Source organism: Hemibagrus wyckioides, linkage group LG17 (assembly GCF_019097595.1).
Source record: "Hemibagrus wyckioides isolate EC202008001 linkage group LG17, SWU_Hwy_1.0, whole genome shotgun sequence".
Taxonomy (NCBI): domain Eukaryota; kingdom Metazoa; phylum Chordata; class Actinopteri; order Siluriformes; family Bagridae; genus Hemibagrus; species Hemibagrus wyckioides.
The window spans coordinates 14,768,844-14,840,103 of record NC_080726.1 but is presented as its reverse complement, the minus strand read 5'-3'; the positions used below and the strand labels follow the sequence as shown (position 1 = coordinate 14,840,103).

At 39.6% G+C, this 71,260-nt stretch overlaps 6 protein-coding genes across 9 annotated transcripts in view; 3 read left to right on the top strand and 3 right to left on the bottom strand.

Annotated features, from left to right (window-relative positions):
- The window catches only part of npat (nuclear protein, ataxia-telangiectasia locus), a 9,968-nt gene extending 8,207 nt beyond the window's left edge, over nt 1-1,761 (top strand). For both annotated transcript variants that reach the window (XM_058413748.1, XM_058413749.1), the window contains one exon: nt 1-1,761. This exon is cut by the window's left edge and continues 598 nt beyond it. The gene's annotated coding sequence lies outside the window, so the exon portion shown is untranslated.
- An 8-nt stretch (nt 1,762-1,769) lies between these two features.
- On the bottom strand, nt 1,770-8,232 carry mmp20b (matrix metallopeptidase 20b (enamelysin)). The gene is made up of 10 exons (XM_058413757.1): nt 7,002-8,232; nt 6,573-6,811; nt 5,139-5,287; nt 4,819-4,944; nt 4,109-4,267; nt 3,850-3,997; nt 3,187-3,317; nt 2,949-3,102; nt 2,773-2,876; nt 1,770-2,612 (listed from the first exon to the last, which is right to left on the bottom strand). Exons 1-10 carry the CDS (start codon nt 7,140-7,142, stop codon nt 2,512-2,514), a joined length of 1,452 nt encoding a protein of 483 aa, XP_058269740.1. The 5' UTR covers nt 7,143-8,232; the 3' UTR covers nt 1,770-2,511.
- Nucleotides 8,233-9,098: 866 nt separating this feature from the next.
- On the bottom strand, nt 9,099-18,471 carry tp53i13 (tumor protein p53 inducible protein 13). 2 transcript variants are annotated; one of them, XM_058413752.1, is made up of 9 exons: nt 17,998-18,471; nt 17,806-17,880; nt 15,618-15,650; nt 15,044-15,102; nt 14,540-14,618; nt 12,876-13,004; nt 12,126-12,311; nt 11,331-12,009; nt 9,099-10,548 (listed from the first exon to the last, which is right to left on the bottom strand). In XM_058413752.1, exons 1-9 carry the CDS (start codon nt 18,091-18,093, stop codon nt 10,439-10,441), a joined length of 1,446 nt encoding a protein of 481 aa, XP_058269735.1. In that variant the 5' UTR covers nt 18,094-18,471; the 3' UTR covers nt 9,099-10,438. The 2 variants fall into 2 exon arrangements, with proteins under 2 accessions (XP_058269735.1, XP_058269734.1); XM_058413751.1 differs by having other exon boundaries at nt 9,106-10,548; nt 15,618-15,653; nt 17,998-18,470.
- Nucleotides 18,472-20,996: 2,525 nt separating this feature from the next.
- On the bottom strand, nt 20,997-43,390 carry taok1a (TAO kinase 1a). The gene is made up of 20 exons (XM_058413264.1): nt 42,882-43,390; nt 33,336-33,580; nt 33,148-33,219; nt 32,300-32,401; nt 32,066-32,111; nt 31,840-31,936; nt 31,325-31,438; nt 30,889-30,980; nt 30,653-30,746; nt 30,422-30,503; nt 29,503-29,670; nt 29,077-29,271; nt 28,477-28,614; nt 28,086-28,322; nt 27,869-27,997; nt 26,729-26,932; nt 26,314-26,553; nt 25,574-25,786; nt 25,293-25,475; nt 20,997-24,650 (listed from the first exon to the last, which is right to left on the bottom strand). The coding sequence occupies exons 2-20, from the start codon at nt 33,465-33,467 to the stop codon at nt 24,144-24,146; spliced, it is 3,045 nt and encodes a 1,014-aa protein (XP_058269247.1). The 5' UTR covers nt 33,468-33,580; nt 42,882-43,390; the 3' UTR covers nt 20,997-24,143.
- A 2,919-nt stretch (nt 43,391-46,309) lies between these two features.
- Nucleotides 46,310-56,665, top strand: tsr1 (TSR1 ribosome maturation factor). The gene is made up of 15 exons (XM_058414437.1): nt 46,310-46,466; nt 46,908-47,011; nt 47,104-47,332; nt 50,085-50,219; nt 50,354-50,808; nt 51,113-51,272; nt 52,103-52,296; nt 53,665-53,888; nt 54,558-54,717; nt 54,807-54,917; nt 55,195-55,327; nt 55,695-55,811; nt 55,895-56,035; nt 56,160-56,234; nt 56,388-56,665. The coding sequence occupies exons 1-15, from the start codon at nt 46,349-46,351 to the stop codon at nt 56,564-56,566; spliced, it is 2,535 nt and encodes an 844-aa protein (XP_058270420.1). The 5' UTR covers nt 46,310-46,348; the 3' UTR covers nt 56,567-56,665.
- Nucleotides 56,666-65,030: 8,365 nt separating this feature from the next.
- hic1 (hypermethylated in cancer 1) overlaps nt 65,031-71,260 on the top strand; it is a 14,060-nt gene continuing 7,830 nt past the window's right edge. The window contains exon 1 of one of the 2 annotated variants that reach the window (XM_058413424.1): nt 65,031-65,305. Coding sequence is in view for 1 of the 2 variants with exons in the window: in XM_058413423.1 (XP_058269406.1) it covers nt 67,219-67,270 (52 nt within the window). In the remaining variant the exon portion in view is untranslated. Of the gene's footprint in view, nt 65,306-67,060; nt 67,271-71,260 lie in introns of those variants that run through there. The other variant, XM_058413423.1, reaches the window with a different exon arrangement.

Genomic DNA, 71,260 nt, shown 5'->3' with positions numbered 1-71,260 from the left:
TGACTTGGCAACGACGTTGTTGGCAGATAGACTGGTTTGAGTTTTTTCCACAAACTGTTGATCTACCATGGATTCTGACACAGCAGTCTCTAGAGCTTACACAGAAAAATATGAGAAACATTCAGTGTGTGTACATTCTGTGGGCTGAAGCATCTTGAAGACATGAAAACTCAACGGAGAACAGCCAGGCTGGTTCAAGATAGATGAGTCTAGAATGACTCTTTACATCAGTGGTGAGCAGAAAAATATATCATGCACATCACATCTTAATGTGGATAGGTTACACTCCAATCAGCCATTGGAAATCAGAGGCTGGTGGCTGGATTGGGCACATGCTCACAGAAATGGCAGATAAAGTTGGGGAAAAATGTAACCTGGTGTGGTGAATCTTGTGACATGTAGATGGTATGATAAAATTTGGCTGCTGCTGGTGTAAAATTGGGGAATGTTTTCTTGACATTATAGCCAAACATTACTCACCTTATTAGCAAGTATATAACAAGTATTCTGAAACTGGTCCTTGAACATAATGAGTTCAGAGTACTCCATTGGCCTCCATACAGCATCTTTGTGATGTGGTAAAATGGGAGATTTGCAGCAGTTATGCGATGAAGTCATGTCAACACGGCTCTGAAAGGAATGTTGCAACACCTTGTGGAATCCACGCCATGGAGAATTGAGACCGTCATGAGAGCCTAGTCCTAATGGCTGGTGAATATCCTACTGTATTAGAAGTGTTTTACTTATAATAAATGTTTTAGTATTAAAAGAATACAAAAAGAGGAATCAGCAGGGTACTTCCAGTGCTGTAGTGAAATCATTGACGCAGTTTATTTTGAGCAGCTTCAGGCAAGTGAAGTTTCAGCACAGCTAAAAAAAAAAATAGCACATGCAAATAGCGTTTGACCTTCTTCCTCTTGAAATCTGTGGTGCACTTCACAGTTCTGCAGCTTAGCACAGGAACAAAAGAACAGACCATAATTTAAAAAATAATTAACAAGGAACTGAAATAAAAAATATCTCCCTAATTTGATGTTTTATGTCAACATTATATAAGGCTTTCTGCAATATTTTATGCATTGAGCTGCTACCACATGATTGGTTGATTGGATAGTTTCAAGAATGTTCAGGCTGTGCTTAATAAAGAGGGCTGTACAGCCTGTGAAGCAAAGTCATGTGCCAACCAAACCCTGATACTAGCATTAACTTAAGGATTTGTGGTTACCTTTACCACACAACTAACACAGCGTCTTGGATGTTATATGGTTTGTTTCAAGTATTTCAAGTTTTAGAGACTGACGAAAGCACTTTGGTCTTCTTCACTGATTTTGGAATTTACATGTGGTTATACATCGTGAGAACTTTTAGTATAAAATTGGTGTACACTGTATTGCCTTCAGCATAAAGGCGACGCAGGATAGATGACAGGCTTTGATCTATCATAACTTGTGTGCAATAGTCATTGGCAGGCAGTCTTATAGAACCAATATTTTAGGTCAAAATCCAATTTTATTTCATAAAATTATGAAATATGAATATATTACATTCATGAATATTAAGAGAAAAGCTCAAAACAGACATACTCAGGGCTGCCAGAGCAGATGTGGAAATAAACAGATTTATATTTATCATGACTCTTGGTAAATGACATGGGTAATTACTCAGTATTTAGTAAGCAGCATGATGAAACAACAGCCAACCATGTATGGAAGTCTGTAGACTACTTTTTAACAATACGAAATCTCTCCTCTGACCACCAAATCAACATTTTTAAGCCTAACAAGTTTGACCAATGTCCTGTATGAAATGAAATAAAATTATAAAAATAACTGAGGAGTGCTTTTCAAGGCAGTTCACACCAATAATAATATTTTTTTAAAACCGATATAATGTACATCTTTTTGTGAAGTTTCCAGTAGCTTGTTAAGTTGGTTGGTCAAACATAAATGGAAAATCCAAATTAATTAAAATAAATATATAAATAAATAATTGCACAACACAATACATTGTTTCCAGTTATATATCAAATCAAACTTGATTTAATCGGACTGAATACCATTATTCCATTTGATCGACAAAATAATACATTACATTGTGAAGAGTTATTAATCAGTTACATCATTAAACATCATTACACTTAAACCTGGATATTTTAATGTGGTTTATATGGTTATTACATTTGATTGATATTCTCTGTATCCAAATTCTACACTATCAAGCTCTAAAACTAATATTCATGCTGTTATTAGACAAATGACTAATAAGGGAATGTGCTTATAGCAAATAGTCCTTTATTCCTATAAACACAGTTATAGGAATCATAGGAACACTAAAAAGGAGACTAAGAAATCGATTTTCAAACTGGTAGCTGCACAATAACACACTATATAGCAAATAGATTCAAGAGTTTATATCATTTGATTTTCTGCATTTTGTACAATTCTAAGCAAAGAATACAGCCTACTTTCTTCCAGTTACAGTCTTACAGGCTAGAATTCTTTTTAATCTTCGTTAACATCCAAGCCAAGAATTAGCTTTTTTAATCCCAACAACCTTCCTCTTTCTTACATCATATTTGTACACCTCTGCTCCAGCAAAGAAATGAATGAAACCTGGAAAGGTAGACATGAATATATTAGAGAAAATGAATAGCATCAATATTTACGGATATACAGTAAGACGCTGAACTATTTAAAATAGGAAATAGTTGAATTTTCTATCACCTAGAAATAGAAACAGAAAACAGGAAACAGACTTGTGCTGTTTACCCACCATGCTTATACAAAGCTGCACTGATGGGTGGCTTAATGCCTGGGAAATCCTCTGCGATGATGTGTGGGTTAGATTTGTCCATGGCTTTTCGTTTCACATCATATCTAAGGAAATAAAAACTGAATAAATATAATGTACATACGAGAATGTATGGCTCTTGTATGACTATAACATACCTCCAGTAACGGTCCTGAGTAAAGAATAAGACGTGGCCTGTGTTGGGAATGTAGACTGCAGCATCTATGTGGTCCACTGAGGCTGGGAAATGAAAGTTGCTGATTTTGTGACGCAAGCCTTTCCGAGAGTCCTTCACAGTCCAATAGCTGGAACCTGTATGTAGAGGGATGGATTAGAGTATATTAGCATGGTGTCTGGAACATATTTCTATTAAACAGCTTCAGTGAGGGTCAGTACCACTGAAAAGGAAGGTAGTGGAGTTCTTTCCAAGCCAGTATGCAGCATCAATGGTTGAATTCATTTTTGGGATGAAAGTGTTAATGGGACCCTCCTTTATGCCATTATTATTATTTTTGATCCATAAATACCTTTATAGAAAAAGAAAGATAGTTAAAAAATTAACTGGTGCAATAATGAGCACAGATTAACTGATCTGAGGTTCACATGTACAGGCAGATGACAAATTCAAAGAAAACTACATACAGCTTCATGTGCAAAGATTCCTGGAAATGTTTTCTAGAGATGGTACTAGAGAACACTGTCTAACTGTCAGTCCAAATCTCCCTTAGGTGTTTTAATTGGGTTGGGACCTGATAAAGTTAAAGGCCCTGGCATATTATTTCAATCAGTTTACTTATTACAATCAGTGGATGTGGACATCCTGGGTGAGGTCACCCAAAAAGACAGAATGTTTTTTTGTAAAGTATGATCACTTGGAATAAACCTGTATCTCTTTTTAGTATTTTTGTAGTGAGTTCTAACAAAACAAGGGGACTCAAACATGTCAGAAAATGTCCCTCTCAACATAAAAGGGCCAGTGGTTGTCCTTTAATTTGTCATGTGTCTGTACATAGCAATTTTTATTACGCTACAAATATTAAAATTCGTGAATTGACTCACCGGCCTTTAAAAAAGAAAATGGATGTTCCTACATTAGTAACAGAGTCAAAAGAGAGGTCAGGATCGCATTTGTCCTTTACTGCCCTTGGATATACCAAGCGAGTGTACCAAGATGGAAAGTTCCAATTCAGCCTTGGGTAATAAGATGCTGTAATAAACAAATGAAATGCTGTGAAACATTAGAACATTACTTATGGTTTTATGTTTAATTCACTTTAAATGTAGGGAAAATGCATGCTGATAGTATGTGAATTTATACCATATAGTGTGTTGATGTTGATAATATCTTCACTGGAAAGCATGTTTTGTGATTGACGGTTTCTGTATGTGGGATACATGAGGGACTGTGGGTTTTGAGAATGTTTTAAACCCAAGGAGTGTCCAAACTCATGTGCTGCAACCAAATGCAGGTTAAATCCTGGAGTAGAAGACAGAAATCCTACATGAAACCACCCGGCCATTGTCAAATACACCAGAAAACAAAACAAATACTTTTTTCTCATCTTACTATGAGGTATGAATCTCTTACAATGTCAATACACACACCTGCGTAAATGTATTCTTTTTATTATAGGTAACTTAGCATGAAACTGAACTGTTGGGCATTTGAGGCTGCCTTTTGTGTCCAAGTCCAATCACAACATTAGCAGCAACAAGTGTAGGGTGCTTAGGACCAAATCTCTGTACGACTGGTCTGCTTTTGTCTTAAACCTTAATCTGATGGGAAACATGAGGGATTATTTGGAACAATAGGTGAAATGTCCAAAACAAGAACTTGCGCTGATTTGCACACTAGCATAGCTAAAAATGAACAGGAACTATCTTGTCACTTGGTGTTAATATTCCTGGTGCTTTCATTAGGAGAGGGGAGTGTAGTAGTTTAGAAATGACACATATATATTTTTTAATTGTGCCACTAGTTTAGTCTTTGGTGTAGTGTGCATATTATCTGGCAAGCTGAAGACATACCTTGAGAATCTACTGTCCATTGTTCATCGTCATCAAAGTGAACATCTCCTCCGATGCCTTCTCCAGGGTCAAAAGCATGAGCCAGTGTGCCTTTAGGTCCATCAAATGGATAGTAGTCTCCATGGTCTTGGACACACACACACACACACACAAAAGAATATTCGTGACTGGACATATGTAACAGGAACTCATAATTTACAATGGTCAGTCTCATTATCATCTAAGGGCTGATGAGCATTCATGCCCATCCTAATTAAAATCATTCTATGTATACTTCTTGTTCTTTATTGGAAGGCTGAAATCAGCCCATGGGTCCTTACATTTGGAGCCAAACTCCACCATAATGTCAGCTTGCCGAGAGGAAGATCTGATGAATCGTAAAGGGCTGACATTTGCCCACACATCCAGAGCTGCTCCAATCAAAGAATCTACTGTACTCACAGGTAGATCATTGGTGTATCTCCCAATGCTGAAATATGAAGAAAAATGTCAGTTTAATCTAAGACAAAGAGAGAACCATATACAGTGAGGTAACATTTACAAACACCTAGGCTAAAGATATTCAATCTCAATTTTCTTTTTTTAAAAAAATCAGACATCTACTTTGTTTTGTCAGAGGTAACTTCAAATGTATTAGTTAGAGAATTATATTGGGTCAGACATTTATACAGTCTTTAAACAGTCTGAAAGATTCCAGAAAATTATCCAATGACTTTTCGATCTGATTAGCCAACTGTCATAATTAGGATTTCTCTGGGAGTGTATCTGTGGCTATATTTAATTTTTTTTGCCTTTAATACTATGAGAAATACTAAATAACTCAGCCAGGATATTCACAAGTCCAGCTCCTCCTTAGGAGCAATTTCTAACTGCAGGTACCGCCATGCTGTTCTGAATAAACAACTGTATTCAAATATAAACTGTGATCACAGAGACAGTAGTCATTCAGGACTGAGGCACACATAAACTCACAGGGATGAATAAACTGGTTCAAAAATTTCAGCCAAACCCTAATACAACAACAAAGGAAATGGTGAAGAAGAGATATCAGGTACCAAATTGTGTAGATCCACCATTATGAGAGTCCTACATTACCAAGCATGAAATGTAAGTTATCACGCAAGGAAGAAGCCCCTAGTCCATGAATGACATTAGAAAATGGCAAACAAAAGTTTGCGGATTGAAGACCTAGACCTAGAAGATCTAGTCTACAGTTTGTTTAATAATCAGTGCTATATATGAAGGAAAAAGAGAGAGGTTTTAATGTGAAGAATACAATCAGTGGAGCATGGAGGTGGCAGCATCATGTTGTGTGGGTGTTTTGCTGGGAAAAGGACTGGGGCACTTCAGAAAACAGATGACATCATAAGGAAGGAGGATTACTGAAATACTAAAGCACCACATCAAGGCATCAGAAAGGTCTTCCAACAGGATAATAATCCTAAATGTTTGTAGCAAAATGGGTTAAAGGCAACAAAATGAAGGTATTTCCAAGACCCTGACTGAATAATAGTAGTTCTGTCAGGAGGAATGGGCAAAAAAAATTCAGTGTTGTAGAAAGAAGTCCACCCCATCTATTATTGTGGAAATAAAGTAGATAACCTAATTGACCTAACACAGGAGATGTTCAGTAACATGAAAAATTGAGTTTGAATGCTTTTAGCTTAAGGATATGTACAATTTTGCCATAAAATGTATACCGAATCACCAGTTCTGAACACTTTGAATGCTCTGAATAATTAGAACTTTATTACCTGTAAGATATCACATTTTTCTTCCATCTGTTGCCTCGGTTGTAAACATATTCCTCAATATCAGGAACACCACACCTAGGCATCTTCATTAGAGCCAGTGTCTCAGTGTCCAGGCTGCCCGTCTGATTAAGTCCGAAAAAGCTCTGCATGTCTATCAGTTTAGAAGAAAAAGAAGGATGACTTCTCTTCTTATGACCAGGTGGACCTTTCTGAAAACTGTAAAAGCGCTCGATGTATTTCTGAGAGAGAGGAAGAAGAAATCAGTAACTTCTCCATTAAGCATTAATAAAAGAAGCATAGGAAGTTAAGGAAGAGACAAGAAAACAATTTCAACGACAAAGAGTAAAATTCACAACAATTCATTGACGATCAGAAGTGATTTTATATTATTCTGGAAATCATTTAATTATGAATGATCAAAAAACTTACTGTTGCTAGTACCACATCATCCTGGAGTTTGTCACCCAGATGTAATGTGACATCTCCTTGCGTAACCTGCAGCAGAGGAGCACCAAGACACGGAGGAGCAAAAAGCGCAAAGACACAAGCTAAACCAAGAAAGAGCCCCATCGCCCAGCTCTGAACCACAGAGGTGTTGGAAGCGGCCAGCTGGAGAAGAGCTGGACTGGAAGATCAAGGTAGCTGGAAAGACTTTTTAACATGTACCTATGACTCAATCAGTGCCGAGGCTGAAAAACCTCACACACTGGGAGGAGTTCAGTAAGGACACAAGACACGGAAAATAAGACATCTGTAGAAATGTATAGATAAAACAAACAAACAAACAAATCAGGGCTGAGTTATTCATTCATTAATTAATCTGTTATTAAACCAAGGCTGCAATTATTTCATCCCTTTTCAAATTCTATATTTATTTCTGAATGATAAATAAATGTAGCTTTTAATAAACATTTAACATTTTACATTTGCTGTAGAACCTTAGTCTATAGACTGTCCACATCGTATAAATCAAACAGAGAAAGCCGAAAAACTTCTGCTAGAAAGAAAATATCCAGAGAGCAAATCATTTTCCACATAGATGTAAATCTAACAGGATGCTGCTGTACTAATATTTTATTTCACATTCAGGTTCTGCCAGCCTCAGGCTCGCTCTCAGATCTGGGGGGAAAAAGCCTCAAACCATTTCAGCTCTTATTATTCCTTGGTATGGCTACATCTATAGAAAGTGGATATCGTGTATGAAAGAATTTAACATAAAAACCCTACTGGAATTATGGGCTGTTATTCAGACTGTAAAATGGTGTGAAAGTGGCACATTGGGAATGTAAATGTAGGGGTGGCAGACATTACAGGCTTACATAGATGCGCCATGAACATACCATTTAGCTGATTCAAACTTTGTTAAATATTTTAACATGGATGGAGAGTTGCTCTGAGCAAAACAATACCTAGCCGTATATCATCTGTCCTGCAGCTGAGAACGCAAGTCATTAAGTAGCGTGACTAGATAATATAATGTAACAGCTGTTGATGGAGTGCAATCCTCATAGTTTGTCATATTGTTTCCGTCCCTCTCTTATTTGCTACAACAGTTTCACAATGTGAAGCCTAAGGCAAATGAGCCACATATTGCACTGTATTTATTATTTTGCTTCTGTTGCACAATGCTGTGAGAATCACAAACAGCATCCAGAACACATACACTCACACTTGCCCAAGAACATACAGATTACCGCTGAGATTCAGAGGATTGTTTGTTTTGAAAGGCTGGAAGGTGGATCTTTATCACTTCTAATAGTAATAATAATAATAATAACAACAACGGTGTTGTACATCATGCTCAGATTGCAAAAGGCCATTATTACATATTTCTAAATCCCTTTCAGATATTAAATAGCTGTATTTTTCATAGAAGTTGCATGTTGTACAATCTTTTGTAAGATGTATTGGTCCATCCGCCATTCCTCAAGGATAAAATGTCTATTGCTCAGCTTTCACCACCCAGAAACTAGTGTGAGATTACCATAATACACATAATCACCAGCAGAATCAGCCACATTTCTGCAGAGTGTCGGACATCTGGATCTCTTTAATGTACACCGTAAACCTGAAAGAGCATCGGCATCCATACAATTAAGAGGTGAAGCTTCTTGTGGAAAAGAACAACGCGAAGCACCTCCTGTAATGAATAACAAAGCTGTAGAAGGATCTCGCATCCTCCTCCACGGACACGTAAGGCTCAGTTCCTGTATATATTCTCATTAGGTTGATGTACGTGACTTCCCTTTTCAAGCCAGAACACAGTCTTTCAGAAGGGCTCCAGAGAATGAGACGAACATTGCCCAACACAAATTTCTGGGCTGAAATTGTTTTTTAATGTCTGTTTTGAGTAATATCCCTTAAGGATCCATTTACAGCCAAGTCTAAACCTCCTGGCGAAAGTTATGGGCTAAAAGATTCTGTCGCTCATCCATTCTCTTTAGTTACATTTTCAAGAAAGATTTCAAAGAAAAACTTCTTTTATTATTGTACAGATTGCGATTAATGATATTGGTCATTGCATATTTATTTCGATATCCATGACTTTACATTTATACTCCATAGGAAACAGGAAACAATCGAAAACATCACAGTTTGTGGAAAATCAGAGCAATTTAGAACAGAATTTCTCCAAAATATTTTACTAGAATTATTTTTTTCTTGATGCCTTCAAGATAACTTGTATTTGTAAACACTGATAAGCCTGGCCTGTCCCTGGACTACAGCTCTGAATCTACTCTACACATGCCTCAAATAGACTTTTAAGGAAGGGAACTGAGCTGAGCTGATCAGTTCTCTTCCTGTTGAAGAAAGAACCAATTTCTTCGACAATGTAAACAGAAGACTCGTATTAAAAAAAGGTAATTCTTTGATTATTACAGAAACTAGAAACCCTTTAAATGCAACATAAACATAAAAAAAACACTTTAAAAGCATACTGCACTGGTTCATTTTTCATACTATATATGGGATCTGCATGGAAGCAGTAATACATTTGCTTTCTCCTTCATTCTTTTACATTATACTGTGCAAATATTTTTCATGTCTCTCAATATACATATCCATCACCCCCTGCTATATTGCAACATTGAATTTTCGTATATTAGATACATAAATTTCATGGGACTCTCTAAGTATTTAGATATGCTCAAAATTATTTAAACAAACAAATAAATACAAAGCCTAAAAACAGCATGCACAACAAATATATCTGACTTTGGCAGGTCTCACAGCTATAATGGCTGATCAGATTTGTCCTGCTTCATGACATCTGGACTCAGGGTTAATATAAATTCCAACAGGACATGGTTTATGTTTTGGAGTTGAATTCAATTCAACAGAAAATCTGTTGCGTGCCCTGTTAACTGCTATCCACCAACATTCTCCATCTAATATGAGAGACTTGGAGAAAATCTGCATTGAGGAATGGAGGAAACTGGCTAAATAAATGTGTACAATATTCTTAGAGAAATCTGTGAAATCTGTCATTGCTAGAAATTCACAACGAGGGGGGTGAATACTTATTACTAATGCAAATTAAGCAGTTTACTTTTACTTCAAATGAATTATGCTGTGTCTTTAGAGAGTCACGTCAGCAGGAGAACAAAAGAAAATTCTGATGTTGCAATACAGCACCAAGAAAAATAATCTTTAGGGGTGAATGCATTGTTGAGACATGGTACCTTTAAAAACACAACTAAATAAAGTAACAGAATACATGTTTATAGACTTGGAAAGAAAACCCCTGCTTGAGGTCATGTGATTAACTTGGTGCTCCACAAGGAACTGCAGTGCTATAAAATACAGACTCCGTTTTAGTCAATGAAGAGAGACCATACTCCTCACTAACACGCCCATGCAGCGAGTCAGTCATCATCAGAGCTGGAGTCGGAGAGTAAAGGACACTCCTGCCGCCTGCTCTGGCTCGCTCTCCTCTTCCTCCTGCCCACCATCCTCAGCCTCCTGCGAATGATGTCTGCAACACAAAAACCACCGGTTACAGCTTTACCTTATTGGAGAGCATTTTATTTAAAGCTGCCAAAGCTTACATTTCATTTATGATCTTAATCTTCAAACGAAAAGCAAGACTAGCTAAATGCATTAGGACTGAGAGAAATGAGAAAGCATTTCATTCTGTGTACACCGTTGAAGGTGGCAAAGTAACCATCTCATTTTATCTTGCAAGTTTATTTTTTATTAATAGAGCATGCATAGAGGCTTTGAGTATATACACACTTCTATAAAATATTCAGCACATTTTTTTTATTTGGCTCACACATGAGCAGAGATGCTAACAATCTGAGCAGGAGATATAAAGCTGAATTTTACCAGATTTTCAAGTAACATTTAAAAAAATAAAAAGATCCTCCATTTTCAATGGAAGTAAGAGACCACAATCCCACAATCCTCTTGGTTTCTCACAGGATGAAGGTTTATGAATTCAAAAGTACTAAAAGCAAATACATGCATTTCCCCATCAAGCATCTTTTTAATAATAGGTGAACTTTAATAATAATAATAATAATAATAATAATAATAATAATAATAATAAAAAGAAGAAGAAGAAGAAGAAGAAGAAGACAAAGAGGAAGAAGAGGTTCTCTAATCTTTAATGAAGATCTAGTAAAAAAAAAATTAATACTTATCATTATGCTATGAAGGCTATAAGAAGGTATAAAATATAATGTTTCCAAATCCCTAAAAGGCTAAATATATCAGTCCTAAATGTACAGGTGAATTTGATTTCTAAAGCCATACCTGCCACACTCTCATAGTCCTGCTGGCTCTCGCGCCAGTACAGACTGGATGGTGCACGGCAGTTCCGGTACAGTCGTGTATGGAGCACTGAAAGCGTGAGCAGCACCAGGAGGAAGCCCAGCGCTGCCGCCGCCCACACCGCCTCATTGGTGCGCTGGACGATCATCTTGCGTCCTCTCAGCGGTCCTCCAATCACTGCAGTGGCCACATCGGGAGGTCCGCAGTGCCTCGGATCTGCACAGCCTCGTCCTCCACTCAGCTCAACTACATCAGTCTTAATGCGCTGCTTCCCCGCAGCCACGGTGATGCTCTTCTTCGGAGACTTCACATCAAGCTGAGAATCATGCAGCTTAACCGTTACATCACCCGTCTGTGTGGATGACGTCTTTGCGTTCGTTTCCACAACACCACCAGCACGTTCCTCAGTGTGGAGATCGGCTCTGACATGGCCATGAGGGCCTGTAGATATTGAATCTTTACTCTCACTATTGTTCAATGGCTGTGTGTGTGTTAGATTTAGTGTGTCAGGCTTCGAGCTGATAGCTGAAGGATTTTCAGAGTGTTTCACTTTTTCTATCTCCATTTTTCCTTTTGCGGGCTGCAGTACAGATCGGCTCTTTCTCGCTCTCGAAGTAGCCTCGTACGCAGACAGAGCCTCCACACAGCACGCTTTCAGAGACTGGCAAAATAATAGACAAATATTAACAATACATTGTAATACTTGCATATATTGTACATCTATATATAATCTGTGCCTTTCCTTAACCGTGTTTGGAGCAGCTTGTGATCACTGACCTTCACAGAAGTATCCAGCACACGGTCCACAGGGGCAGCTTTTGTTAAATACAGGTTGTAATTTTGGCTTTGGCTTGCTGTTGTTTGGTTAAAGTTGGAGGAAAATGTGAGTAACCACTCACACACTCCTGCTGTGGTGACGTGGGACATCTCTAGCGTGTGACCCCAGGAGACCAATGCAAACGGCTTAGAGGAAATAAGAAATCAACTGTAAACAGCCTTGTAATTATAGTCCTCACATGCGTAACGGTGGATAATATGAGAGTAAACAGGAATTATACACACACTGTTATACAAAAACTCCTCTCCATTCGATTTGGCTTCTCCTTCATTTTAACTGAATTTAAATCCTAAAGACGTTTGCTTTTGTATTTTAAGTATTCTGCTTCATGCATTACATGTCAGTAAGTTATATGTTATATGTTATGTTATGCTTCAGTCAGTACCTTTATTCCTCACCGTAAAATATACCTTTGTTTCAAAGTTAATAATGTTTAAAAAAGTTATTTTATAGTCTTTGTAGACTCTTAATACTGATTAATGACATACAATGTGCACTGTCAACAATGACATACAATGTGCACTGTTTTCAAGTCACTTAACATGTCGTTTTTGCCCTACTGCTGTGCTGATTAGCACTAATCACAGTCAAACCTCACTGCATATATGCACATTTATTTGTGTCCTCATTCCTGAAGCGGTCTTTAAGCTGTATTAAATGGGTGGTGGTGGTGTGAAGCATTGACTCACTCTGTGCTGGTTGAGTTGAGGATGAGCTGTGAGGATAAAGTGAGGCAGACAGGAGTGAGCCACCGCAGCCAGACTCCTGCGAGCATCCTCCGAAGCACAGGGGTGAAACAGGAGTGCTGTGGCGCCATCCTGTGGAAAAGAGGAGGTAATTACAATTTCACACCAGTTCTTGCCACATATATGCATTTGTCACATTTTTATTTCTATTATGCACAAACATCATTTCTGTTGCTTACAATATAATGTATTAGAAATAATATTGAAAACAAATCAGGAAACTAAAATCAGTCCAAATCTAACACTGAAGTCCTAAAAACAGTCAGAATCATTCCATAGTATTTTTTGTCACATACACTGATACAGGAGACTTTACAAAGTCGACTAAACATAAACTTCTCTTTCATCAGATATAAAGACTGAGATGGTGGGAGCAAAACCCCTGATAAAATACATGAGCACACATAACCTGAAAATCATCATAATTTTTTTTTTCTTTTGCATAAAACAAGTTTTTTCTTTTAAAGTTACAGCAATTTTGTGGATGTTTTGAAACGCAAAATTCAAGCAAATTGCAATCCCCCCCGCCTGTTTAATTCTTCATTCAAATCCACAGGCCTTAAAATACATTCCAGGCCAAAATGTCTGTGTGTTAATGAGAACACTGACACAGTACCCAGGAGAGATTATCCAAAGAGGCAAGGCTCAAACGGTCCTTGGGAAGTGCAGTTCTTTACAGTATCCATGTGGGACCATCGAGAGCAGGATGAGTACAAGTGCAAAAAAAAAAAAAAAAAACCTCCAAGCAGAAGTGGAGCATCAGGACAAATCAGGCAGGTTCAGAGGGTGAGAGAAGCCAATATAATGGATAAGCATGTTGAAATGCCTTCTTATCCTGATTGGCTGTTTGTTGGTGATCATGTGTTTTTTTCCCTCCTGTTTACTGATCCATGGTTTGTTTAATATAGGCTGGGGTTTGGGTATACTCTTCCTTCCTCCACTATGTCAAAGTTCACACAATATGTAACACAATGTAACATGAGGAACACCATGTCTATGTTAAAGGACACTCACAGCTTCACTGCCCTTCCTCCCCTGTGAAATTCCAGAAACCTCCATCTTACTCCCTCCCTCCCTCCCTCCAGACACCCACCCACCCAACCGGCCCGCCCGCCCGTCCATCCATCCATCTATCCATCTACACCTGACAAGAATAAGATACTCCTTGATTGGAAAACAGGGCCTTTGTAACCAGAACGGTAACTGGGAGAGAAAGGGGTGACATTTCTGGTAGGAATGGGGAAGACATTATCATACCAGGCCGGGGAGAAGTCAAGAAAAGGCCAAACAAGTTTAACTTGTTATTCATCAGACCTGACACCTCTCCCTTAGTCTTCAACTGTTGACACCAACCCAGTGATCAGAAACCCCCATCTACCCACCAGCAACACCCTTGCCTCAACTGCAGCCAACAAGGTGACAAACACCCTCATTAACATCCCCCTCTATTCCTCAGAGCCTCTGGATAATCTTCCTTTAAAATGACAGCCCTACTTCGGAGAAAGTCTTGTTACTGTCCTTAAAAGGGCTTGTTCCACACTCAAGAGCTAGTGTGGAATAACCAGTTGTGTGCTGGATCAGGTGAGATTCTTTTAACTGGAGTTTACCTTCAGGTTGTTTATCCAGCGCTGAGGAGGGCAGTACAGATACTCTCCACTCTGTGCTCCTACAGGCCTGTGAGCTCCACTGGAGACAAACCAACACACACAACATGAAATACTCCACACACACGACCTCGCTACAGAGAGAATTTTTTTGTTTATTTTGTCAAATTTATTTAATTCTACAACTCTAAAAATTAGAACCTGTTTTTAAAGCCATCACAGTGTCTCCTCAGCAGTGTGTATGTAATTAATGCCATCTCTTATGGCGTTTTTGTACGGAGAAATCAGGTTAAAATATTATTTAAAAAAAAACCCATACAAAATTTACACAAAAGTTTGTCTTCAATAAGAATAACCAAGTAAACTTCAACTTTTACAAGCTACTTCAACAGATGTGCATTTTGTCCTGGTCTCCCTGTTAGAAAGAGGGTTATGCAAAATACTTTTAATAAATGATGAACCCCAAAACCCTGAGAACGCAGCAGCCCAGTGTGTGGACAGACCTACCTGTTGGGGATTGTGTGATTATAAGTTATGGGTAAATCCATGCAGACATGTTCAGCGGGCTGAAAAGATAAAACAGGATTCAGGACCAGTTATCTATTTGTTTTAGCATGCACTGATGCTTCTGGCAAAGCTGAATACATAATTAAAAGCAATCTAACTTCTTTTTTCAACTTTTTTGCTATATCTTATACACTATAACTTGTAGGTCTGGGTTGTTTTGACAGTTTAAGCTTTCACTCATTGAGCATTTGCTCATTTCTAGCACCTTTATGGCTCACATGCATACAATGGTAAGTGTTTTTGTCCATATCTAGAAAAAAGTAGCCACAGGTGAGTGTGTTGGCCATTTCAAGCTGGGATCCATGACATGTTTAACAGGCCTCTGTCTGACGTGGATGTTTTTGCTTTTTTCCCCAAAAAAATTATTAGATCAAACATATCGCCTAGGATCAAGAAAGTGAGTGAGCTTGATTGTAAAGTCAACATTTGATGTACTACTATATCTCAGGGTGTGAGTGGAAAAACACTCATATGGAAAGGAAGTTAATTAAACACTGAGTGGTGAATGTTTTACCTGTGGAGAATATTTGGTGGAAACATCAAGGAGCTGCTGCAACACAAGAGGGAAGATAACAAATTAGGTCAAATTCCTAATAGAGGACAAGGTTCATGAAGCTAGACATGTTCACACTTGTGTACTGAGATTCTCTACATGGACTAGATTGGTACATAACTTTCAGTTTCACAAGACTTTTTCCTGTACATGGAATTGAGTGATGAATTGGTAGCAGATCAGATTGACTTTTTTGACAATATGATTCAATGGTGTATTTTATGACATGGATCAGGTGTTATGGACTTGACTGACACAGATGTTAGAGATGTACAACATACAGCTGCCTTCCAACACCCACAAGTACTGATCTTGTGGCAATGCCATAATATTTTTCCATATTGTATTTCGACCTATCTGCCTAGGGTAGTCTACAGATTACGTAAGTGTCTACATTGGTTTCAAATAGTGTTATTCGACCCTGTATAGAGACCCAGCTATTAATACAAATAAAGAGTCAGTATTGATTAGTTTTTGGTCCATATTCAGAGCTCAGAAATTTGAATCAAATTTTATTTTAATAATAATTCTAATTTGGATGCCAAATGAGCAAGTCAGTGGTAAGGAAAAAAACTCCCTGAAACAACACAAAGAAATAACCTTAAGAGGAACAAGACTCAAAAGGAAACCTATAATCTCAGGGTGAGCATGGATAATGAGATTTTATTAATTGTTCAATTATGACAAAAGAATTGGTGCTGTATAAACGTAGAATTAACCAGTCAGTCTGCACAGATTTAGCACTCAATAATTAATATTAATGTTATACATTGTTAAGTATATGTACCGTCATATTTCTGTCTTCTGGTTGTGCGCTTGAAGCTGTATGGATATGAACTATTTTTGTTTTGGTGTCACTACATGCAAATGAGCTGTGTCACGCTTCACACTTCAAAATCAGCTTTTCTGTAACAGCTTTTCCAGAATAAAACCCTTTTAGTTTCATTTGGCTTATTCAAACATTTCCACAAAACTTTAGTAAGAGATAAATGAGACCTAATGTATGAGATTTTACAGAAAAAGACGTTCTAAAGAAAAAAAAAATTGTTTTTTTTTGTTTTTTGTTTTTTTGCTTCTGTTTATTTGTGTTATGTAGTCTTGTACTACAAGGACATGCAATGTGAATTCCATACAAATATTTCCTCTTAAACTTTTCCTTTAATTTTCAACACCAGCCTGTGATTCCATAAAACTGTGACAGATTTCAAAATAGACTGAACACTTCAAACTGAAACCATAACCTGAGGTGTAGCGATGAATCCGTCAGTGTGGTTATGATAAGTTACTGAGGTGACGATGTTATGAAGATGTTCATACAGCAACAGTGTTCAGCATTCAGAGTCCTAATGGACTCTTCACTCTCTTTTAATCTGACAGAAGGTACAGGAGCATCCGAGCCACCACCAGCAGACTCCGTGACAGATTAATCAACACTCCTCTGCCTCCTAATGGCTTACCTAGACTAGTCAAACACCTAACCCATTATGACTTAATCCTAATGCACCGTACTAAGCTCCATCAGACACTTTTTATTATAGAATTCAATTCTGCTACCAATTTTGCTGCTATACTTATTGTTTATATATACAATAGTCTACAGTTTACATATTTATCTGCACTTCTGTTAGATGCTAAATGCCATTTCGTTGCTATGTACCTGTACTTTGCAATAATAAAGTTGTATCTATCTATCCATCTATCTATCTTTCTTGCTTTGGGACACCCCTCCAAACTGTTGAATTCAGGGGTTGGACTTGGCCCCTTAGTTTCAGTGAAAGGAACTCTTAATGTTCCCACAAAGTTTGGAGCATGAAATTGTCCAAAATTGTCTCGGTTTGCTGAAGCATTAAGAGTTCCTTTCACTGGAACTAAGGGGCCGAGCACAACTCCTGAAAAACAACACCTGAATTCAATGATTTGAAGGGGTGTCTCAAAACTTTTGCCAATATAGTCTATCTATCTATCTATCTATCTATCTATCTATCTATCTATCTATCTATCTATATCCCATGTTCTGTTTATTTACTTTCCAGCACTGTTGTGAACTGCACACTTCGTAGTGTTGCGTAATGCTTCAGGAGAAATGATATTTAGTTTCAGTGTACAGCAGCTATATAGATGAATGACCACAGAAAGCAGTGTGACTCACCGGGACTGGACTTACTGGACTCAGCTTCGGGCACAGAAACTCATCTGGATGAGGGAGGTCTATCTCGAGCTTTGCCTTTGTGTGACATTTGAGAATAAGCTTTAACTCCATAACTCAATTTAAGAGACTAAATAAAGACTTATGTTCACTTCAACGCTTTAAATGGAGAATATTTTGACTTGTTATGGTTACCTTGCCGGTGTCGCAGTGAGGACTGAGTCCTGAGAGGCATGTACTCATACAGAGTAACCCCAGTCCCCACATCAACCCCTCAGCTCTGAGCCTCATAGTGTAAGTCTCCAGGATCACACACACACAGATGTTTTAGAAACAAGTCCTCTCTGCTCTCAGCGCTGCTTTCTCTCTCTGTCCTCTTTGTTCACTGCGCAGGTTTCCGTGTAAACACAAGTGGAAATCCATTCCGTGCTCCGAAACACTGCAGCGGAGAGATGGAGCTCTCTCTCTCAAATCCCTCTTTCACTTCAATTTTCACCAATAAACTCTATAAAAGTGTGCATTAATTCCACCCTAAACAAATCACCTGACTTATAAAGAAGTTAAAAGTGCAGCTCTTGTGTCCACTCATCATCTGTTTCTCTCATAACTAAGTCCTGAAAACTGCAATATGTCCGACACACAGGTTGGCGACGACTGTGACGTCACTAGTAAATAAAATGACCGCCTCCCCCTGACTGATCTTCAAACCATCGCACGCGCAAACTACAAAACAAATATGTCTTACATATCGTCCTAAAACCACGAGTACATTTTCACTACGGTGGCCCAAATGGGTCATAGTCGACGTCCTCCAATCCAGGGATTTGTCCAAAACCACTCTGTATAGTTGACTTGTTAGGGATTTTATTTTCCAGGTTATTGTTCATAACGCTGAATATTCTGTGCGAAACTGAAATCCCACAATGTATTTCAGTAGGTTAGTGGATTAATAACGTGGACTAAACAATGCTCAACACCTATAATGCACTTTATTTCTGATTGTAGTGAGTAGGGAGTAGGGATGGGGTGAGATTTCGGCACGTGCACGGTTTTCTCTGTTGGCTAAACTAAATAGGAAGCGAAACTTTCAGGATCAGTAACATAACAAAAGAGGCTTTTATACATGCTTAAAAAACACCAGGCTAGCAGTTTCTGTAGTAAAAATAAAATGTAGGCATTTTTTTAAAACACTGGATTTAATAAAACTTACAAAAATATTTTAAGCCATCATAAGGAACAATTAAATAAATGTTTGTTGTTGTTTTTTTTATCTGATGATAGCTGCATTTTGCTTATAAATGGGTTGGGATTTTTTTTAAGCATACCAGTTAACAAATACACAATAGTTAACTCACAATGGCCTACTTAACATTTCTAAATGAGCAATTTACACGTTTAGCACGTTTACCTCTCACCTCCGGGGTTGGGGTTTATTTTCTGCCTCCAACCTGTGTGTAGAGTCTCCCAGTTCTTCCAGTTCTTCAAGGGTTTCTTCCCCAGTCCCAGTTCAAGGACATGCCACATAGGTGACATTAACACCTCTAAAATTAATTGTGTCTAATTCTTTCTGGTGGCATTGATTCAGGCATAACATTATGGCCACCTGCCTAATATATTGTTGGTCCCCCTTTTGACATATGGACTCCACTAGATCCCTGAAGGTGTGCGGTGGTATCTGGTCCAGTTCTGATGCTCATGTGCCCATTGTTGCCATTTTCAGCGGTGCACGGGGATCAGCATGGACACCCTGACTGGTCTGCAGTTATGCAGCTCCATACACAACAAACTGTGATGCACTGTGTATTCTGACACCTTTCTATCAGAACCAGCATTAACTTCTTCAGCAGTTTGAGCAACAGTAGCTCATCTGTTAGATCGGATCACACGGGCCAGCCTTCACTCCCCGCGTGCATCAATGAACCTTGACCAGACCCTGTCGCCAGTTCATCACTGTTTCTTCCTTGGACCACTTTTGACAGATACTGACCACTGCAGACCAGGAACACCCCACAAGAGCTGCAGTTTTGGAGACACTCTGATCCAGTCGTCTAGCCATCACAATTTGTCCCTTGTCAAACTCGCTCAAATCCTTAAGGTTGCCCATTTTTCCTGCTTCTAACACATCAACTTTGAGGACAAAATGTTGACTTGCTGTATAATATATCCCACCCACTAACAGGTACCATGATGAGGAGATCATCAGCCTTACTCACTTCACCTCTCAGTGCTCATAATGTCATGGCTTATCTGTGTATTGTTATACAGACTGATGAGAAAAAATGAGAGAAAACTGCACTACACATACACAATATATAAAAAAGCTATACTTAATTTACGGTTTCATGAAGACAATTTAATACCAAAAGGCACAGATTAGAACCCGTCCACTCAAAAAAAACAAACAAAAAAACCAGTACAAAACCTTTGTACTAAAATGATTTTATTACAGCCAATCTTCTCTCCATTATTCCTCCATCAAGACAATACAGTACAAGCAAAATTGTTCATTAAACCCTAAACATTTTTTTCCCTCTCTCTCTGATTTATGAATACTTTAATATAATCTCAAACCATAATCTTTTAGACATTCAGTTACATGTTTCACAATCTATACATTTTGATACAGATTACATATGAATTGTAGTGGTGATGCTCAACCAGAGAACAATGAATACTGACATTAATCTTTACAGAAATGTACCATTTCTTCTTTTTTATGAGCCCCCTTGATCCGTTTTTATTTCTTCCACGTTGGCAATAGAGTGAAATACTCTGTAAAATAACCACTGCTGATTTCACTGGAGAGGAGACACTGCAGTAGTGACGAAGCTTGGCTGCTGTGAGATGGCACAGTGTTTTATTGGAGGTTTAACCACCAACACCTAGAAAACGTAAGACGAAATATATGTATACAACTGATAGCAGTATTTCTTGTAATCAGTATTACACATCCCCTAAATTTAGTCAGTAGAACAAAAGTTTAAAATTAAGAAAAAAATTAAATATAAAAAGAAAATCAATGCTTTATCCAGACAGTGGAAGTAAACAATAACTACTGGAAAAAGGAAAGTGTTAATGTATCTAATCACAAAGATAAACATTTGAAACCAGAAAACTGATTCAGCCAAATCAAGCCTACAGCCTAACATTTAAACAAAGATTGTGCTACTGTTGTATCAGGACTGTAGCCTTTGTTTGTTTTTTTTTAATGGGAGGAGATATGAGCAATAACTTTCACCAGTTTTCTTACACAATGGAAGCATTATATTCTGAGGCTTTCATTTGAAAGGTGAACGCAACGGAGAAAAACGATGAACCACGACGAATACGACAGACGCAGACTAGCTGCTGTGAGCTGATGTCCGAACTCTCGTGAAATTGGGAGAACAAAAAGTGTGCAGTGTAAAACACACACAAATCCCTGAAATCCAACCTGGAGACTCCTCCAGAGTAATTCTCCACTTGCACAACTTTAGTCGAACAGTTCATATATTCTCAGTAACTTTCTCGACGAGAGATTTCACATAGAGGACTAGTTTTAGACTATGTTTTTAATCTATCTTAATATACAATATGAACATTCCACACACACCCATGTGGATTTAAGCTTCTTGATTATTAATTAAATAAACTATATCAATAAACTTTGTCTTTGAAGGATGATGCCTTTTGGTAAGTAAGGATTTAGGGTTATTAAAAAAAGGAAAAACAAAACTAAGCTAAACTAAAAACACCAGTGCCTCATCTCATTTGTCTTGCCTTGAGAGTGAGAGAGAACGAATCTACTTTACTCACAAGTGCACAACAGTAAAATAAAAACGTACAAGGAAGAAATAAAAAAGCGTGCATCTGTTTAAAAGGTTAAAAAATAATAATTCAATCACTATGGATCCAATCAGTCACCGTTTTCAGAGTGTAAACAAAACTGATTTGGAGAGCAAACATTTTTTTGTTTCAAAGTGCATTCACTCATCCGTCAGCTGAAACACTTGATCCAGGCAAAGCTTGGCTTAGTGTGATGAGCACATGAGGAAGAGGAAGAGGAGGAGGAGGTGGTGGTGGAAGTCCAAGAGAAAGGGTTCACAGGGGCATCAGCAACACTACTCATGTACCCAGAGCTCCAGGCAGCGCTACCTACTCCACAGAGCACAAGACCAAGCTAGAGCGAGGACGAAAGCGATAAACAAATATTCCCTGTCTGTGTTTGGTCACATCTAAAGCTCTGTCTGGCAAATGTTCGTCATATTCACATCAATTTAGCTATTGTAATTTGTCCTGAGTGAGCGCCTGCTCCCGTACAAGATTTGCCCATTTGCACTGCTCAGCCTGCTGTCATGAGCTTAATGATCAACACAATGTGCGGTCCTCTTCCCTACACACACACTCCTTCAGTCTCAAACACAGCATTCTGCCCTGATCAGGCTACTGCCAATAAATACATTCAATCAGTTTTCAGTCTCCCACTTTGTTCAGAATGATTTAAACAAACTGTCTATCAGTAATACATGGCCACTGCACTAAAATCTACTCTCACAGTCAGCACATGGAAGTCCTGTGCCTGTTTTTGGTGTTAGTTTGATGTTGGGTCCTGGGCTTGTCTTTTAGTGAGCCAGTAAAAAAAAAAATAGCTAAAAATTTTCACCACACAACATAAAGTGCTCCTGTTTGGCATCTTTTAAAGAAGGCACCACACACCACTGTCTACTGAATATGGCATTAAAACTTTAGCTATATACAGGTACGCACAGCCACTTTCCAACCTTTTTCTAGCATGGCCTTTCAGACTCAACCTCACATACTGCTGATCAATTCACTCCCCTGCAGCGGAGTACAGTATACATTGTGCATGTTCGGGTGGGAAATGTTTTCTATAAAACTAAGTATCAGATTGTGGTCTTTCCCCCAGTTCTATCATACACTAATACACTAACCTGAAGAACCTATCAAAAAAAGGGGATATTTTAACTCCATTTTCACTTTTGCAGTAACCAAATTACAGAACATTGCTTGTACTGGATTCAAATGTAAAAGATGAAAAATTTATACAGTAGAAAATGTCAAAATATTTCCCAGGCCTCAACACATCTCAGTAATCAGAAAGGGACATATTTTCTTTCTCCCTAGGTCTACATAAAGCATTCTAGCCCCTGCATATACACACACTGTCTACTGATTACAACCGTGAATTAAAAGGCACTCACTTAGCTCAAACTGTGACAACATACCTGAAGTCTTTGGCTATATATGTTGCTAGATGACATGGCATGGCAAAGCATTAAAAAACAAACCAGATTAACAAGTAAATCTAGTAGTAAAACGCAAAGGACATGATGTGTAATGTTTCCTTCACTTTTCTGAGGTGCTCGATAACTTCTAACCTTCATTTTAAACTCAAGAAATTGTGGGGAAGGTTCCTTTGGCGTGCCTGAGGGAAAGGAAATGGGAGAATCTGAATACTTTCTAAAACATGAACGGTGACAACAATGCTGGCAAACAGTCCTGTTGGCATTGTATCTCAGACTCCACACAACTTACATTCTAATCTGGATTTAAAAAAATACTATTGTGCCATTTTTGACAATAAAAGTCTCAACACATTAAACCTCAAAATACCAAACCAGTAAAATCAATCGCTACTAAACGTACACTACTGACTACATTTCTTCTTCTCTCCCCTATATTACATTACACAATTATGTGGCAATTACAAATAACATTTTAGTTAAGACAAACTATAATTTAACTTTCTTTTTGAAGAGGAACATTCACCTGATTCACCTGGGGGCATAACAGCAGGCTGGAAATGTGGCAGAATGGGAACCTATGCATGTCTAAGTTGGGGTCATTTTGGCATTTTTGTCTAGGATTATTAGTACACTTCTGTGTAGCTGTCTGTTCAACGTCCCATTGCTCTTTAAACCCATCAGTATGGAGTTCAACAAATGGCCAGAAATGTTTAAAATGTTCTCTGTATACATCATACATAATGTACATGCATTTCTAAATAGTTATAGTGGGGATCGCAAAGACAGTTAAAAGGATTCACAGAAATCAACAGAGCATCATGTAAATTGCAGTGATAGACAAATTCTAGCTCTGCATGTGGGCCAATTAACTGTCATGCACAGACAGAATAGCTATTGACCTGAGCAATGCTTATCTATACCTCACATGCCGCATGTGTGAGAAAACCAAACAGACAAAACAGGGATAGGGACAAGCAGGTTAGAGTGCTATTCTGCTGATTCTAGGCGCCCATCGGCAGTCCCTTAACCTGTTTTTTTTTTTTTAATCGTGTGTGTGTTTATGTGTGTGTGGGCCTGGCACTGGTACTCTGGGGTCTATGTGTAGGATAGGTGGGAGCCGTTGGATATCTGAGAGGTGATGCTGGTGCTCCTGCTCATGTTCTGCTCACTGTGCCCCCCTGATGTGGTCCTCCTGAGGGCCTGTGGGCTGTTTCTCATGGCCATACTCCCGCTGCTCTTTGGCACGGCCCCCAGGAGGCCCCCTGCTGCATGGCTCCACTGAGGAGGTGCTGCTCCTGAGACAGAGCCTCCCCAGACCTGCTGACCAGGCGCTCCTCCCTGATGTGCGTGGTACTGATGGCCAGAGCCTGAGCAACAGCTCCACTGGGAACTCTGGGGAGTGGCCGAGTGGGCCCAGCTGGCTGGTGCTCCAGGAAAGCTGTTGCTCAGCGACTCTGGGGAAATGTTGGCCAGCACCATGTTGCTAAAGCCGAGGCGCATGCTCTCCGAGTCGAAGGCCTCGATCTCTCGTGCTTGACGCTCCAGCAGGCTGCGGATACGCTCAGAGCGATCGTTCTGCAGAGACTGCATCTCGTCTTCGATCTGTGGGCCACAAGAGGACATTGCTGTCACCAGTAACACACAGCAGTTAGCATTAAACAATGTTTTATAACTTTGTATATATATACAGTTCCCCCCAAGGGCTTCAGATATATACTGACGAATATCTGGGTTTGAGATCAAAAGACAAGGATGATACAACAGATCAAAATGTCAGCTTTCATTTCATTTCATTTCCTAGTACCTACACCTAGATATATTAAACAGTGAAAAATGTGAGTTCAAATAAAAGACGTCATGTTCTGTCTTCAAGAAACATGAAGCAGCCCAAGCAGAGATGTGTGAGATTTGATGAGGTGAAAAAACTGCTAGTTTGTGGTTTGTGGAGCATGTGGTTTAGCCAGTGCCCTCTACCCATCTTTCATTTGCCCACTGCGGTAACCTAGCCTGAATACCTGCGTGCAAATGTGTGTGTGCGCGAGTGTGTATAAAGTTCTGTCACTAGCATTCTGGTATCTATGTTTAGGACTAAAGGATCAGTCGATGCAAAAATTATGTAATTATTTGATCATTAAAAAAAAATGAGGAATCACAAAATATGTTCACTAAGACAAAAGCAGACTGTATTTTCCTTTGTCTATTAACGAGCCATATGTTTATGTGTATTTGTGGAATACCCCCGACCTTCTGCTCCAGCAGTGCCCTGCGCAAAGATACTCTCTGCTCCAGCTCCTTCCTCTCTCGGTCCTGCTGTGACTCCGTCTGCATCTTAATCTTACTTTGATACGCATTCAGTAGCTCCAGCTCTTGCTGCAGCTGAATCCGCAACCCCTGACACTCAGACTCCTGTGCCTCATCCAGCCGTAACTGTGACAGACAAACAAAATGTACCATTTAAATAAAATAATAACAAAAATCAACTTTTGCCCAGAACTCCAGTGATGACTGGTATGTGTATCACTCACAGCCTGTGTGGAGAGCATGTCATTGATTGAATGGTCATACTGCTCAGCTAGGATGGCCAGCTTGCGTGTCTGCTCCTCCTTCAGCCTCTTTAGCATGGTCTTGTGTTCTGACTTGGGTGTGCTCTCCAGTAGTTGGTTCTTCAAGGCTTTGTATTGCCGTGTCTGGATTTTACATGCTTCTTGAAACTGCTTCTTGATCTGAACCTCTTTGACCTGATGAAAAAACAGTGAGTGTACACTAACATTAGGACTGCAGCAGTATGTCTGACAAATCAATAATACTGACTCTGAAAATGTAAACAGATCAGCTTTTTGATGTCATTTATTCAACCAATAGCAGATCTCACAGGTATCTGTTCCTGGGCAAGATGTAATACCAAAGTGAAGACACTGGGGGCAGCAGCGCTAAACCTACTGTACCAGACCATGCTGCTGAGGCGGTTTTAAAACAAAAAGGCAATGTGGTTTCACTCATTTAGTTTTACTTTATTAAGGTGTACACGTACACACACACACACACACACACACACACACACACACACACACACACACACACACACACACACACAGAGTCATGGCTTGGCTGTTGCCAGGCAAGGTCTTCAGTATGTAGTATTTACACAGCATATGAACTACACTGAGTGACAGAGGCACTCATTACCTGCAGTTCAGAACTGTACCTACCCTGTAAATATCTCACATAATAGCCATTATGTTTCACATAATAGCTGGTATGTTACCTTCAGACTCTTGGGCTGCTGCCGGACCTCCATGACGTGCTTGCGTCGAAGCTCTCTCTCTCTGCGTTTGTTGTACTCAATCTGGTTGGTGAGCTCAGTCTGATGCTGTAAGCGAATGAGCTCGGCCCGTGTCTTTTGGATGGTGCTCAGGTGCCTGAACTCCAGCTCCTGCATGGACTCATGGTGTCGAAGTAGCATGGCATGCTCCAGGTCCTTCTGTGTTTGACGCTTGTTTAACTCCTTCAATACAGAGAAAAGTGAAAACCATCAGTCTCTCTGTTGCGAGTTATCAAAGTTTCTGGTTAGAGAAGGCTTTTGCTGAGGAAAACAGCCGAACAAGGGATGAGAAATAAGGACCCTTCTTGTTTTTCAGGCTGGAACTATCTATTAAAACAGTGATTCAAAAGATGCTCACCTCTCTTGCCAGGTCCTGCTCCACATTGTGCCGAACCACAAGAATACGCCGTTTGAACCTGCGGCACTCTAGCTCCAGGTACTGACGCTGCCTGCGTTGAAGGTTTGCCTCCTCTTCTGCCTGGAAGTGCTGCAAGTTTTCCTTCTGCTTTGACAGCCACTCTTGCTTTTCTTTCTTTGGTGTGGACTGATTCTCATTTAGTTCCTGATCAAGGGATATGTGGAAGGGATGTTAGTGTGTGATGTGTACAAACCCACATCTACATAAATTGTATAAGCATGAATTACAGCTATTTTATATCTACTTAATATTAAATACATAATACAGAATTACATAAGGATATAAGGAAGAAAATAAAATTACCTGATATGGTGAGGAAACAAAAGATATTTATACAAAATCGACACTGATGTTTGAGAAATACTGGCTCATCTTACCTTACTTTTTTCTTATAATTACACAGACTTACTTTTTATGTCTAACCCACCATTTTCTCCCTAGTTTTATCATATTCAATTCCCCAATTTTCACCCACTAGTCAGCTCTCCCCATTATAAAACAGCTACCACACTGAGTCTAAAAGGCAAACAGGTTTCCTCAGGGATGTATGAAGCCAGCCAACCAGTTTTCAAACTGCTGCTAATACGGAGTCACAGAGCAGAGTAACACACTCAGATTGGCCCTCTTACACATGCATAAGCTCACATGCACCCACGATCAGATCGATCAGCTAGTGTGAGTGTGAATGTTACAGGGTAAAGGGAATACACCACGACCCGTATTCCTCCCTTGGCTCCCTGACAAGGGTGGCTGATATAGAGGCTCATTTTAAAGCATTTAAAAAAAAAATTACATATCACTGCAAGCTCATGTGATGTGAGATTCATGATGGATATTATGATTAAGTAAAACAGACTCTGCTTTAATATTGCACTGCATTGCATAATATAACATTATACAGAATAAGCAAGAAATAGTCTCCAGTGGCTGATTTTACCTTCACACTATCAGATCAGTAAATGCTCCAGTAAATGGAGACTCAGCTGACAGGTTAAAAGTGACCATTATTAAATTAAGAAAGATATTTGTGTGAATTAAATAGATTAAATGTTCCAGGATAGTCAAGAGCAGTGTTTTAACCTCTTTAAGTTGCTCCTTCCGCATCTTGTACTCGCGTTTCTGGGACTCCAGGAAGCTGTTGAGCTCTTTCTTCTGCTGGCTCTGGATGTGCTGCTGGAACTTCTTCTCATCATTGGCAAAGTTCTTGGCCTGAAGGGGGGAAAAAGTTCTTTTAACAACTGTAAACAAATGGATACAAATGCCTGCAAACAAGATAATGATTAGTGCTGTCAATTACATCTTTCTCCAAGGCTGCCTGGTGCTTCTTGACAAGTTTGTCCATTTCGGCAGCAAAGCTGTTCCTCTGGCTCTCCAGCTCTTTGTCTAATTTCAGCCTGTGCTCATCTAGGTCTGCCCTGAGCTTGTTCTCCAGAGCCACCAGCTGCTTCTGGTGCTGCCGCCGCATTCGCTTGTACCCAGATATCTGCTCCCGTAGCTCTGAGTTCTGCTCGTGCTCCTGGATTTGACGCGTCACCTGCAGAACAAGCACAAACATTACTGAGCACGCATGTACTCACAACCTTAACTTCAAGTAAAAATTATCATTAGTGTAAATGCACTTTAGGCCCAAAAAGTAAATACTAAACATGATTCATAACAAGGGATGGCATAGTGAAATGGTGTCACACCAGTGAGGCTGTGCGGATGGTAGCAAAATGCTCTCTGTTGCGGTAATGACGGCGAGGAGTCTGTGCAGGAGGAGACTGCTCTTCAGGTGGCTCACTGGGAACCTCTGGGGTTTCTTCAGGTTGACTCTCCTCCTCTTCCTGCGAAGAGACAACCAAATGACACAATGGTCAATCAAGGCAAACTCAGTTTTTCTCATAGGTATTGCAATAGTCAGACAAAATTGTTGCTTATTCTATGACAAACTGCTTCTGGACTGAAGTGCTCATATTTTAAGTATGTGCACAATATCAAACATTCCACATTTGCCTCACACTAAAAAGGGTAAACTGTGTCAAAAGTGTGTAATATAACACAGTGCACTATTTTTTTTTCTGTTTTTTTAAGCTTACAGCTAGCTAAAAGTCCATAATACTACCCTTAATTTTATTAAATGAAACATTTAACCACTTTTAGAATTACATGATGGACATGTCATATTGTTAACCATTTTAAATTGTGCTATGACTTTTGTAGCCTTTTAACATCCAGAGTAACATACTCAAGGTAATGTACAGCCCTCAGGGCTCTGGTGATTCAAATCATCATGTTAGTGCACTGACCGGTTTAAGGTGTATGACTGAGCTGTTGGACATGACTGTGTGGTCTCCCTCCAGCAGGTCCAGCTCACTCTTATTGTCCTCAGCAGCATCAGTCAAGCTGTTGACAGAGCTGCTTTGAGAGCTGGCACTGATGGACATGCTGGGGATGGACTGGCTGCTACCCACACTGTTGACAGTGCCTGTATGCTCTGGCTCCTACAGTATAAAAAAAAAACACCTTCACTGAAGCAATCTGTGATATCTCAGTAAACTAGTACATTATGCACAAAATGTGGCTTAGGGATCATGGCTCTCAATCAATCAGAAACCAGAAAGCAACATTGAAAAGAAATTAATACATAAATAAAATAAAAATTATTCAATAATACAAATTATTCTTTTTAAATAACTGTGAAAAAGAAACAAGCTCTAACTGAGAGAGCTAACCTCCTCCTCGTCCTGGGCTTCTGCCACCGGCCCATTTTGTGGATCAGGGAAGATTATTTTCTTCATCCTGCGGTACTGCAGGTTGTCCAGCTCCCTCACAGCATCTTTGGTGCGCTGGATCAGGTCCACCAGTACAGACTCGGCTCGCTCACGCAACACAAAGGCATGCTGCAGCAGAGCAAGAGGGACCACAAAGAGAACAAATTAACAAGTGTGAAATAAAGACAGTAAATATAATACATTCATAGTTGACTATGTTTACACTCAAATATTTGACAATTTGAATGACTAGGATTGAATGGAAAATTCATTGTTGTGTTGTGATTAAACAATATGCTCTAAACTCAGCACTCTACTGAAGATCATCAGTTCCATCTATGTTATTTGTAATCTGAGTAGTAGGTTATATGTAATCTGAGTAATGGCATTTAGTGACAATATTTCCATAACAGCATGAAGCTTGTGAGCTCTATCAGAGCAAAACAGGTGGCTCATGTTTGTTGAGCTTGTTAAGAGTTTATAAATGACTTTCTTTGTGTTTTAAACAAATAATAAATTATATCAGTCACAGCAAAACACATCTCAAAGTCTTAAAATTGCATCCTTTCATCATATGACTTGAAAATGTCAGTTCCACCATACTCCTTTTTCTCGTTATTTATACATTTTGTTATTTATCAGGTCCTAAATAACAACTGTACGGTCCACACCGACTTCTATAAACAAATAAATAACCTCAGGTGCCAAAAAAATAACCCAAAAAAATCCCTCACAATGAATTTCAATATTTAGTCTTTTTTTTTTTTTTAGGACACCCGAGGTTGGAAAAGCTGACAAGGACAACACTATTATTTAGGCCCTGATAAAAAACTGAAGCGTTTTTCTGCTGATGTACCAAAAGTAACATTTGTTGATGTACCTGCAAAAGCTCTTCAGAAGTGGGCCTGTCTTGGGGCAGTTTCTGAAGGCAGGAGTCCACAAAGTTTCTAAAGAAATCAGTCCTGAGGACAGAGCAGAGAGGCTGATTTTTTACACAGCTCACACCACTTTAGCAGAGCTACAGAGCTAAAGGCCTAATTAAATAATGCATGGAGAGGTGCACAGACACTCAGTTTGAACCACAAAAAAAATCAATATGCACTGCACTCACCATTCACTTGACTGCAAGACTGGGCTCTCGTTCTGTGCTATATGGTATAAGGCACTCATTGCATTCATGTTGAAAAGTGGAGGTTTTCTCTCCGCTGCAAAGCAATAAAACAGAGTAATTTTAAACATTGCATAATCAACATACTCTTCAATTTAAAAAACAGAGCCTATGAACTGTATGGACTAGAAATGGACCATAACTTCCAGAGTATGTTTTATGGTAGAAGGTAAACTTACCTAATTCAATACAAGTTATACCCAAGGACCAGACATCCACCTTGCCATCATACTGACCCTCGTCCATAGCCAAGATCACCTCTGGGGCCATCCTAAGCCAGAGAAACATGATTCATGATTATTTTGAAATTTGCAAGATCAGCTCGGTTAATATTCGGACAGGATACGATTTCCAGACATATTTCTATTAAGTAATGTTGCTGGATGAGGTCTAAATATAATGATTGCTTTGCATGGGATAAGTCATTTCTGTACACATAAGCAAGTGTAACCAGAAACATGCGTTTTTCATGCCCTGGGTCTAAGACAAAATGACAAATTTTTTATTGTAGCAGCCCACCCGTTTTGAGTTCAGACAGTGTTGCACTGAAATGAATACAGAGTTTGGCATGTGTGACTGGCAAAAGATAGGAAACGCAGAGCAAACAGCAATCACCAATATGGAGTTCCCACAAATGAGTTAGCAGGAGAAGCAATGGAGGCAGAGCCAAAGTCAGCCAGTTTCACTTGGCCAGGTTCAGTGAGCAGGATATTCCCAGCCTTGATGTCTCTGTTTGGACAAAACAAATGTATTTTAGTTCATAACAGACTTTAAACAGCCTAACAAGAGGAAACAGCATGAGAACAGACAGGATGATTTATACTATTTATGAATAAAAATACCAAGCACTTGCTGATGCAGACAGCTAAACTATCCTACAGTAGTGCATTTGGGACACTACCAGAAACAACTGGATCTTCAGAAGGCTTCAGTCTTACACATCTTACATTATATATATATATATATATATATATATATATATATACACACACCATATACAGTTAAAGGAGGGTGATCAAAGAAAATGAAAGGACCCTTGCCCAAAAGACTTGTTTGTCAGCCATATGCAGAACGCTAACATCACAATGCAAAATAAAAAAACAAAACCCAATTAAGAAAGTCCCTCCCACCTGTGGATCATGTTATGGGAGTGTAGGTATGCCAGCCCTTGCAGAGCACCATGGGTAATTGCTGCTATCTCCACTTCCTGTAAGGGCTTTTTGTGTACTGCAAGATATCAAATGAAGACGTTTGTGAGTGGCTTTAAGAAGATGAAAACTATTAGCACATGTGAACATTCATTCTCTATATCTCAGCAGTGATAGAGCATTACACAAGCATAAAAATAGCGCTTACCCTCTAGGATATCTGAGGCAGAACCCAGACAATACTCCATTACGAGCTAGACACACAGAGGAAACAAAGCATTAATATCAAACATTTCACAGATTCACTGTAAGAGATTAGACTTGGAAGCTTATAATGTATTACATTATTCATAAGGGCTAGTAAATGCATAAGGACATTAAGCGTAGTATACATAAATTTAATTCTCTCAGGCATTTCAGTATGGTGTAGGAGAACACTGACCCATGCTGTGTGCTCTCTCAGGTAACAGCCTTTATACTCAATGCTGTTTGGGTGCTTTATATTCTGGAGAAATTTCACCTCCTTGATTATGTCTTGCCATTTCTAAGAGAGAGGGCAAAAAAAAAGAAAATAAATGAATGGATAACATTTTCACCACAAGGCAAGAGCAAAAAAAGCTTATGTTCATTGCAAGACACTGGCTGATGCCAACATTTTTTGTCTGCATTTCAATAACAATAATAAAAAATATTTACCAGAGTGTTTATAGACTATTCATAAAATCACTGATGCTTACTTGTGAAAATTGACTAGAACATATTCTTTTTTTTCCCCTGTTTATTCACAGATTATCCAAGCTAATGGGCTCATCTGCATTAGCCTATGGGTTAGTTTTCTGTAACCATTTGTTCTTTTGCAAAAGCCATTAATTAACATTATTTCTCATGAACACAGGTTGGATATATCTTTAGCTATTTAGCATTTTGTAACATGAATTTAATAGCAGCAGTAGCTTTAAAGGTACAAGTAAATGACCGCAAGTTACAGATACCTTCTATCTTTGTGATTGACAATTTATACCAATTTTGCCTATGAATGGTAAAGGAAAAATACTACTAACAGCAACAGATCTTATAAAGGACAAACAGTTCTGAATTAAATCTAAGCAGCAAATATGAATCTCCTATACTGTACAGCTTTAAAAAAAAAATGGCTAATGAACAGTACAGAGCAGGAGTGTCACTGTATAAATGGCAGTCAGCGCACAGAGAATCAGTATATGATATGATCCAGGCCTCAGTGTGAATCATGATTAATCATAAAATGTATAAAGAAAGTCAAATACCAACCTCGTTGGTTTGCTTTCCACTGTAGGACATTTTCTTGATAGCCACCACCTCTGAGGTGCGCACATCTCGTGCCTGTGAGTGAAGCACAAATTGTAGTGAGAAAGGAAGTGAAGCCAACCGTGTTGACTGAAACAAAGCTGAAAACATTGTAATGATTTTTCTTTTTGGATTGTACGGTTGATGCTTACAAAGTAAACCGCGCCAAAGCTGCCATGGCCGATCTCTCTGAGATCAGTGAAGAGTTTTTCAGGATCCTCCTTGAAGAAGAGCTCAGAGATCTCGGGGTCCTTCAGGCTCCCCGCTCGAACAGCGTTGGGCATGCTGGGTAGGGGCGGGGCCTGGGCCGCAGCCACCAGGAATTATCTGGGTCTGCGACGCAACAGCCCCCAGATATGGCTCATCTGCAGGACAATGGCCTCATACAGATACACACCTAAAACACACAAAAATACAGAAATATAAGGGATCTGCATACCTTTTATCTTTATGGATTTCTCCCCCTTAAACCATTAGGGCACACTGGTTAGCTTTCAGCCAAGGAGCAGGGTTGAAATAAAATAGAAGCTCATACAAATTCTACAAGCACAAAATTTGTTCATTATTGTTCCATCATATTGTTACAGTCTTGAGTCTTGCACAGAATCGATTTAACTACAACATTCCAGCGAGTTTACAGCAGCACCAGTGTCTTTGTTTTCCGCCCTCAATGCTGTGTTTAAATGTGAGGTGATTGTGCACTGTCTGCCTCAAAATGAACGGTTATTGCATCAGCTTTGGCCAACATTCCCAATATTTGCCATCTTTTGCTAACAAATTTGGTAACAACAAATGCACGATGTATGTGATGATCTAATGGGTAACCTTTTACAGACATTTAAGCCACAGGCATTATGAATGCTGCCGCAGCTATCATGAGTGCTCTTTTTCACCTGTTGAATGAAAAGCCATGCACAGATGTTCACATCATTCATCCATTAAGTAGAGAGAGAGAGAGAGAGAGAGAGAGAGAAAGTGAGAGTGAGAGAGAGAGAGAGAGAGAGAGAGAGAGAGAGAGAGAAAGCAGAGAGAGAAAGAGCCATCTGCTGTGTGAAAAGCTTTTAATACATGTAGACTTTTGTTTATGAAATAAATAATACTTAAGTCTGAGCACACAGTAAATAATATTAAGCTATAGGTCAAAATCTGGGCTCACAAGTGTGACCCTAAGTCCATAAAAGGAACAAAATCAAGCACACTGAGAATCCTGACCATTATGGCATCTCCACTAATACTAGTACTGGATCCTGTTTAAGCCTCATTCCTTGTTAATAACTAGCAGCGAATGTCTGAACACTTTTCTATAGATGTTTCCGTATTTTAAAATAGCCAACCTATCTACATTCTTCAACACAGGCAGTATTTATAGACACACACCAGCCCTCATCATACTTAGCAAGTGTGTGTACAAAATTAGGAATAAAAGAATGATTGCAGAGATACATGGAAGGAATAGGATTGAAAAGATGAGTAATGTGTAAACACTTATTACTGACTCATATAAACCTATTCTGATATTTCATATACAGGTTATAATCTTTAGTGTTTATTTAATTGAGATAAAGGCATATGCATTAATATTCCATTTTTAGTAAAAACATTTTGAGCCCAATAGAACAAAAGACTTAATTTAGTCTTAAAGCAATATTTTTTACTGGCAATATTGCTGCTACACGACTCAGTAGTTTACAGCCCATCGTTGTATCTCTCACACAGCACTGTTCTGTTGTCGACTGCACTGTGAAGCTATTGTATAGTATATTCACTCTGTGCTGTATTGTTGAGTGTACTTATTGTCTGGTCTCTCGCACTCATCTCACGTTGTGCATTTGCACTTTATGTATACTGCACCACAGTCCTGGAGAAACACCATTTTTCACCTCTATAGAAGAAGCAAAAAAAAAAACCCATGTGACTTGTCTTGACTTTTGTTCCTTCAGAAAAACGATACCAGCATTTTCAAAACACAGAGCAGTGCGGTCAAATAGGAGTGGTATGCTGTGCAACAAAGATAGCGACAAATGCTGAGCTGACTGTGCAGAACAATGTGTTCCTCTGCTGTGTGAGAGAGAGGAAATATGCAGCAGACACTCAGACACTCACTGCACTGTCATTCCCCACCAGACCCTGAGCACTCAAGCCCTTTCTCTCAAGCCTCTGTGGAGCGCACTACAACTGCTGAAGTGCATGAATCATCTCAGCAACTGCATTCATATCACTCAAAAGCACTGCAACTACCATTTCATTACCAAGAGCATACATCACCATCAACCCAGACTACTCTGCTGTTGTCTCACTGTACCAATATACCATATTGGCCGTCTGAAATAGAAAAACAGTAATTCTACTGCAAACCACCTAAATGTTTATTTATAAAAAATATAAATGTTGGGCTCAAAAATTGAGCAAGAAAAGTGTTTGCCCTATTTGCTGTAGATTGAGAGTTTGAATGCTGATGTTACAGCCATCTGTGTTCGCTCTCAAGGAGGGAGGAGTAGGACACGGAGAAATGATTGGAAAGGGTTACATACTTCAGTTCATCAAAGAGCTTATGGACGCAAGAAAATGAAGTCAAATTTCTAACATAACCCCGTGTCATAAAAGCACACACAGAAACACACATTTGGAGTATCTGAGGTTAATACCAATGCACATGACTGTGTGTCTGTCTCTCTCTCTCTCTCACACACAGGCATTAAATGTCTCATTTACATATTGTGGCCTACTATAATACTAGTATTACAAATGCCAATGTCAACGGAATGATAAATAAATGATGTGCAACCCTAAACTGGTCCTGGAAAAAAAAATGTCTGCTAATTCTCAGCTGAAACTAATAAGGCAACACCCACCTGTCCTCTGAAGTCCCACCACATTAAGCTGGACAGTGCAGTCATGACAGATTTTGCTCTAGCCCTACTGAACACACACCCCAGTTTCCAAGGCAACCACATCCACGAGCCAGTGGGCAAAGAGCCACCAAACTCTGCTCGGTGCCAGGCTCTCTGACACAGCATGTGTTAGTTCTGTGCATGCTGAGTGACCGTCTGATACGCACAAACAGAGAGACAGGAGAAGAGACAGATAAAAATTGATCAACCTTTGCAGTGTGTAAAGCATTCCCAGCATACCAAGCCTTTAGTCAGGTATTTCTCGTGATGATCTGATACTAGAGATGGCACTGATCCTGATATTCAACAGAAAATGCAGGATCAGATATCAGTGGTGGAAAAAAAATTGTTATGTAACAAAACATCCCTGAATATGTGACATGTATTCAGGGATGTTTTATTTCAAATTCATTCAACATTCTTCATTCAAGCTTTCAAAAGCTTTCGTTTACTTCGTCTACTTCTACACACATGAACTGTATTTTTGAAAGATTTTATTTGAATAAAAGAAAAGAAGAAGAAGTGATAAAGCGTTCTTTCAAAGCAGTGCATCTGATGCCTCACCAGGATTAAGAACATGTGAAGGATCTTTAAAACACACAGTAAAAAGTTAACTGTAACTTCTGCTTTGATTGCGGCAGGCGTCTTGCACAAGTCCTTGAAGAATAATCCAAATTGTGACTAGTTCTGCTGGGATTTCCAACTTCTAATGTAGTGTTAACTTTCGTAATTACATTTCAGACAGGCAGCACTAAAGTCGACATTTCTGTGCTTGATTACTTCAGACTTGTGTATAAAGAATACAACAGAAATGCAGCAGTCTGACATCACATCAGAACTGAGGCAACTTTTCCCCTGAAGAATGAATTTGACATGACTTGTTTTTAAATCGACATAGTGACATGTTTCATGCTGCGTTTTCTTTGAGGTTCTGACAGGTGAACATAAGAGGTTATGTTTTGTTCAACTTCAGCAGCCTACAGAGCGACTCAGATTCCTTGGAGACCTGATATAATGAAAGGCAATGACGCAAGTCATTTCCCTTAGGAAACATAGCTGTTGTGCTAAAAATCAATCAGCTAATAAGCACTGTGATAAAGATTTGAGCCGTACTCTGAGTGATGTGAGGTCATATGAACCATATACACTCACCAGCCATTTTACTCAAGCATCTGTCCCACTAAGCACTCGTGTGGCAGCAGTGCAATGCATAAAATCCTGCAGGTAAAGGTCAATAGCTAACGTTACTGTGTCTTTGACCATGGCATGAGATGGGCTGATTTAAGTATTTACAAAATTGTTAAAGATTAGAAAACCAGGTGAATACCCAGGTGTATAGGAGTTCCTAATACAATGGAAGATGACAGTATATTCACATCATCTGTTTAATTTAATGTCATCTTTATAAATACAATAAAATAGAGATGCCTGGGTTGGGAAATTGATTTTACACAATCATTCAAGGAGTGATCGGGTTAAACATGCTTTACTGTAGCATCAGAGCATCTGCTAGGCTGCTGAAACTGATCGTTATTAGCTTGGCTTGTTGACTGGGGGAAGACTTCGATGCTAATGAAAAGCTTGACAACAGAAATTGCTGAGATGAAAACCTCTGGTGTACACTTGTGTAAACTGCAGACTAAACCAGAAGTCCAATAAAAAAAAACACGACAGAACAAGTCGAATGATTATAATGCAAGTATTCCTGTTCCCAATGCAACACATTTACTTCTGTTTTAAGCAACATTTTAATGTGTGTTGACGGATGCTAATGGATTTTTTAAATGCTCTGTATCAATTTTGTACTCTTCTTTATAAATGTGTCCAGCATTTAAAACACATTTTTGAACAATTTAAGGCTGAGAGTAAACTAATGATGATCACAACAGTAACACAAGGAACCAGAATTCACAAATATGCTACTCGATCAATGCCTCATGTCAAATGAAATGACCTGTGTGCTAATGACAGCTGGCCAACCTCAGATGTCCCCACCTGCCATGTCCTGCTGAAACCATTTGATGTATCCACCTACATTTTTGGCAAGAGCTTGTGCAGATTCATTTTTAATAGAGGCAGTGATAGTTTAGTGGTAGCTCATTCTTCAAAGCGATCATCGGGGTAGAAGTACTGTTGATATTTCAGTAAATTGTGAATATCTGATTTTCGGTTATAATTGGTTAAGTTCTGTAAATTATATCTACTAACCAACATGGCTGTTGATGAACAGAATTGTTCCAGCACTTTTTAAGAGAATGGAAAAAACATCCCGTCCCAGCAGTATGCATCATCAATTTTCCAAACCCATGCTTGCGATGAAGCGTCAGTGTACCTTCGAGAGTGTCTCTTTGCGCAATGGAACAGCTTAAGTTATGTTCACACAATCGCTGCATGATACCTGTAGGCATTCCTACTAGCAGTTTCCATATCAATGAGTGGCGCAACTAGCATTCCACTTGCCTCTAAAATGAAACATCCTCAAAAGTGAGCATTTGTATAAGATTCACTAGTGTGTTTACACACCGATCAGGCATAACATTATGAGCACTGAGAGGTGAAGTGAATAAGACTGATGATCTCCTCATCATGGCCCGTGTGATCCAATCCAGACGAGCTACTGTTGCTCAAATTGCTGAAGAAGTTAATGCTGGTTCTGATAGAAAGGTGTCAGAATACACAGTGCATGATGCTGAAGAGTGGGCTGGGTTGGCAGCAAATGGGGGACAAACAATATTAGGCAGGTGGTCATAATGTTATGCCTGGTGTGTGCATCATATCTTATGAGATGAAGGTGAAGCAGTATGTGTTTGTTTTTTTTTTTTTGCTACTGCTGTAGATAGATGGCCACAATGGCAAAGTGCACAACTGTCTGTGAAACTATTTAAATTGGAATGGCTAACATAGTAATAATTAAAATTAAAAGCTAATATTCCGGGTATTAAATCCTTTCATCAAAACTTATAATCAACAATAATAGACATGTTTTTTCCATGCATCTTTTTTTTTGTGTCTCTGTATGCAGACACACATGCACATCATTGTGCCTAGTCACTCAGCATTTGCCTAAAGTAAAACCTCTCAACTTTGTCACGTTGCTGGACATGGCCACGTCTAGTTGAAAACAGTCACTGTGACTAGTCGGTGATATAAAGCCAATCAGAATCATGTTTACCAACAAACTATGGGAAAAGCTCATCCTCCACATCAGCCAAATTCTTACTGGGATAAATACAGATTCTTGGCTACTTTTATTGACTAGAGCTTGGATTTTACAAGATTTAGACTTTTTGATTCTGCAGATGTGTGAGCCAAATAAGGATTCTACATCCCACTAAACTTGTTGCTTGCTTTCATTTGACTGCTATGCCATTAGGAGCCGGTCAACCTGTGTAGGAATCAACTGATTCTAAAATAGTGTCTTGTTTGTTGCTTTTGCTTGGCTCTGTATCACCCCCCGCCCAGCCGAGTGCTGCTCAGATGATCAGCTGCACAGACACAATGCTGAGAGCCGAGAAATGATCTGATGCGTTGGTCACAAGACCGGCCTGCGCTCCTGTCTCCCACCAACTCACCAGCTGCCTCACACCCTGGCACTGAGCTCCACTCTCTTAATGCCAGCACACACACACCACAGTAAAATCACACTGTACAGCCAATCACGTGGCTCACTGACCTATACACTGCCCACAATAACCCAACACAACAGAGAAACACTAATATAATCTAATATCTATGTGTGCGCTGTTAATCATTTCTGTCAAGAAGACACTCATTCATATAGTCAAGATGATTCTATAATAGACAAGGAATGTAATTTAGCAAGAGCTGACAGGACACTTACTGTGTTGATATGTTACATGGCTTCGCATTAGCGCATTCTACTCACGTCAAAGGGGAATGGTTAATGCAGACTGTAGAGGCAAGATGCTGAATAAGGCTATGGCATGCCATCCAACACACTTGCATGGAATGCAGCAGGACAAGACAACAAAGCAGGAGGACAGGAATTCCTTGTGCATGCGTTTCTGTCTCACACTTCAGCTATTTCCTCATCACACATGCTAGACACTTAATCAGCACCTCTAGAGCACGTAACATCCAAATCATCTAAAGTATTTCAACTACTCTGCTGAAACCACCACTTAAAGAAAAATACACTCACAAGAGAAAGCTGCTTTTAACATCCTTTTAAAAATGGTGACCTGGACGCAAATCATGTCTGTCCTCAATGGTGTTCGAGTTGTTGAGGTTGTGCCCAGAGATGATTACAGAGTATTTATGAATGTCCTGACTGTAACCTTGTGAGTCACATGGCAAAAAGCTGCTCCACCTTTGTTGATCATTTCATTTGCAAATAGTTTTAGGGTTGATTTATAAGCCACCTTAGTGAATAAACGTGAGACATTTTGAAAGTAAGAGGCTTTTAAGTAAGAGGCGTTGAAAGGAACGGTGTCTCAGTTTGTGTCTTTAATAGGTAAAAATTTAATTATAATTAAACAATACATTTTAACCCCAATTAATAAACTACTAGCAACAAATAATTTGTAATAATGGCAAATAGGAAAAAGACCCAAGACATGGGGCTAAACAAGGCTGTACACAGTGCCTCAAATGAATCAGCCTGACTGCATTCTTTCTTGTGCAGCATTAACTGTAATATTAAAATAATATTACATTTAGTATAAATTTATATTTAGTGAATTTGATTATCTAAAATAAATAGCAACCAGTGGCTTTGTGCATTTGTAAACTGACAGCTTTTTGGGTCTGGCACTGCGAATAAAAAGGCTGAAAAAGAATAAATATCATACTGTGATCCTAGTGAGAGGATTTTAAAAAGTTCATGAATCTGCAGTGAATAACAATCATTGCAAAAATTCTGAACGATTTCTTGTCACTCTAGGAAACTATCAGTTCTGCCAGTGTTCTTCTCAAGTACAAACTAGCATAATATGACTAACAAGTCAGAATTGATGAGCTAAAGTTAGAGACAAATGTTCTGTAAGCACTTAAAGACATCAGTGCAAACCAGAAAGCAAAAACAATCTGCATGTTGGTGTGGAGAGACTGCAGGGAGCTCCAAGTGATGCTGGGAAGAAAGACAGAGGCTTAGATTTAAGTGGCAGCAATGAGATCAGGAAAAAGAGAGAAAGAGGACAGTGTCTCCCATAAACAGATGCACCATTCAGTCGGTTAGACACACCCTCGGTTTGCATGTGTCTGTGAAACAAACCCATAAACAAATCCGGCAGGCCGCTAAAGCACATGCTTATGAGATTATAATTACTGCACTCTTTACAATCAATGTGATTGGAATCACGTCGACTCACTTGCTTGACACGCCGTGGTGAAGGTTTGGTGTCTTTCTATAAACCCAGGCCACAAACCAAAGAGATGTTGCAAAACCCGACGACAAACAACACTTATTTACCCAAAACGGGTTCTAATCTAAAATCTAGATTCCAAAGAAATGGAATCAGACTTCCTGTTTGGTGGTGGGGGGGTGGGGGGAACGGAAGGGTAGCACTCTGTACATTTCTTCCAAGGAAGAAAACATACACTGAGGCACGAGGTTCACCAAGCTCATCTCTCCAGGTTCACGCCACTTTATTTAATCCGACAGCAAGGCCGAGGTTTTATCAGCTGTTTAAAAGCCAGTGTAAGCAAGCACGTGTCCTGCTGCACGGAAACACTGACCAGCTGAGAAGTGCAGGAGATTATAATAAGAGGACTGTGTGAGATCATGGTGAATGCCTTCTTTTAGAGTCAGCTCGAGGTGGAAACCACACCTTGGTGCACTGGTCATTTTGCATTGAGTAAAGCAGAAAGAGCAACTGTTATAGAGAGAGAATAAACTAGTTCAGGGTTACTGGCTGCCTGTTTTGGTTTTTCAGTTTGAACACAGTCTCAAAACACAAACTAATCAATAAACCGATCACGGGTTCAAATACATGCATTAGACCGAGGTACTCGAGGGCAGAGTTTCTGGAGAGCCCCATGAGTGAGCGGTTAAAGTGGTGGAACTCATTAGATTTACTTGTGGGCTTTTACTATTTATTAACCTATTTGACTAGTCACTTGAGTTTAATCCTAACCTCATTGACCCCTAAATCAAGTACTGTGGAAATAGTATCAACTTGGACCTAACGTTTCATTGAGTGGTTAAGCTCAGGAATAGAAATCTCCCAATAAATAAAGAAAATATTACTGCACACATCTGAATAATGTTCATGAGATAAATCTGTACTGAGAGGATCAGTAGCTACAACACGTTTCTGAAGCCCTAGGGATGATTTATATGGTGTTTTATGTTATCACACGGCACATGCTGCAGCAAAGACGTCTTGTCTCAACAAATCACATACCAGAAATAAACATATATTAGAGGAATGAATATATATATATATATATATATATATATATATATATATATATATATATATATATATATATATACACATACATAAAGCCTTACATAAACGAAAGGTTTCTACACAACCCTTGCAAAGCTTGCGTTTTATGTTTACAAATACACCGCCACGAGCTTAGCTTGTGAGCTTAAATACGGTTAAGCTTGGAGGCTGAGATTGGGACACTTCTCATACCAAGCTTAAATATAAAAAATGTTACAGCTATGTTCGCGTTATATTCAATATACTGTTATACTACTCGCATTCATACATTTTTTACGCTGACAGATGTAACTAATATTAACATACAGGCGTAAAGTGAGGGTAGTTTCTGTCAATAACATTAGCTAAGCCCCTTAGCTAGTTTTAGTTAGCAGGCTAGCACATCGCCACTTACCGTTCCGACAGCCAGGCTGGGGTGGCTAAGTCAGCTAGCGTAGCTTCTTCTAAGGTTCAACTCGAGAAATAGTCCACAAAGTATTTCTTACTCGGACACGACAGATGTTTACTCAACTCACTGTCAGTGGTTAGAGCTTTCTGAATAACTCTGGATTGATTTCCAAACTGCGCTGCCGTCGATAACTTATGGAAGTGCATTAAACAGAGAGATAGTCCAGGATAGTGAAACTCCAGCCCGGGCTAACGGTGGCCCAGCCACTCGCCTCTTCCCTGAGCAGTCCTAAAGATGGCGTCCGGCAGCTCCAGTTGCTTCTGACAAGTTTGACGCGCATATGAAACGCGCCAACATGCAGCACAGATCACCGAAAAGACGACCACACCCTAACAGGCCGAAAAGCTAAAGGCAGGGCGATTTGGAAATCGCTATAGCGCGCACAGAGACGCGTTCACAGTGAGCATGTTGTGGTGCTTTTCTTCCCTCTCTGCGCCTGCTTGTTCCTGGAAGGCCGGCCGGTCCCGCCCTAACGCTGCGGGAAACACCCACTCAGCCCTGGGACTCACTCACTCTCTCTCTCTCTCTCTCTACACACACACACACACACACACACACACACACACACACACTCTCTCTCTCTCTCTCTCTCTCTACATACACACACACACACTCTCTCTTTCTCTCTAGCACACACACTCTCACTCTCTCTCTCTCTCTCTCTCTACACACACACACACTCTCTCTCTCTACACACACACACACACACACTCTCTCTCTCTCTCCACTCTCTCTCCACACACTGCCTGCATGACTAAAAAAAACCTGTTCATTATTCAGTAATGCTGACTGTGCTCAATAACATAATACAAAATAAATCAAATAAATAACTAAAGCCCATCTGTAGTTTCCGGTGTAAACACTAGCAGTCACTCTACTGAAAACAAGTTGTTCATTCATCTTTTCTTATTTAATAGCGCGATAATTTACAATAAATCATTCAGGACCAGTATTCAAATGTTTTTTTTTTTTTAATACTTTTTTTCTTCTTCTCCAAATATCTAAACACAAACGGTCCATAAAACTCAAAGGTCCATTACTGAACACAATATATACACAAATCCATAAAATCTATACAGAAATATATGCAAATCTTATATCAAAAGATATTTGAAATACTTCAGAATGGGCACAGACCAAATGTTTTATTGGAGTATTAGCGGTCTAAACAATGCAAGTTAAAAGGATTAAAAACTATGAACAAATATTTTAGTTGTTCAATTTGATTGGCAGTGTTTTCAAAATTGCACTAATATAAAGATCAGTGTAAATATCTAAAGGTTATAAGCACAAGTCTACAAAGGAAACAAGTGAAAATTTCTGACGAACCTTTCCATGGAAAGCCATAGCACAATGTGGCTTTGCATTATAAGGTATAAGCTATACATCACCAGGAGGTTAGAAGTAAACAGCATCACGGTGTCCTCGGCTTGCCAAACATCCAATTGGTAAACAGAACACCGAGCGGAAGCTGTGGATTGGCCCCCGAGCAGCCGGCTGTCTCAGCCAATGGCAGCGCAGGATTCCTGCTCCCTGTATCCAGGCGAACAGCGGGCTTGAAGCACTGCAGTCTGTGTTTTGTGAATGGCATTCAAAGAGCCACACTCCATCTTTTTGTTTTCATTGTAGAGCCTCTGTGGTGTTATGTGACAGAGCCATTTAGGAAAGCAGGTTTGACCTCGTTTACCTATAACAATCCAGTCCATAGCAAATGGCTCCAGTGGAAAGGACAATATTATATATCACTTGCTATGGATGCAGAGTGGTAGAGCTATGGTGCTCTCAGAAATCCCAGTCTACATTTGACTTAGATATGATAAAACATCACTGAAAAAACATTTTCTAGATCCACACTAGAGCCACCAAGATCCTTGTTGCACGTTTTTTCCCCTCGGCGCTATGTGTCCTGTACTGTCTTGTGTTATTTTTTTGTATTTTCTGTTTCTCCTGTCTTGCACTGTTTGCACACGATGCACTTTATGTAGCTAGGACAAACTTTCTGTCCCTAGCTCTGTGTGTTGTTGTTTCTGTCCTGTAGATATATGTTGTATGTTGTCTATGTGGCACCGGGGTCCTGGAGAAACATTGTCTCATTTCACTACATACAGCTATGTGTGGTTGAAATGATAATAAAAGCTTCTTGACAAGATTTAAGATTCAAAGCCTTCACTGTCATGTGCACAGTGAGGAAAACAAGTTTCCCTGTACAGTGAAATTCTTTCTTTGCTGTCCACAGTGAATGCCAAGACAAGTACAAAACCCATGTAACAAATAAAATAAACACACACACATAAATACACAAACAAACCTAATAAAAAAAAAAAAATACTATGCCACAGAATTAGAGATATAGACTATGTAAATATAGAAATATAGACTATGTATATATGTGTGTGCAAGTGTACAATATTGGCTTATGTTGCAATATTCACTTATGTGCAAAACAATAGTACAGTAACACGTGCAAATTGAATGCAACTGTAGATAACAATAATAGCAGCAGCAGTAAACATTAACAATGTGCAACTGAGATGCAACTACTTGATAATAATAGCCGCGGTAACATTAACAACATATAAATATTTAAATCATAGTAATATAAACAACCCTTTTAGGACAGCAAGTCTCACCTCTTTTACCCATTACTGGTCGGTTTATGGTGTATATCTCCTTGTGGTATATATTATATGATATTTTAAACAGAGTTCAATAGCAATGTACCGTGAATGCGTGGTGAATTCATTTTAAACATACACTTTCTAAACAACGCACTGAAGCGCTCAGTTCACACCACATTTAAGATCATGCCATTTTAATTGTCTTGTGAGATAGATATGAGAAGCACTCAAGACATTTTAAGGTTTTAGAAAGAAACTGCTGATATTTACTGAAAACATAACTTCTGTATCCTGCACACTTCCTCTGTGGCATATCTCTGCCTGCTGGCATTTCCTGAGCAAAACCCCAAATGAAGAAGGAAACCTCCCACTGCAAGACCCAACATAGATGAGATTATGTCAGCTAAAAGCTAGAAAGGATTACTGTTACAATCTTCTTGAAGTGTGCAATGTTCAATTCCCTGACTTTTTCAGCCAGCGGCAGATGCACAGGTACAACTTTCTGTGTATCTTTTTTTCTTCATTTTCCACCTTGCACTGAAGTCTTTTTGAATTTTATGAATATTTTGATACTCGGTGATACTAGTCAAAAAAAATTACTGTTCCCATAGCTGGAGAGTTTATTATTCGTTAACATACTGAATACTATTACAACCAGATCTTCTGCTTACTGTACCCTAAAACCACAACAGTAAGATTACTGATCAGCAGATGGCAGACTTCTCCACTTCTCTCCGATTTCTCGGCGCAGGAATATGACGTCATTTAAAGTTTACATGTGTGGCATGAGGGAAAATGGCTGCTGGTAAAGAGCATCAGCAAGCTCATCGGCCTGGCGTTTACAAACAGAAAAATAAACAGCACAAACATGGAAAGCATCGAACGAAGGGAGAGATCGGACGTGAGAACAAGGGTAATTCGGTTTATCTTTCTTCATGTATTTCTTTGCGCCATTCTTTGAAGCAGGGCATGACTGTCTAGCCTAAACACGTGTTTTAAAGTTCACACACTTTCCCCAGTCAAGAATGGCACTAGATCATATTTCCCGAGTGACAGTAGCAAGCCAGACAAGAATGTACGATGATAAAGTTCTTTAATCAAAAACCTCCGTCCAGTATATACACAGCTCAGGTCATCGACTTGGCTAACTGCTAAGTCATAGCATGCATGCATGCATGCATATTATGTTTGGGTGATATGATCTGGCTATAACGCAGTTATTACATCTCTTGGCATGTGTCCTGTTCTTGCCACCTTAGTCATAATAAATCATGATGTGAATAAGAAAGGGCAAGGGATTTTCTAAATTAAGGCATGAACTCTGGACAGAATTAAAGTTTATTTTGTCTATTAGGCAGAGTTGCTGTTGTGGCTCTCTCCAAAAAACAACGGCGAGAGCTGAGTAAGATGGACAGGAGACACAAAGCCAATCAGCTGCGTCGCAACAAAAAGGACTCGGTAAGGAATTAATATAGTCTACCTCACCCACATTTAAAATTGATGTTGAAGAGAATCAGCAAGTGACCCTCTGTGTGTTTTTGGTGTTTCAGGTGCTGTCAGAGAAACGCCGGCTGGGCAGCAGAGACGGGCCGCCTCACCTGGTGGCTGTGATTGGACTGCACGCTCAGGTCGATGTTGCTGCCGTGACCTGGCTTTTGAGAGCAGATGGGATCGGAGGAGTGCTGCATGAACACCAGGGAACTCCAGTGGAACGGGACAGCTTTGGCCTCGTCCTGCCACGCTTTAAACAAAGATTCACTTTCTATCGGCCTGACACAGGTAGCATTTTATCACACATCTTTTCCAGAATATTTAGAACAGTAATCATGTGTTTGCTGTGCAGTCATTTGAAATTTCTTTTGCATGAAGAATCCACATAGTGATTCAAAACAGTTACTGTAAAAATCTTTTAATCAGCTTGGTTGATTGAGATATGTAGGCTAATTAATTTAATCAGTTTTACAGTGTAAATAGCATATCAAATCTCATGTTGTATTCATGTGTTTGCACCTAGGCTGATATTCAATCTCAGTTTCTCATAATTTCACACATTTAATGTTGCCATACGTTTCTTTTGGCAGGTAGATGTAATTATAAAATAAATTTATTTCAGCTTTCATTCACTATTTAAGAATTGCAGTGGGTCAGTGTTTACATACACCAAGTTGCCTGTTTGTTTATATCCTGAATAATTTCATATTTTAAATGATATACATCACAATATGTATGAAAACTGATGAAAAAATATCTAGCCAAAATAACTGTATTCATTTATGACTGGTTTGTGGCATACCGAACAAATGACTATTATCTGGTCAGTGTCTGAATTGTTAAATCCAGACCAGTTTTTACAAGTCAACTCTGCTCATGGCTTTGAAGTTCATTGAATCCACATCACGAAAGGAATACTTAATCATAACGGACTCAAAGTCATGTCTTGAAGCATTAGAAAATTTAAAAACAGATCATCCAACAATCATGGAAATCATAATCAAGCTATCATTTTTAGAATCAAAAATATTTTAACATAATTTTCTGTTGGATACCTGGACACTCAGGAATCCCAGGTAATGAGCAAGCAGACAAAACTGCCAAAGAAGCCTTTTCTAAAAAACCAATCAAATGCTCTGCACCTTTTACAGATTTGAAACCAATTTTAAATGTATACATCAAAAATAAATGGCAATCAGAATGGGTCCAATGTTTAAATAACAAACTGCATGAAATAAATCCTAGTATTGAAACAAAATTTACATTTCCTTTTAATAATCGTTGGGATCAAGTCATATATACAAGATGCAGAATAGGACACTCAAAAGCTACACACAAATTTTTACTGTCAAGAGAAAATCCAGTGTTCATCATGTAAAACCCTTCTGTCCATCAAACATATTTTATTCGAATGTAATACTTTTACTCCTGGAAGGAACTTGTTTTATTCTGTTGACACTTTTGAAAAAGTTTTTAAACTAGTCAACCCAAATTTAGTTTTAAAGTTCTTAAAAAAATAATCTTAAACATCTTACATAGGTTTAATATTGAATAACAAATACTGATTCTCGCCATGAATGTAGCCACAGAAGCTGGCATGGTGTTAAAAAAGAAAGAAAGAAAGAAAGAAAGAAAGTGTACCCAAACCATCCAAAAGTCAGAAGTGCATCCTTTATAAGTACAAGTTCTTCACCTATTAGTTGGGTTGATGTCTGTTCTGTGTTGGAGTGTTGTAGGGAGTTTTGTTTGGTGTCCAGCTCCTCCATGTTTGTTTTTGTTATAACACTCCACCAGCAGCTCCCAGTTCTGACCTCAGTGTTGCAAATCATCTGCCTTAAGTAGCTTTTATAGCACTGGTGATGTAAACAATATAAGAAAATGTATATCGTCCACCAATATAGCCATATTGTGGCACGGACCGACTCACAGTAAAACAAAAAACAAACTTTAATCCCAGATTTTCACCTGAATCCTAGTGATCCTAAGCAAACGCCCAAAGCTGTAACAAAATGGCTTGAAGACAACAAAGTGAATGTATTGGTGTGGCCAATACAAAGCCCTGACCTGAATCCCACAGAAAATTTGTGGACTGAAATAAAATAAATAAATAAAAAATCATGCCTGAGCAAGGCAGATCACAAAGCTGACATAGTTACACCAGTTCTGTCTGTAGGAATGGGCAAAATTTAAGCATTTGGTTCAAGTTAAGCAATTAGAAGGTGATGCCATGAAACACTGACAAAGTGTATGTAAGATTTTGATCCACTAATATCTGATGTAGTAAAAAAAAAAGACATCTATTAGATTTTATGCTGAAATGGATTGTTACAGAATTGAACTAAATAATAACTGGTATTCCTAATGATTGAGCCTAATAATGGATTGAATTGAGTTTGAATGTTTTTAGCCTAGAGGGTATGTAAACTTTTGGCCCCAGCTCTATCGGTGTGCATGTCAGCGGTGTGGTTATAAGCCCATTACATGTAAACAAGAAGCAAATTATGGCAATTATGCAATCTTTAGAAATGTAATCTGAACCATTTACTTTTCCCCTATAAGGTTAAATTGCTAAAACTGTGTAATATATAACAGTCTGAGTACCATAAATATATATATATATCGTGTCACTGTATGATGGGCATAGTCCTCTCATTAACTCTAGTTATAAACTATGTCTCTTCTCTGTGTGTCCTGCATATTGATTGCCACTGACTTGCTCATTCTACTGCATTTCCACGCTTGTCAGATTGCAGTAAAAGTTGCATCCTATCCTATTCTATTTAAATATAACTTAAAAGAATTAAGAATTTCTCTGGAGCTCTTTGGTTTTAACAGCTTAAAACCTGCTTTAGTTGCAGAGACACTTTGTGAATTGGACAATTAGGATATTAGGATTTTTTTAGGATTAACATACAAATTTTTCTTTAGGAGCTAATTTAAAGATCCTTTATTAATATTACCTATTATTTACTGAAACAAACATCGGAAGCGGTCAGTATTTTATCAGATGCATTTAAATTGCTCTCATTTTTGCTTTTAGCTGATCTGCACACTCTCCTTGATGTGGCCAAGGTAGCAGACAGTTTAGTGCTTGTGCTCGAGTCCAAAGAGGGTTGGGACAGTTATGGAGATTACTGCCTTTCCTGTCTCTTTGCACAAGGATTACCCAGTCATGGTAAGAGATAAAGCAGGAGATGGAATCAATGACCTTGTCGTTTTAAAATATATCTCCTGTAATTCTGAACACCTTTCATTCTTACACTATGGACTGTCTGCTTTCTCTAATCCATTATTATCTGTGCTCTTCAGCTTTGGTGTTTCAGGGCATTGCTGACCTGGCAGTGAAGAAGCGGACAGAATCTCGACGTGCACTGTCCCGCTTGGTCGAGGCTCGTTTTCCAGACGCACATCTCTTCCCTATGGACACAGAGCAGGATGCAGTTCTGCTGCTTCGCCACCTGGGGGCACAGAAACAGAGGCGACTGGCCTTCCGCTCCAAACGCTCACACATGCTAGTTCAAAATGCATCTTATACCCCAAACAGTAAGCAGGAAGGCACAGGAGGGCCACCTACAGGACTGGGCACTCTGAGGGTGTCGGGGTATATCCGAGGCAGATCTCTGCAGGTGAACAGACTGGTACACATTGCAGGCCATGGGGACTTTCAGCTCAGTCAGATCGATGCATCTACAGACCCTCTGCCCATTGTCACAGGTACACAACGACCTGTAAAACCAGCCAAAGGACAAGATGTGGAGATGATGGTGAGTACTTCAGCAGAAACTCTCATTATCAGCATTAGCACTATGCAGTATCCACTGTGAAAATTCAGAGTAAAAGAATGGAACAGCCCAGATGCACACAGAAGACTTATTTAATAAAACTAAAAAAAAACTATATAAATTGTATACAAAATGCTTGATATGTTTGGTGCAGGAGAATTTTATCTTCTCAACTAATGGCACATAAAGTATCATCATGCCATAATAGCTCTGTATGATGCTTGTTTTGCTATTTTGTCAGTCAGCCATGCTGATTACACTTGTGTGTCTGATGTATGCCACACAGGACAGGGGTGCAGGAGATGTAAATGAAGGTGGAGGAGAGGTGCGTGTGTTAATGAAGTCGGACCCCTCTCAAAGAGAGAGCCTGCAGACAGAAGCTGAGGTTGATCCTATGGATGGAGAACAGACTTGGCCTACTGAGTCTGAGCTTCAGGAGGCTGAAGGTATAACAAGAAATGCAGGAATTAATCCTTTACACAAAATGTTGACAGTCTTCATCAATCCTTTGGTTGGTTGTGTGGCCAAAATATAAAGAAATAGAAGTATCAAAATCAAGATAAATCACTCGAGTAAAGCCCGATTTATACCAGTTGTCTCTCAGCAGTGCTTAGCTTGCCGCTGAAGGCACCTTGTTTCAAACAACTTCATAAAGATAGCTGGTCTTTTATTTTCATTAAAGTGGCATTTTTATAGATTAGCGGTGTCCAATCTTATCCACAAAGGGCTGGTGTAGGTGCAGGTTTTTATTTCAATTCAGGCAGAAGCCACATCTGGTTCCACCTGTTTAATCCACTGACCCTGGCTTCCAGTAGACCCAGGTCTGGCTTCTGCTTGGTTGGAATGAAATCCTGCACCCTACACCGTTACAGTTACAGTGTGTTCAGTGTGATGCTCATTTTTCCATTTTTGTGCAATGTGATGCTTTTTGGCAATTTCAGTCATTAATTATCCATTGATTGTCCACTAAAAGAGCAATAGTACATCACCCACCATGTTTATATAACAGAAGTAATGTTTAGTTGATCTGGGAATAACTAGGTGATTTAAGCCACATAAAAGAGCATCACAGAGAAACCTTAAATTTGCTACAGATATTAGAAGATTGGATTATTGCTGAGAACTGATGAACTGCCATGTTCTGCACCTAAAGTGCCTTCAAAGCTTTTTAAAAGCCTGGTTAGATGCCAGATTTTGGGATCATCACTAACATTACGGTTAATTTAAACAAAGATTCTGTGTGATGTGAAGATTCTGTATTTTTCTGGATGTGTAGAAGCCAGGAAGAAACGAAGAGTCATGAAGGTGCCAAAGGGCACTTCAGACTATCAGGCCACATGGATCGTGGATGATGATGATGATGATGAAGAGAATGAAGATGATGAAGAGGATGATCTGGACAGCTGCGATGATGACGATAAAGATGATGATGATGAGATGATGGAAGAGGACGATGAAAATGAGTCTCAGGTATTTAAACAGACTCCTACATTAGAAACACGGGTTTGAACAAGCCTGAACCTTTTAGTAATTGTTCTGTAACAAAATTATTTTATGTTTTCTGTAACCATAAATCCAAATGCAGTCTGAAGTATGTTCTTAAATCATGCTTAGGAATCTTGGCTCCAAAGCTTGTGAACAGAGCTATAAAAATTTTATGTGACTCTCCCGCCCAAAAAGTCATTAGTATATGTTAGTTTTGTTTACATTACCATGGTGCTGCCTACGCTGGCAGCAAAGGAAGGCAGTGAGCAATGAGAACAAAGCAGGTCAAGCTACTTCATACTTACTGTGCAGGCTGACAATGCATAGTTGGTGTGTACGTAAAGGCAGAAGGCGTGACTGATTGGCTAAGAGCGGGCAGGAGGGCAGGCACGCCGCGGGCGGAACAGTGCATACGTGACTGGTTCTTTGTGCGCTGCATGGTGGAGAGGCATTGTTTGTTTTCTCAATGTCTGCCTCTCAGTCTTAGTGCCAGGCTGCGCAGCGCAACAATAGTGTTTAGAGCGGCAGGCCTGTCCCGAGAGAAGCCTCCTGACTTCCTCCACTTTGGACAGGGCTTCCTGTTGGGGCTTGCGGAGCAGGCGGCCATTTATTTATACCAGCTAGGCTTGAAAGGAGCAGGGGGGAAGCTCCTCATGTACGCAGGCTTTATTTTCGTTAATCCCAATTAGCATGTGTTTGATGTCTGGTTGAGCACCAAAGAGGGCTTCACAATGCAAGATGTTAACAAGGAGGGAAGTGGTACCACAGATGATTCATGGAGATTATTTTTATTAGTGCACCTGTGATTGTTCTGCAGCTTGACCCCTCCGGGGTGTGGATTCACCCCAGCAGTATGTCTTGCCCCTTTCCCATCTCAGTGACCACATGCTCACTCGTGACAAAGGCCCTGTATGTTTAGTGATGGATATCAAAGAAAAAAATAGATTTCTGGACCAAGTTTAAACCTTGTATATAACCAAAAATATTTTCAAAGGAGAATTTGCAATGAAATCTTTGTACTTTCGAGTTCTCTCAGTTGCTGATGATAAAATGTGCAGATTTGGTCACTTGTAGCAATTGGACTAAATATGATTATCTTGATAAATTTCTCATAGTACAACTTTCTGAATTATTTTTGATATTGTAATTATTAGCATTATTTTTGTTTCCCTTTGTAATATTTTTAAATGATCTATTCATTAGACATGTAGTTTTCCATTGTGCAAATATGCTGTGTGTGGAGTCCAATTCTACTCACAGCCAAAATAAGTGTTACTTTATGTCTAAAAACAAGTATTGTGATCCATTTCTTTCAATCATCCACACCTACTTGCTTAATCTTCCTTCATTTAGGATGGTGATGCTTGTCATGATACTGGAAAGGATGATGGTGATGAGGATGAGGAGGAAGAGGAGGAAATAAGCTCTGCAGGCCACGTCGGAGCTGAGCAGAAGTACGACGAAGCCATGGATGAGGCTGAGGAGGAAGATGGGCTGAAGCGCTATCGTGAAGCTCGCTCACATGAAATGTTCCCTGATGAAGTGGATACACCGTTAGATGTTCCTGCTAGGACAAGGTGAGGGACAAAAAGTTTCAACTGCTCAGTTTTAAACACAATGGGCCTGTGTTTTGTTGTGGGTAGATTTTTTTTTATAGGCCAAATCAAACTAATATGATTTGGTTTAATAAGACAGGTTCAAAAATGTAGGTAATGCTAATTTGGTGGGTTTTTTTTTTTGTGTATTTCTGTATTTTTACGGTTAGCAATGCCACAAACAGAAAACAACAATAAGGCAACGAAATCTTTAAAGAATGCATCCTAAGCATGGTGTGCCCTAAACAGAGTACATCAAAAACCATAGGCACAGATGAACGTTATGCTACTATACTTGTGTGTATTTGAGACACGCAAATATGATCAGCATCAGGTTAACGCTCCATTTACAGACACTCTTATATGATAGACGTTTTTCTTTTTTATCTGGATTTCCATGAGTGCGTTTCTTATGTACTGTTTCTATACTGTTGTGAACAATTAACAAATAAATTTGTTGTATCCAGCTTTGATACATTGGTGGCTCCTCCACATCCAGCTGCTGCAGTCTCTGTGTAACATTGTACATATAATAATCTTTCCTCCTTCACAGGGAGTCTGACAAACTTTGAAATCTGACACCTATACAGATCCTTTAGTAAAGAGCAAAGGTCAGACTCACAGCTTTGTTTGTTTGGGGATGTGTCTCAGATTTCAGAGGTACAGAGGTCTGAAGAGTTTCCGCTCCTCTCCATGGGACCCCATGGAGAACCTGCCTCTCAACTACTCACGCATCTTCCAGTTTCAGAACTTCGAGCGCACACGCCGCCGCGTCCTGGCCGAGGCAGCCGCTGAGGAGGAAGGGGCCATGGTGAGAGAGAGAGAGTGTGTGAGAGAGAGAGATTTAAACCATCTCAGTGCACCACATTTTATTATATGTATGATGATGTGATCATGCAGGTTGGCTGGTACGTGACTCTGCACATTGAGGACGTTCCAGTCTCAGTGATGGAAAGCTTTCAGGCAGGCAAACCCCTGGTGCTGGTCTCCCTGCTCCCACATGAGCAGAAGGTATAACCATAACATTCATTTATTTATCCTTCAACATCTTTTAAACACATCCAAATTGACCAGTGAGGTCACTATTCAATTTGATTGCCTTTCTGAACAGATGGAGGAAAACACTGGTGACTGTACCGTTTTAAGCTAGATGCATTCTGTCCAGCTTGAGAGGGTTCCCCTTGATCCCTTTTCCAAAAACAGGATGTTGAATATAATGTGTTTTTGCTTTGTTTTATACAAAATATTATTCAAATAATAATAAAAATGGTCTGTGTTCTGTGTGTAGATGTCAGTGATGCATGTGCTGGTACGACGGCAGCCTGGTTTCACAGAACCCATTGCGTCCAAAGAGGAGCTGGTGTTCCAGTGTGGCTTCAGACGCTTCCGAGCTTCTCCAATCTTCTCTCAGCACACCAGCGGTATGGCTCCTTGTAGCCTTAAATTCAGATTTTATTGGTCACATGCACAACCATAAACGGTACCATTTACCATGCAGTAAAATAATTTTTTCGACAGCCTCTGACATAAAAATTAGGAAAAGAAAAATAAAGAGTCAAATAAAGTTAGCTTTTGAGCAGGTAACTAGTCTGATAGTTATGTGTGATGGCATTAAGCCTTGAGGCAATCTACACATTCACACATCCGAGTATATTAATAATGTGTAGATATGTTCCAACATTTTGTAGTTTCCTGGGGGGGATCTGAATCTGGATGTATCACTCTGAATCTGGATATATCACTAACTTTTGTGACTGAGAACTCGGACTGAGATTTAATGTTTTTTAGGGGACAAGCATAAGATGGAGCGTTTTCTCCGTGCTGATGCACCTATGGTTGTGTCCGTTTATGCTCCAATCACGTTCCCGACTGCCGGAGTCCTGCTCTTCAAACAGAGAGCCAATGGTAAATGACACACCTCCCGGTCATGTTTTACTTTTAAGCGTGTTTGTAAAGAGCCGATTGTTCACTGATTCTTCCTGTTTCAGGAATGCAGGACCTGGTGGCCACGGGCAGCCTTCTGAGCTGTGACCCTCAGCGTGTGGTGCTGAAGAGGATTGTGTTGAGCGGACACCCCTTCAAGATTAACCGCCGTTCCGCCGTTGTCCGCTACATGTTCTTCAAAAGGGGTGAGGAGGAGGATCGCTGTTCATGTGAAATTATATAAGCAGCTCAGGGATAGTTCATAAGTAACCGGGAGCAGTTTTGTGTTAGCAAACAGAAACTTTATCGCTTTCATGACTTTCCTTGCAGATGATATTCTGTGGTTTAAGCCGGTGGAGTTGCGCACAAAGTGGGGCCGGAGAGGACACATCAAAGAGGCTTTGGGTGAGAAGAAAAGAGAAAAGCACAGTTCTTTATTTTAGAGCTAAACATGACTTTCAGTCATACATTGAGTCGCATAAAGTGTGACGTCGCGTGATGTCTGCTGTCAAAGACTGAACCTAATGTGTGTTTTTCCCGTTCCTCTTTTTTACACAGGTACACACGGTCACATGAAATGCGTGTTTGACAGTCAGCTGCGTTCACAGGACACGGTGCTGATGAGCCTCTATAAAAGAGTGTATCCTCGCTGGACATATGATCCTTACGTGCCTCATCCTGTGCCCTGGGTGAAGAAAGAGGAGTCTGAAGATCTCCATGATATTGACATGGAGTAAAGAGAGAAGGATTGATGATTATGGACATGACCTTCACACTATTGGCTTCTATCACAGTGTATACAATTCTAATGGAATAAATCAATTAATGAAATCGAACACATGACTTTATGACAAAGTTATGTTTAAGCATTTCTTGTGATGGCCACTAGATGGCATGCCTGCATTAAAATGAAGGTGCCTGACTGTCAGAGCTTTTGATGGACTGACATTTGGGTACTTATATGAGGTCTAATAGTATTCTGAAGTCCCTGTACACCTTTTTATATAATCAGCTGCTTGCTGCAGCTATTTCATTCATCTTTATCCTGGTGTTTGTGGATCCAGAGCTTATCACTGAAACACTAGGCATGAGGCAGGAACAGACCATGCATGCACATACACACACATGTAGCTGGATCCCAGTGGAAACCCATGTGGATGTGAGGAAAATGATAATAAGCTCAGGATCACACCAGGGAGTTTGGAAACCGAGGCAGGGACGCCTTCTGATGCAGCAGTCTATTCATTTGCAGAGCATTTTTATTAGTATAACAAGAAAGCCCCTACATCTTGAGCAGAATTTCCATTGAAATCTCAACTAATAATGTCTCAGAGAGTTCAGAGTTGACAAAAGCACATTCATGTACATGTAATAAATGATGCCATCATGAGCTCATCTTCAATTTGAACCAAAAATGACTCGACCCTCGCTTGACCACTGATGCCTAGATTCGTTAAGTGAGACTCTGGCATACGTATACTCAAATCTCTGCAGGCTTCTAATGGACTTTCTGGTCGAAGAACATGGCTTTGGTCCGAAGCCGCTGGCTGTGTTTCCACAATCCTCTTCTCCTCTGCCTCCTCCACCACTCCCACTCCCCAGTGGTCCCTCTGACCTGAAGCCCCATTTTCACCACCATTCACACTCACATACACAGAATGTGACCCTGCTTTTGTTTTCTCTCCAGATTCCTAAATTTTTTTTCTGCACACACTTTCTCTCCCTTGCTCTGTCCCCCCCCCCATTTTTCTGAGAAACAATGATTTATGGTTTGTAATATTTATCATAAGACAGTACTCTTGCATGCTTGCAGCTACATGATTCATCCCAGGGTTCTGCTGGGACCCCACCATAGATTCATGCCAATATGTCTGGGAAAAGAAAAGGTGAATGCTTGGGCTTGGAAAGGACAGAATGATCCAGGATATGAGGGAGCAAAAGTTCAGTATGCGATTTTTTTTTTGCACACTGTGAATTTGATTACAGTGGAAAAAGTCAAAATAATGATAAAACAATTGCACAAGGGTAATACTTCTTTATTGCCTGGGGGTGCACTTAAAGCTCTGGACAGTTAAGTCGAGGCACTCAATTTATTTTCTTTGTTCATTTTTTTAGGCCATAGTGCACACTGGGTATTCAGTGAGGACGTGTTAAACACATCTTTTTTAAAGCTAATGGGTGTGGTGCGCCTGGCCAAATGCTTATGATCTAGAGAGGAAATCTAATCCTCCCACACTGGAGATTGTCCTTAACTTTAAGCAACACATGAATGGAATGTGGATGGGGAGCTTTCCTCTAGAGCCGCACAGATCACCCGAAAACATCCCTGCCCTTTGCAGAAGGAAATGTTCGGCTTACTGAGCAATGAGTGAAGGTAAAGCATGTCTCGCAACAAAAAGCCAAACTGGAGAGATATAATTTGGGTATTTCAGTGTGATGGGTACTGGGCCAAGACTGGGCCATGGGAATATCAGAAGGGGTTAATGCTGGTGGCTTGGAGCTGGATCATCCTGCGGCTCCTAATTCACAGCCACCACACTCAGCTGGCTTCCAGTTTAGGATATAATGGGTGAGAAATTTTTCCGTTGGAACAAGATAAAGAGCATGGGGTTCCAAGGAACAGGAATACGGGAACAACCAGTGCTTGCTTGGGCAGAATTGGAAAAAAAAAACACAAGATGGCAGGAGAACAGTACATGGCCTGCTCAGATGGCAAAGCAGAAATAAACCAGCAGTAGAAGTGGAGGAGGTAGGGGGTGGGTGAGGAGATGAAGTGAGTGGCTGGCGTTTATGGATAGCAGATGTGCCGCTGTGGAGTTTTGGCCGGGGCCAATCGCGCCTGAGTCCCGCACAGGCTGGGTGGCACCGGGGTGAGAGTGAGGTCAGCACACCGCAGCACTACAGCTCATAAAACATTAAAAGAGAGCAAGTACATCAAAACTGCACAGCGTACTGAAATCCACATGGTATAACACCTCTGTATACTGTATCTAATGCAAATTTGAGTGTACTGACATTTATATCCTGAAAAAGGACACAAAACTCCTTGAGGGTTTCCTCTGACCTTATAAGTTATTTCCTAAAAACTTAAGGGATTAGAATATACTCTATAAATAACTGATGAAGAATGTTCCATCTACTATCATCAGCTCATCACATATCATTTCAATGTAAGAGTAGCCTACGATTCTTAAAAACTTTCCTGGCATTCCTGCTGTCCCCTGAACTTTTTTGAGCTATCTGTAATTCCTGCCAAAAAAACTCAAACATCCTGCCATTTCCCTTAAATTTACCCTCATTCGCCGTGCAATCGACCCCACTATACATCACAGCCTTGCATTCTTTTTTCCCCTTTTTTGTCCCCCTGGTCCTGACTCCCTGGTTCTTGGTTCCTGGGGCCTGGCCAAGGCGTGTGTCCCTGGAGGAGCCAGAGAGGAGATGGAGAGAGAAAGGGGGCAGAGCAGGGGCCGAGAGACAGACTCCAAAACCACAGCTGCAGCAGCCCTGCCTCGCCTTGCCTTCCCTTCCTCTCCTTTCCCTTCATTTCACTGAGCAAGGAACTGGCCTGGCATACTCCCCAGCTCTGCCATTAATCAGAGGAGAGGAGAGGGGTAGTGTGTGTGTGTGTGTGTTTGTGTGTGTGTACGTGCTGATAGAGAGCTGGCAGGAAGGGGGATAGTGGTGGTGGTGGTATGGAGACCAGGACCTCCCAACAAAGCTGAAGAGTTCACCCAGCGAGCGAACACAGGAGGGGAGGGAGATTGTCAGACAAAAAGGCCTGGTGTGCAGATTGCGACTCGTCAGTGAGAGAGACTAAGAGGATGAGAGAGATAGAGATAAACAGAGCAGTTGGATGGAGCTGAGATGGAGCAAGACAGAGTGGGGAGTGGGGGAGAAAGAGAGGGCAGCGGAAACAGACGTGAAGTCCACTGAGGAGTAGGAGGAGAAATCCTAGATTCTGTCTATCATAGCGTATAAACATGGAAAATCTCATGGTTCAATACAAACAGATGTAGAATGTGCACTTTTGTCTCATTAAGGCAACTCGGTGCAAACGGTTTTTCACATTGCGGGTCTTTAACATACATCCCAGATGTCAAGTCTGCTTCTCTTCCAGGTCTCCATGCATTACTATACTGCACGCCTTGCACTCATCAAGAGCTCAAGAAGGATCAAATCTATCCCTATAGGCTTCCATGATGTACTTTCATCAGTAGTTATGGCTAATGACTTTCATCAGTAGCATTCAGAATCTCAAAAATGTGTGTTTCTCTGTGATGGTATGTTTACATTTTCCCAGGATATGGCAAAAAAAAATCCATGTGTACCATGTGCCAAACTCAACCTCACCATCAAGAGAGCAAGAGTGCCAACAGGATATGGTGTTAAAGTGAGAATACATGTGTATGATGAGTGAGTGCAAACATTCCCCATTCCTGAAGAGGGACGGCCCCAGAATGCAAAGCGGTTCTCTCCGGGTCCACAAGCACCCCTGCTACTTTTCCTGCGTTACTCTGATTATACAGGTGGGAGTGAAATCTAGAAAAGCGAAAACATTTCCAACCTGCTCCCCTCGCCCCCCAACAGGCCTCCTAGCATGCCTCTCTGCTGACATCACTGCACAGAGACCTGGTGGTGCAATCGTTCTCTTTCCCTTGCTCTCATTTGGTCTGTCTTTCTCTCACTTTACTTCCTGGCCTCATGATGTCACACACCATATGGTTTTCAGCGAGAATTAAGCCAGAAAAGAGATTTACATGGTGGAGAGGAGAGAAAAGGAGGAGGTTCAACAAGGGTTGTGTGTAGGACACAGAAAACAAAGGCCACTCTTCCCTTTTTGTGGTGTGTGTGTGTGTGTTAGGGGGAGCGTATGGCTGGTCTGTGTAGGGCTAATGAGGAGAGAGAAGGCAGCAGATATTGCTCAGTGTACAGCCATGTGCCCTGCAGATTATCATCTGGCGGGTCCGCTGTACACACACACACACACACACACACACACACAGAACCCATAACCACCAGCTCCACTGCTGCAGCACCTGGCACTGGGAAAGAACAGAATCAGAACATAGGACACACACAGGAGGCATGGGGCCATGGTACACGACACACTCTTAAACACTCTGAAACAAAAAAAAGGCCACGTTTCAAAGTGACATCTGGTAACAATAGACACATGCCTGTGAAGGTATTTTGAACGAATCGCACCACTGGGCCATTGAGTTCCACAGAGAAACAGTTGGCCAGCAAGTGGTGCACATGCCTTTTCGCCAATCCCAACGTGCCCAATTAAAGCCCGCACTCATATCATCACTATCAATCACTCAAGTCCTTCAATTTAGCTCTCATCTCCACTAAGCAACACACACTTCTAGCGCAGGATGGAGCCGTGTGTCGGCCAGGGTTCTCTCGCAAAAGAAGAAGAGGATGCAAATCATTCCCCTGGTGCATGCCCGTGCACTAAAGCTGTCTCAGCACATCTCATTAGAGTGAATTAGGACAGGGTGCGTGTAAATGTCAGTCCTACTACACAATTCTTTGTGTGATACTGATTCAAACGGAGTGAGTCTGGCAGCAGCGGGTCAATGTTCGTGCATGTGAGCCGACCACAAATAGAGAGAGTGCTCATCATTCTGCCACGGAGGGGATGCTCTGGTTAAATGTTACCCTCTTCACCCCGGTTCCCAAACTCCTCTGCATTGACATCAGGCCATCTGCCAGGCCCTTATGGAGTAAGAATAACTTAATTGGAATGTTTTTAGTCATTCCCTGTGTGCATTGAAATGAAATGCTGTGGACCCTGTGGAGCCCAAGGAAAACTACCAGAAAACGTAGAAACAGTTGTTCTGGTTAATGGCTCTGGTAGTTTACCTGCACCAGACATTACGATAAATAATGCTCTAAATCCTCTCCCTCTTTTAATGTAACCTGGTATGTTCCTTTGCATTTCCATAAAACCATAAAATATTTTATTATGCGGTCTCTTAATTTGTTCTATCATCTTCAGTAAGTTTCATCCTGATCAAGGATCTGGAATAATGGAGGATCTAGAGCCTGGTTGTGAGGCAGGAGTACCATACACACATTCACACACTCAGTCACACCTAGAGCAGCTTGAACTAGAGAGGTAGGAAATCATTTCAGGGAAGCCAGAGGAAACACACACAGAGAACATGCACAACAACTCCACTCAGAGAGAAACATGGGCTCAGGATCAAACTCTCATGCTACAAGGAGCTGTGTGGCTATGGAGTCAACTTTAACAGTGATGAAGATTTAACTAAAGCAAGAAAACAAGGAATTGAGAAAAAAAAAATCCCCTTTACAAAAACTTTTCAGCTATTTTTATACCACAAGGAATTTCTGTGTTTTGGAAGTTTCCTTTCAAGTTGCATCTTTTTCTCAATTCTTTTTTTGTAATGCGTGAATACTTTTGTCTACCTGGGCTTTTCCAACACCTTGTCCAAAGGACGTTGCTCTGTGTATTCTGTGTTAATTCAAATTAAATCACTGCTTACAGCATCGATCTGGAGGTGTATAGTGCTGACAGTTCAATTAGAGTTCATCGTTCAACACTGGGCTTAACCGAGATTTCTTTAAATAGTGTTTTGACAAGTTGGATTTAAAGTCTGGCAGAGGCCTCGATAAAGAGGACATGATAAAGAACAGTGTATCTGAGCATTTGTGTACATTTTGCTGCTCTATTATGTTACTATGTATTCTTGTTCTATGACCTGTACTGAACTTGTATCCCATCCTTGATGTATTCTCACCTTGTGCCCAGCGATCCAAGGATAGTGTCTGGATTTAACCTTGACCCTGATCAGAATAAAACAGTTACTAAAGATGAATGAGTGGAGCTTTTCATTTGAGTTTCTTCCATCATTACGGTTAATCAATAAAGACTGCAGACAAAATAAGTTCTTTCCCCTTTCTTCTAATTATATTTTTAATATTATCTATCACCACCTGAAACATAAAAAATAAAACATGCTTTTATTGATTTGATTAATTGCTGCATGGTAACATCTCCGTGATTTATTTAGGCATTTGCGTTTGTTTTAGTAATCTAAGTTGAGAAGGTCAAGCAGTGAAACATCAAACAGCACCTTACAGCTTTCTCCAAACCTATTGTGTGCTATGTTTAACCACTGCTTCTGCCACTGATACTTATGGCTTATGAATTATATTCCACACTTTGGCGTTAAAAGTGAACTGAAAACCAGCCAGGTGCTGGGGGGCTCACATCTGTCCTTTGTCTAGCTTTGCCTATCTGTGTCACTGAGGTTATCAACAGTTCATCAAGGGAAACTGGAAGTGAGAGACAATACCTCCTCTTCTTTTGAGCTGGACTCCTGTGACTTTGACCACTCTAGTGAAAGAACAGCACCTTGATCTTGGGTAATTTGAAGGGAAAAGCCCTGGAACAGACATCAGTCATCTGCTCAAGTGATTCAGAGGACAGAAGCAGGCAGTGACAAACAGACTACTGTCAGGTGAGTGTCTCTCTCTCAGTCATCACTACTAACCCTGAATGCGCTGCTCCAACTGGTCTGCTTTAAAACTGAATACAAATATATGACAACTGTTTTGTGCAACCAGTCTGAAGTGTCCAAACTCATTTGTATAACTAATAACAATACTAGAATTGATCAGTGACATGACACTGGCCATGCTGATTATTCTGGGAGTAAGAGCACTCAGTTTTGCACAGTTACTATCCAAACAGCTGATTTACATTACAAGTTTAATCCATTTAAAATGTTAATGTCACAGAAATTAGATTCATCCATGAAAAAAATGGACATTTTGTACCATTCTCTTGGTGTTTTTAGTGTTTGGGTAAGCTTATTACAAATCATTAAATAATTAAGCATTACATAATAACTTCTTTAATGACAACATCATGTTATCAGAGTTCTCAAAATGGGGCCTGGGGTCTGAGACGTAGGTGAAGTATTGCCAGAAGTCTGCAATTTTTGAAAAGGACGTTCCTGTGGTAAGGGTCACGATCAGCCACTACTGAGGTTGTTACAGTTCTTATAAACCTAATTACCTAATCCCTTGAATTGGACTTAATCCAAACCTCAATAAGTTCAAGCAGTCTCAAGTACTAGAAAAAAAAAGTTTTTTAATGGATCATTAAGAGTTCACTGGATAGTTAGGTTCTACCTGGAACCCTTTCTGAAAGGGAAACACTTGTAGGTTCCTCCATAAAACATTTTAGTGTTTCCTCAGAGGAAGAAGACCCTGAATCTGATTGTGATTTAAATGAGAAAGATATAGTATAGTATAGATGAATGATCTATACACACCTGTGGAAATATCAGCAATAGAAAGCTCTCAAGCCTAAAATAAATAAATAAACATGATAGTACACATATTAGATTATCTTCAATAAATAAATAAATATAATATGTGATAATAATAATAATAATAATAATAATAATAATAATAATAATAATAATAATAATAATAATAATAATAATAATAATAATAGGGGTACCTTTTATAAACTGCAACTTTAACATCTCTTAAAACAAATCTGTAGCCAGCAAACTAAAACTGTAACTCTTAATACTCTGGAACTGATTAAAAAAAAGATAAAAATGAACAACAACAACAACAACAACAACAACAACAACAACAAAAAGAAAAAGTTGTCCTAGGTTTTGTGTCATAAAGAATAAGCGTAGACGTAGTAAACCTCTACGTTTATAATACATTTCTAATACATTTATAACGTTCATATAATGAAGTTGCTGTGAACGTATTCACTTTAAAATATACAAGGTGGCTTTACTAGTATTCAGGGGTTTTATACCCCTAAATATTTATATTACGCCTGGTTTAAAAATACGCCCACAGCTCATTTTATTAATTTTTTCATTTATATATCTAATTACATAAGACAGTGAGATGGAAAAGATACTGTAAATAATCTGTCCCTATTCTAAAAATGACCATTGCATTGATAGACGGTGTAAAGGAGGGTCTGACAAACTGTAGGTACAGAGCAGCAGATGGAATAGAAAAAGTATCTTTACCCCTACAAAGTGCATCTATATCACATGTGGAGCGGATTAAAGGATCGGACATATTACATATCTACATTTTTGCGATCGTTGTTAAAGTACAGAGTTCGGGTATACTGGTCGTTGGAGATCTCCGGTACAGCCCGTGCTCAAAGCGCATGCGTTAACCGGTAGGTGTCGCTGCGCGCGCGGTCAGCAGGTCGCTCCACTCAGCACCGAGAGCAGCTCCAACCGGAACGTCCGATACAAACCGCGGCACGTGCGGAGTCAAAAGAGAGCGAGACACACAGAGAGGGGGAAGAAGAAGAATCAGCGAAGAAGAACTAGACTCCACCATAACTCAAGGTAGCGATCAGGAGATGACTTTTTGGATATCTGTGGATGACGAAATCCTGCAGAGAGAAAACTCAGCCGAGCGGTCGGTCCATCAGACATGACTCCGAGGTGGGTTACCAAAAAAAAAAAAAAGGACGGAGAGAGAGAGTGTGATCTGGGGTGTGACTGTGGCTGTGTGCTAATCCGTATGTTTAATAGTATGTCAAAATAGTTTGCTTTTATTGGAAATACGGTTCAGTGAGCGGTTTGGAACGGAGCCCAAGTGTACCTTACCTGCGGCAGCCATGTTTAGGTGAGCTGAGTGAGCGCGAGACCGGTGCGCCGTTACCATGGAGACATAGGACACGCTGCGTCTGAACACTGATGAGACATTACTGCGACTTTATTATTATTATTATTATTATTATTATTATTATTATTATTATTATTATTATTGTTATTATTATGCGTTTCCAGCATTTGAAACATACAATAACATATTAAAAAAAAAAAAATTTAGAAACTACAAAATTGCACCAAAAATCTAAGATTCTGCTCCATATAATTCAGCTGCGTCCCACTACAATATCTAAAAAAGAAGGCCACACGAAGTAACTTATTGTAAAGACAATTTCCTGTGTGAAGTTGTAGAGGCTAAATTCAGAAGTATGAGGTTCACACCTTTGCTGACACTGGTGCAGGCCAAAGGTAGTAGCATACTACGGAAAAACAAAAACAAACCTTTTTTTTTCTTCTTGTCCGAGGAAAGTTTGCTAAAAGTTTTCTGCACACACAAGGCTTATTCTTCACTGAATTTAACTCATGTGTGTGATTAATCGGCTCTTTTCACACTACATTTAATATAAATAATTAAATCGGTTAGGCAAGTAGATATATAACAAATAATTTGGCAAAATAAAGTTGTTTGCATGTTTCATAGCCTAGTTTCTATCCTGTATATGTTGACTTTGAATTTATGCACTCATAAAGAGATCCATCACCAGGTCCATTTGAACAATGTACACGATATCCATTCATCAGATTAGAAACCTCATGACTAGGATGACTTACAGCGATATAACCATAACCAAACGACTGCTTAAATTGCTTTACTTCAGTTCACTTAAACAAAAAGGCAGAATTACTTTTGAAAACAATCCAAATGCATCCAGGGTGTCTATTTGTAATTGATTACATATCGGCTATGATTAAAAAAATAAATAAATAAATAAAAAAAATAATTGCAGGCTTATTTTAGGTAAATCTGATTTCCCATTACACACGTGTTTCCCATATTGGAAGATATTTGCCTTGTAATCCGACTGCACCCCACATATCTGTTAATTCTGACTTGTTCAAGTGAGAATTGACCTAAAACTGACATCAGACAGCCTAAACCTCGCTATTAAAATACAGACAAAGGCAAGGCATCACTAGCCCGAGTGTACATGATGAAGAAGATGGTTGGTTGTTTTATGGGGTTTTCACCTAACTTTCTCTAGAGAACTGAACGGGTGTGTGATATACAGTAAAAACGCCTGTCTCTTTAAGGCGAGCTAACGGAGTGTTGTCAGGTTCAAGTTGGGGTCACAGTTAGTTCCTGCCCTTGCTTTTACCTTTTGAGTTTTATTGTAGACTGACATCACACACACAGAGAGCTACAGCACACTGCATCATCAGCTCCATTCGCTTTTTTAAATACACGCGCACACACACACACACACACACAAACACACACACAATAAGGGAAATTACTATAATAAAAAAAATTAATAAAAAAAAAAAAAGCCATGCTGTAGCGAGGGCACATTTTATAGGGGGAGGGAAAGAGGTGGAGAGTGAGCAAGCAGTCTTGAAAACAGAGAAAGAGAGAGAAAGAGAGAGAGAGAGAGAGAGAGAGAGAGGGGAGGGCGAACAACATTCATAGCAATTAATAATCTTAAAAAAAAGAGTTGGCAGTCGTGTGCGGAAAACTGGCATGGTTTTTGGAGGCTGGCAGTTCAGAGTTGAGACGTCAGAAATGCGTGCATTAGAGCGCTGAGATGATCATTACCGGAGACTCAGAGCGGATGGCAGAAGATCTCGGGTATCCAGGTAACTCCTTATGTTTATATATATATTATATAAATATATATTTTCTCCATATGTATTCGTCTCATTATTAACCGCTTATAAATGTATTTTACGGAGGCTTTCTATGCTTATTATTTATTATAATTTTTTTAAACGCGCTACTTCGATACACTGACGCATAACTCTTACATTAATTCTTGTTTTTCGTTTTTTTGTATGCTAGGACATAAAATTAATCACTGTGTATTTGCATTAGTGGCATGAATTAAACTTAAAGCTTTTTAAAGTTTACTTGTAGTGGCTTTTCCAGGCGTAACAAAATTATTGCTTATTGATCTCATGCACTCATTTACTGTGTTACAAGCTTTCGGGAATTCAAATGTGTTACTAAACTCAAATAAGTTCTTGAACAAACACAAAATATATATAAATTATATATATATAATTTGGTCCATTTTAGCACAACTGACAAGATGAGTTGGAATAAGAGTGCATGATGTTTTATATGTAATGATATTATGAGCTTCAGACATGGGTGCTGATGTGACAGCTGTTTGTTTTCACCAAAACCAAAGCACGTGAAGAATTATTTTGAGTTATTTTATGACTGCTGTCAGTGTGTGAAATAAGAACATGATGAGCCTGAGTAAGACGATGAATAAGATGATGGATAAGAATATCCCTGAAACTCGTGTCACTTTGACTTAGCGCCTGTTGTGGACTGAAGTTAGGGGCATCATGAAATGTTTAAAAAATGGACTTGTAATTCAAAGAGCATATTCATCAAATAGTTGATTAGTTGTCTTTTAGCGTTTATATCCCTGCATAAGAAACACGATGGATTTAAATAGTTATGCTTTAAAAAGTAGGTGACAAAAATGGAGCCCAAACGTAACTTGTTCACAGTGGCGCAAAATGACAGGCTGTCTTAAGGAGCTGAGGAGAAAGAGCAGAGAAATATTTTCAAAGCGGATAACAGAGTGTGTTTTTCTAGTCAGGCTGTTAGATTGAAGTGCCTTTCTTTGCCCGAAGGAAAACGTTTAAAATGTGAAAGAAGAGCTGGTGTGTGTTAAAAGCGGCTGTGGCAGTGTTAAGGAGATTTGTGAATGAACTTGGAGTCCGGGAGAGCGACACACACACACACACACACACACACACACACAGAGAGAGAGAGAGAGAGAGAGAGAGAGAGGGAGAGAGAGAGGAGAGAGAGAGGAGAGAGAGTTCTGCAATTTCTCCTCCGCGTAGCTGAAATGTGCGAACGACATTAGCGCAAAAAAAACAAGTGTGTAAAATATAGTTATAGCAATGACTGAAAGTTTACTCATTAAATCACTTCATCATGCTCGTTAACAACAGACACCAGAAGTAGAAGTCCTGATTCACAATCTGGGCTGATTTAAGTACAACCTTTATTTGTTTTTATGTGTGTTGGATCCCATTCACCCTAAATATTTATTTAGATGAAATTATAACCGGTATATTAAAGCTATATTTGTAGCTATATTGAACGAATAATTTGTTAACATTTCATATCTTGGTACTTGTAAACGTGTTAGTTTATTTAAACGCTTATTAAATAAGGATCTTCTTTTCGCTATGATTAATTGAAGCTAAAAAAAAGTGCAAACATTTAATAGCATATATTCTATATATGATGCTTTTCTATTTCTATTCCCAAGCCATCTGATCGGCTGTGACAGCCTGTAGGTTTTCGAGGCTAATCTATATATTTTAAAAAAAATCTACTACCTATTAAACTTCTATTAAACAGTTATTTCTAAGTGTTCAATATCTTAACAAAAGATTATGGATATGACCTGTTGAACATATGCACTAAACTGCGGACAAAATAAATCTCTATAGGAGGATTTGTGGTTAAGAGCTGATTGAGGGAGGAAAGAGAGAGAGAGAGAGCGAGAGAGAGAGAGAGAGAGAGAGATAGTGGAGTGTAAGTCAGAGGGATGTAGGTACAGGCAGACTTTAATTCCCTCAATTTTAGACCCCTGCCTCAACCCAAAACCAGCCAAGTGACAACACAGACAAAACACAGGGCCTAATGAATACCAAACCGTCCAAAATAGGACCCACGGGCCGTCCTAAAGCAAGAGCATGGATCATACCAAATATAGCAAATTAGTCCATCACACCCAGACTATATATTGGGAATAAGGCTCTTGCGTTACTTTTATACATCCTGCTGGCATTCTATACATCTTTATAGTCTTATTAAGTCTTTTCTTAAATCTAACCATCGTGTTTGCACCTGTTTACTGTTTATAGGTGAAGTGTTTTACTTAACGGGATTCAGTAAAGCAAACATTGCTGACCTGGAAAGTGATTATTAGGATTAAGATTAGGGCCGTATAGGCTATTTTGGTAATTAGGACTAATTTTAGGAGGTGGAAAGTAACTGTAAGGTATTGTAATGTAAGGTATTTGACATTGGTGGTTTATTTTAGGCTGTAGAAGAGACACATTCGTCTAATCGGGGTTTGTAAGGAGCGCAGGGGACGTGCAGGAGGATATAAGTGTTTACGCGTGGAGTTCAAACAAAGCTTTTTAAACATGATTTACTTGTGCTACCACTTCCCTTTTTGACTCGACGCTGTGAGCGCCTGACAGAATAGAGGGGATGTTCAATACCTTAATCGACAAAAAAATTGACAAGCTGTTATTCTTTTTATTCTAATTTTATTGGTCGTATTTGGGAAAAGGCAACGTTATCGCAGCTCTCTCTCTCTCTCTCTCTCTCTCTCTCTCTCTCTCTCTCTCGCACACACACACACACACACACAGGGAAAAGGTATACTTATATGTCATGAATATTTGGGTTTTGGGGCCCCCCCAGCACTATCGTTCTTTATTTCTTAAATGGGAAAGCTATTACTCTTTCTCCCTTCGCTTAATTTTACACCTGCAAATGATGAAAAATAATGAAAATTACCGAGACAATCCCCAGGCTGTGGCTTTTTCTTTTCTCACGAAGAGGGATCTAGGAACAAATGCACAGAGAGCACAATATCATCTCAGTGTTAGGTCACTAGTGTCCGTGACCATCGCAATACATGAATCTGTATTACACTTTTGGCATAAATAAAGGCGTAGTATCATAAAGGTGTAAAGTTATATGCATTTTCTTAGACGTATATATTTGTAGCGGATTTTGAGATGAATTCTGGCCAATTATTATTAATTATTCCTATTCAGAAATGCGCAAAACGTAACCATGCTTTAAACCGTGGAGCAAACGGCGCACATGCGCTCTGCGCTACAGGTGTATTGTTGACCTAACGACTTCTGATTGCTATTTTCTTATCTAGTTTTTTTTTTTTTGCGTGATGAGGCTTGCTTAATCTTGTTTGTTATTTCCGCTTAAATTGCAAGATTGGTTTTGTTTTAATGTTTGCAAGCTGTTTGTTTTGTACCAGACTGTTTGCTTTTAGTCCACTCACAAAGTCACCATTTTACAGTCAGACGGATAAGTGTGAGTTTTAGGAGTTCTGTTACTGCGTTTCTGTGAAGGCGCACTCTGTCAGCTGCGCGCGCGGTAAAGCGCTTCGTGCACCTCTGTGTCCGGAGTGCAACTCAGTCTGTAGGGAAGTGTGAGGGAAAAATCCGCACATCTGATTACTGGTAAAATTTCTCTCAAGTCATTTTGACACGATTACATGGATCACCCTGATTTTTAGATTGAAAAACAAAACAAACAAAAAAACCCCAACCAAAACCAACCAAACCCAAAAAAACCCAGCAGAATTGGTTTTCATTGCTTCATATAAAACCATACTAATGTCCCGGGGTCGTGCATGCTCCATGACATACTGCTTAAGTTGTTTTCGTCTGCACATTAATAAAAAGTTTACAGTATCATATAACTGAACAGTAAGCATATACTAGAACATTAAGGGAAAAATTAAATTGAAGCGTATAAATACAGACTTCCTTATTCCTCTATAAAGAAGCGAACGTGCAACGATATAAACAAAGAGAGGATGACTATGGCTGACC

Excerpts from the sequence above, each read along its gene's own strand:
- taok1a (XM_058413264.1), bottom strand. The coding sequence starts at position 33,467 with ATGCCCAACGCTGTTCGAGCGGGGAGCCTGAAGGACCCCGAGATCTCT. Across the intron at positions 31,937-32,065 it reads TGCCTCAGATATCCTAGAGG|TACACAAAAAGCCCTTACAG; the intron begins GTAAGCGCTATT and ends GATATCTTGCAG. Across the intron at positions 28,615-29,076 it reads CAGTCATACACCTTAAACCG|GAAGAGGAGGAGAGTCAACC; the intron begins GTCAGTGCACTA and ends GTCTCTTCGCAG.
- tsr1 (XM_058414437.1), top strand. The coding sequence starts at position 46,349 with ATGGCTGCTGGTAAAGAGCATCAGCAAGCTCATCGGCCTGGCGTTTAC. Across the intron at positions 46,467-46,907 it reads GATCGGACGTGAGAACAAGG|GCAGAGTTGCTGTTGTGGCT; the intron begins GTAATTCGGTTT and ends TTTGTCTATTAG. Across the intron at positions 52,297-53,664 it reads ACGATGAAAATGAGTCTCAG|GATGGTGATGCTTGTCATGA; the intron begins GTATTTAAACAG and ends TCCTTCATTTAG.
- tp53i13 (XM_058413751.1), bottom strand. The coding sequence starts at position 18,093 with ATGAGGCTCAGAGCTGAGGGGTTGATGTGGGGACTGGGGTTACTCTGT. Across the intron at positions 15,103-15,617 it reads CCACCAAATATTCTCCACAG|CCCGCTGAACATGTCTGCAT; the intron begins GTAAAACATTCA and ends TTATCTTTTCAG. Across the intron at positions 10,549-11,330 it reads GGACTATGAGAGTGTGGCAG|ACATCATTCGCAGGAGGCTG; the intron begins GTATGGCTTTAG and ends TTTGTGTTGCAG.
- mmp20b (XM_058413757.1), bottom strand. The coding sequence starts at position 7,142 with ATGGGGCTCTTTCTTGGTTTAGCTTGTGTCTTTGCGCTTTTTGCTCCT. Across the intron at positions 6,812-7,001 it reads ATGATGTGGTACTAGCAACA|AAATACATCGAGCGCTTTTA; the intron begins GTAAGTTTTTTG and ends CCTCTCTCTCAG. Across the intron at positions 4,945-5,138 it reads GGTGGAGTTTGGCTCCAAAT|ACCATGGAGACTACTATCCA; the intron begins GTAAGGACCCAT and ends TGTGTGTCCAAG.